Here is a 72,089-nt window from a genome sequence, read left to right on the forward strand (position 1 = left end):
GCTTCCTCCTACTTGAAGAGAAACAGAGCTGGATAATAAGACCTAAGATCAAGTCCCTGACTAATTGCTGTAATTGAAAGGCCTTGTGATCCTGTCCTGCCCCACTTCTCCTTGGGGGAAGCTACCATTCTGTTCTTTATTCCTATACTATGATTTATTCAGAGGCACAGGAAAACAGCTCACAAGCAGGAGAAATTACAGGCGGCACCCGCAACAAAATCTTGCAGTGCAGAGTACACCTAAAAGCCAGCCATGCCCTCTTTCAGGAAACTCCATTCCATTTCTCCTTCCTCTAGTTTTCTGTCTTCCTGCCCCCAACTGTCAGTATAATATGCCCATGGCATGTGCTTAGTCCTCAATAGATTGTTTTTCATTTACACCCCTTAGATTCCACCCCCTAAATATTTTTCTTTTTTGCATTTCTTCAAATCTCAGGGATCCTTATTGTTGTTGTTCAGTCATTCAGTCATGTCCGACTCCTCGTGACCTCATGGACCAGAGCACGCCAGGCACACCTATCTTTCACTGCCTCCCGCAGTTTGGCCAAACTCATGCTAGTCGCTTTGAGAACACTGTCCAACCATCTCATCCTTTGTCGTCCCCTTCTCCTTGTGCCCTCCATCTTTCCCAACATCAGGGTCCTTTTCAGGGAGTCTTCTCTTCTCATGAGGTGGCCAAAGTACTGGAGCCTCAACTTCAGGATCTGTCCTTCCAGTGAGCACTCAGAGCTGATTTCTTTAAGGATGGATAAGTTTTATCTTTTTGCAGTCCATGGGACTCTCAAGTCTCCTCCAGCACCATAATTCAAAAGCATCAATTCTTCAGCGACCAGTCTTCTTTATGGTCCAGCTCTCACTTCCATACATTACTAGTGGGAAAACCATAGCTTTAAGTATATGTACCTTTGTCAGCAAGGTGAGGTCTCTGCTTTTTAAGATGCTGTCTAGGTTTGTCATTGCTTTCCTCCCAAGAAGCAGGCGTCTTTTAATTTCGTGACTGCTGTCACCATCTGCAGTGATCACGGAGCCCAAGAAAGTAAAATTTCTCACTGCCTCCATTTCTTCCCCGTCTATTTGCCAGGAGGTGATGGGACCAGTGGCCATGATCCTACTAGCCTGCTAATAACTCCTCCTTCTATGTGCATGGTGCTTGGGTTGTTTATTTTTGTGCGCTACATATAGAATCCACAGGTTCACTACAAGTTACAGTGGTACCTCAGGTTACATATGCTTCAGGTTACATACTTCACTAACCCAGAAATAACACTTCAAGTTAAGAACTTTGTTTCAGGATAAGAACAGAAATTGTGCTTTGGCGGCGCAGCGGCAGCGGGAGGCCCCATTAGCTAAAGTGGTGCTTCAGGTTAAGAACCGTTTCAGGTTAAGAACGGACCTCCAGAACGAATTAAGTTCTTAACCCAAGGTACCACTGTAGTTATTTCTTAATTAAAACTCTAAAATACTGGCCATAGCAAGCTTGTTGAATATCCCCTGTCCCCAATGTATCTCATCTTCACTGGACACGCAGCAAACAAAAACAAGCTTGAGAGCCAGTGTGGTGTAGTGGTTAAGAGCGGCAGACTCGTAATCTGGGGAACCGGGTTCGCGTCTCCGCTCCTCCACATGCAGCTGCTGGGTGACCTTGGGCTAGTCACACTTCTCTGAAGTCTCTCAGCCCCACTCACCTCACAGAGTGTTTGTTGTGGGGGAGGAAGGGAAAGGAGAATGTTAGCCGCTTTGAGACTCCTTCGGGTAGTGAAAAGCGGGATATCAAATCCAAACTCTTCTTCTTCTTCTTCTTCTTGCAATTATAAAAGAAAAAGGGGAGGAATGCCAAGTATTGGAATAAGGTTGTGCAAACTACCTGCTACAATTTACCAAAGGATTATTAGGATTGATTCAAAGAGAAGCTCAGAACCAGGAACTAATACCAGTAGATCTGTACTTTGCCAGTTGGTTGGTGTTGATAAGAAGCCAGAAACCAGCAGAATAACCCACAACCGGTTGGCATGCCAATCCCCTGGTCATCACAGGCTTGGGTGTTATGGTCAGGCTACAACAAAGTCGACATGACACACACACCCAGTAGCAGAGCCAACAGCGCAACTGCTGCAGAAACAGAAGCTGTCAGCTTCCCCCCCCCCCGGGTGCTCAGGTGGCTACAGTTGCTTGGAGAGGCTTTTATCAGCTTCAGCTGATATGCCAGATGTGACCATTATTACCTGGAGAAGGCAAATTTGGCTTCAGTCATCCATGCTTCAATTACTTCCAGGACTGGATTACTGTAATTCAAGGGTGGGGAACCTTAGGCCTAGGAATTAAATGAGGCTCTTCAGTCCCTTTTGTCTGGCCTCTGGGGTTGTCCCCTGTCATACGTGCCTCACTAGCCTTGCATTGTACCCTTACTCCAATGTCTGGAACGTGTCCTTTATTGTAATATACAGTTACTTGTGTACAAGTTCCCAGTATTAGTTTCTGGCTGCAGCAGAAGCACAGCTGAGACAGCAGGGCCCACTTCATTAGCTCAGCGAAGAATCTAGCTGTCTTTTGGCTCCTCCTCTCCCTGCACTGTCTTCATTCAAGATGTCCATACTAACCACTATGTGGTGCCCGAGTTTGCTTGTTTTCCTTTCCCCTCCTCCACTCCTTTTCCTTTTGTGATATCTCTTTTAGGTTACAGATGGGCAGGCCCCAGGCTTGCAGGATTTAATTTACAGGTAGGTAGCCGTGTTGGTCTGCCATAGTCGAAACAAAATAAAAAAAAATTCCTTCCAGTGGCACCTTAGAGACCAACTAAGTTTGTTATTGGTATGAGCTTTCACATACCAATAACAAATTTAGTTGGTCTCTAAGGTGCTACTGTGAAAGTATTATTTCGCTACTGTTTTGTTTTGTATGTTTGTATGTATGTATGTTTGTTTGTTTGATGCCAATAAAAGGTTGATGATGATGATGGTATGAGCTTTTGTGTGCATGCACAGTTCTTCAGATAATTTGTTACTTACCAGAACGCCTAGGTCAGGGGTCTGCAACCTTTAAGACCAAAAGAGCCACTTGGACCAGTTTCCGAAGGGAAAAAAAAAACTGGGAGCCGCAAAACCATTGCGACATTTAAAACAAATATAACACTGCATTTTATTTTTAAAAATCCGATTTAAATTTTAAAAAATCCGATTTAAATAAAAAAATCATTCATTTTTATCCACCCTGGGGACCACTACCAGGTCACAGCCTGATCCAAGGTGGGTTGCAACAGCATACAAATATTTGATTTGTTGTTGTTGTTTTTTAAAAAATGAGTCCTCAACTGCACACTTGTGTTAAATGTTTGTCCCATGTCTTATTGAAGACTGCTGGCTTTTACAATAATCTTAGTGTCTTTTACCTTTAATATTCCAGACCAGAGGCTATGCTCACCTCTTCCAACCTCCTCTCTTGCTAAATAAAGCACAGAATTGCACCAGAGAAGCCTGTGATGTTTGTGCTGACTTGCATACAGGTGGCTGTAGTAGTTCGTAGTGTTCAAACCTTTTTAGGGGAGTTCCCTGCCCCCTTAATGACAATGGCGATAGATTTTGCACATGAACACAGATCCAAGTTAGGACTCCTCTCTTCCACGCCAACAGGTGCTTTGTCAAGGCTCCCCTAACACACACTCAGGACAGAGGAAAAACTGCAAAACGTCCCGGCCTTACTCCGGGGCGGAGAGAGACGCGCGCCCGCGAGAGCACGGTCTGAGGCTGCGAGCGGAACCAGGAGTGAAGGAGGCAGCGGCAGGGAAACAGGCGCCACTTCCTCAACCATTTTTAAAAAGAGGGCTTCCCCCCTCGCCCGCCACCCGCCGCCCCTGGCCCAGCCCGCAGCTGCCTACCTCGTCGTCGCCTCGACTCAGCAGCCTTCCGAGAGGAACCGCGGCCAGCCCTCCCCCGCGGTCCCACGACCCAGCCGAGGAGTCCTGGCCTCCAGTGCCCATGCGGGGACGCGTCTGAAGGCCCCCTTCCTGCCCCCATCCCGTCCCGCCTCCCAGCTGCCTCTGGATGCCGCGGGGTCCCACATACCCGCCGACCCCGGAGCTCCCCTGTCCGCCCCAAGGCCGCCTCCCACGCTAGGAAGACTCCCGGAGCTGGGCAGGGTTGGTCCCGCCAGGCAGGCTCGGGGGGCGGCCTCTCCCATGGGCGCCTGCTTCGGAGGCGGAGGCGGGGTCTTCAAAGTTCCCCCTCCCGCTCGCCCAGCTCCATCTCTTCCCGAAGGAGCGTGCGCGCCTCAGGCGCGCTCCCCGCCAGAGCCCTCGGCTGAGCTGCGCCACCTCTACTGCGTCCCCACCGCCTCCGAGCCCCGCTGCCCCGCTGTTCAAGGCCAGGTGATCCTGGGTACGCCCCTGAGCAGCGCCCTCAGCCTCCGGAGGGCGGGCCGCCGGCCAGCTGGAGGGCGGTCACTGCCAGCTGGAGAAGTGGGCGGGCGTATCCGCCCCGGAGCCCCAGAGCCGTGGCAGCCATGTAAAAGAGCCACATGCGGCTCCGGAGCCGCAGGTTGCTGACCCCCGGCCTAGGTCCACCAGCCTGAGCCAGGTCCAAATAGTGGCTTAGCAAGGGCAGGCTTAGGGACCCAGGTGGCGCTGTGGGTTAAACCGCAGAGTCTAGGGCTTGCTGATCAGAAGGTCGGCAGTTTGAATCCCTTCCATGGGGTGAGCTCCCGTTGCTCGGTCCCAGCTCCTGCCCACCTAGCAGTTCGAAAGCACGTCAAAGTGCAAGTAGATAAATAGGAACCGCTCCAGCGGGAAGGTAAACGGCGTTTCCGTGCGCTGCTCTGGTTCGCCAGAAGCGGCTTTGTCATGCTGGCCACATGACCCGGAAACTGTCTGCTGACAAACGCCGGCTCCCTCGGCCTATAGAGCGAGATGAGCGCCGCAACCCCAGAGTCGGACACGACTGGACCTGATGGTCAGGGGTCCCTTTACCTTTACCTTTAAGGGCAGGCTTATGCTAAGAGGGTACAACAGAGTGCTTCTGAGCATATATTCAGCTCACAGATTTGTGATCAGTACTAGGAGTAAGGTCACGTATTGTTACAGATGAAATGCACTCTAACCTAATTTGGGGCAGGGGAAAATGCTTTTTAGTTGTTGCAGTTGTTGGGTAATTGGGATTCAATTGGCCTTAGCTAATTTACTGCCAGTCACCCAGAGATCTACCAGTATATTCTGATCTTGCCACCCGTATTCTAGAGATTGCACATTTGCAATAATATCTTGTTCTTCTTTTTTTAAATTTGCATATTGCTTAGTAAATTTAGATGCCTTATAAATAATGGCGATGATTGCAGGAAGCAACTTGCCGTCATGAAGACACAAGATTTATAAAGTGGGATTGCTGTGTTTACCTTTCTTTCGTCCTAACCCGCCCGCACAAAAGGTCATTTTTACATTAAGAGTTTCTGCCTCTCAAATCTATTACGGGCAATCACTGGAGCTTTGAAATGCAAATAGGTGAAGTTCAGAAAGCTGTCTAAGTTTGCTTTTGACCTCTAGTCAACAAACCACACTCTACCTCTTGGAAGAGCCACTGACCTATTTTATACTGTCGCACCTTTGTGAAAGGTTTTGGCAGCTGTTCCAGGAAAACACTGAGTAATGGAATAAAACCTTCGTTTCAGAGAAAACTTTCCATGAAAATAAGTTTTCTGTAGCAGAGAACACCTCTGATGACAGGGGGGGGACAGTCAGCGCTTGGCCTTAATGTAAAAAGTGGTGAATGATTATTTGAAAAGCAGGGCAGGAATCTACACATCGCATGTCTGGTGTGCATGTAATTCTGGTAGTGTTGCACCTCAAGCATAATGCATTATGTCCCCCGCTACTCTGATATAGGACACTGAAAAGAGAACAGATATACGGTATTTAAATTTTTTAATGGACAGGCTAGATCCAATCAGGCATAAATAAAGAACTTCTGGGTTGCATGGCTAAAAGCAAATGTAAGACCTGAGTACATACTGTTATAAACAAAACCTGCTCCCTTTCCCTTATGGGGTACACAAGTGCCCTTATAGAGCCCTTTGTAGGTTCTCCATCTGTAGGAGAAAATATATTGAGAAGCAAAGCGGCTAGTAAGCCTGATCTTTATTAAAGCTGTTGCAACAGGGTGCTCCCCCCACACGCAGGAGAGAGGAGCAGGACCCAGGACAGAGGTGTGCAAGCCCTTATACGTGTATAGACTTTTGAACTGCCCACCCTGTAGCTCAAGACCACCACTCCATACATCATACATACATCACAGAAGGGGTGTAGCCCAAGAACACCCCCCCCCCAACAGAAATCTGAGTGAGTTGTTTTCATCCTGTCTGCCAGGTTACCTGATTGGATTACCTGGGCACCCTGGCCACTCTTTTGTTATGATAACTACTCAATTATTGAATCCAGGTCACAGGCTCACCCTGTTCATATCTTAACTGTGCCCTTGAGATAGGATTTGTGAGCAAAGAGACAATGGGGAAGCTCCCCATTTCCTTCGACCTTGCAGAGAAATATTTGAGGTCAATTTGGAAGAGACAAATGGTTTCAGGACTTTTCCTGTGGGGTTTTAGACATGTGGTTTATACATTTATGATTATATATATAACCTTAAAATTCTTGTAACAATACAGTTTGAAAGCCCTAAAAAAACAAAAACAATGAGATGCTTTAGCTGAGATTCCTGCATTCTACAATTCTGTGTAAGGCTGAACAATGGGCCTGATCCAGGTGAAACTCTTTCTCCATTAGCACTACCAATTGACTTATTCCTAGCGCTGCCGGATGTGCTTACACAGCCCCCATTCACTTCAATTGCGCCCACCCACAATATTAGCCATGCTCTAGTTGGTGCGATGTCAGATAGCAGTCAAAGGAAAGGAAAAGGGGATCCTTTTACAGAGGAAGGAAACATTTAAGTGTCACGAAGAATCGGACACGACTGAACAACAGGCATAACAAACCACCCGCTTTTGCAACTGACAGTTTTAAGCCTTTCCACTCAGCGTATTTGCTTGCAGTTCAGCATTGCCCAAGTCTAACCGGAATAGTAAGTAATTTTGCAATGTTCATTGCTCAAATACTTATCGAAATGCTCTAGAATTTATTTATTTTTTTGTGGGGAGTGGGTGGGGCCGGAGAACAGACTCTGGCAGTGCCAGTAAGCTTTGGAGAAGGATGACAACAAGACTTCCTAGGCATAGCACCTCCCTGCTCTTCAATCCATTAGCAAGAACTGCTGCTAATGGACATATATTAACCTAGCCTAACCTACCTCACAGGGCTATTGTGATTATTATTTGATTTCTTGCCCACCCTTCACCTTAAGGTTTCAGGGCGTGTTACAGCCAAATAAAACACAATATTAAAGCAGTGGTTTTTTGTTTTTTTAAAAAACACATAAGTTACAGGAATAGGCTGGATCCTATTGCAAAGATGAAAGCGGAAGAAGGGGGTTGGTAATTTACACAACCTTGAGCTCATTTGTTGAAAAGCAAAAGCAAATATATAATGTCCTTCACACTGGCCACCTTGCTTTACTGGCAACATTTCGTAGTCCTTCAAGGAAAAAGAAAAGAAAAGGGCCGACTCTGATAAGGAAAAATAAGTGTGTGCGTGCGCAAACACACACACACACACACACACACACTCAAGTGTGTGCAGTTTCACTGTTTGGGTGTCTGAACTGCCAACTCCCAACCTAGCTTACCTCGCAAGGCTGTTGTGAAGGGGGAAGAGGAAGACAATGTACGCAGCCTGGAGCTCCTGGGAGTAAAATCAAGATACAAATCTACAACCACGAGCACAAGTCACAGCTCTCAGCAAAAGACATACACAAAACTTTTATGAAAAATAAAAAAGGATCATTGAGTTAATACATAGCCTATAGGAATTTTAGCTTGCTTCAGCCCTAACGTGTTTGCTGATTCTTTTTGCATTTTCTATTTTGTTTATGGTTGCTGCAGATTCATAAATAACAGCCCAGTGATGACAAACCAATCAACACCAGGGGTGTTGCAATAGCATCTTTTTTTTCCTAAGTAGGAAGGAAGCTTTATTTCAAGTGAGTTACTTCTGAGTAACACATACCCAAGTCAACCAGTTGCGTTTTATTCTGTAAAGGCAGTGCACTTGGGGAGTGAATTAAATAATTTCAGCATAGAGGGAAGTGTTTAACCATTTCCCAGGATCCACCTCTGTCTAGCTTCAGGCTAGTAGCAGCCACCACTCTTGCTGGGATGGGGAAGGGCATCCCAAGACCCTGGTGGGCGTGGTCAGCCTTTTTTGCTTTGATTGTTTAGCAACAGTGATTAAGTGTCCTTAGCAATGGTGCTGAAGCCTTAGAGCTGCCTCCACATTTGGTGTGCTAACTTTCCCCCCCCCATAAATTTCTGACTAAAAACAAACAAACAAACAAAAATTTAGGAGTCTGAGGTCTCTGCTGGCTTAGTACACGTGAAACCCCTGTACTCCTATCAGTGGTCCAGTTCAGGGATGAAGTAGAATAATAGAATCGTAAAGTTGGACGGGACCCCAAGGGTCATCTAGTCCAACCCCCTGTAATGCAGGAATCTCAGCTAAAGCAGATGGAAGTGTTCCAATATTCACTTCTCAGTGCTTGTGCCATGGTTATTAAAAGCCTAAGAAACAAATGATGCCAAGTTCACTGTAGACAAGAACACTACAGGCACTCTTGTGAAACCACCACAGCCTGGATAAATTGCAGAAAAACAAACATTAAGACTTACATTTGCGCAAGGTTATTAGGGGGAAAGCTAGAGTTTGGAAACATGCATGCTCTTGGTGGGACAGAGTTGTTTTTTCTGTCCCTGACACAAGCAAGCCATTTCATTATATTCTTCCTGAGGAAATGTTTTTTGTTTCATTTTGAAAGCAACACATTTAAACATAAAGGAAATGTGCAGGTTGTATTCGTGTGTGTTCCTTTTTTTGTTGTTTTTTTTTACCTAGGCAATTGCAGTCCTTCTTGCTGATGTTCCAGTAGTCTTTCACATTTACAGATGTTAAGTTCCATTGAAAGCACATTGCTCCCCATCCCACTGAATATGGGGAAGTGTAGTTTGCTAAGACTGCTGAGAATTGTAGCTTTGGGAGGGGTAAACTAGGATTCCCAGGATTCTTTACTGGGGATGCCCTGTACCTTCTTTAATGTATGCTTAATGCCCTTGGGGGTTTCCCACAGACATCTGGTTGGGAACAGGTTGCTGGACTAGATGGGCCATTGGCCTGATCCGGCAAGCTGGTCTGCTTAGCCAAGAGGGTGAGGAAAGAATGAGAACATTGATTGTTTGTATATAGACTATTAACCATGAGGACTCTTAAAATTCATTCAGGCCTCATTCTAAAGGAAGTACAAAGCCTTGTCACATTGACATTTGGCCAAGATGCTAGCTCGGCACATATTAAGTTAAAAGGTGCCACATTCTGGATAATCATCTTCCCAGCAGGACCGATGGGAGACCTTAAATGCTGCAGGAAGCAGTCTTAGGCCAGCCAGTACATACTGTGTCTATTTGCAGCATGTTCTGTTCTGTGCAGAGATCCTCGGAGGTCATGTCCAAAGCTTTTTTGTTTTGATCTGCCTCTCGATTTAATTCAACTGGACATAGATCTATGATACAAAACCTGCCTTTTGTTCTTACCTTGGTTTATTACATTAAACCCTTCCACAGAACCCATAGTCTCTGAAGTCCCCATTTTCAACGTTAACGGATCCGATTGAAAAATGTTTGTAATGTTTCCATTACAAAATAAAAAGCTGCCTGGTTTTTATTGTTTTATTACAAGAGCATTTTAGTTAAGAGTAAAGCAGCTTCATAGGCAAGACACATGAAAATATCCAGTTACTGCCCTATAACTCACATTTTTAATCATGTTTGATTAGTGGTGTTAGTTTACAGTGAGAGAAACTGCACAAACCATCTAGTTAAAGAAACTGACGAGTTCACCATAGATTGTCAGGAAGGAAATTTTAATTGTGGACAACTTTGGACATGCTTTTTTTTTTTTACTGTAACTCATTTAGTAGAAGAAACAGCCCTCATCTACTAGATAATACAGTTCCTGCTATCCTTGTCTTATGTCATATGCATACCATACCTTGAAAGCACACGGCTTCCCCAAAGGAATCCTGGGAACTATAGTTTACCCTACACGGAACTACAATTCCTAGCACCCTTAATAAATCAGAGCGCCCAGGATTCTTTGCAGGAAGCCATGTGCTTTCAATGAATACAGTGTGGATGTGACCTTGTTGAATGCGATTCTTACCTGCACCCCTGATCTACTGGGAGGTCATAAGGACATTCTGTGCTGTTTCAGAGGAGTATATATTTAAAATTTTGGCAACAGAATTACACTATTGATGTTATCTCATTGACTCAGTCAGTGCACTGCCATTTTGGTTCCTGTCCACATCTTTGTAACACTATTATTAATTTGGCACTGTCAATATATGTTACCCTTAACATAACAATTTATAATACTCTGTTTCCAGAGCAGTCACCGTGTTAATTTTCTGAAGCAAAAACAGCACTTTAAATGATAACAAAACCATATGCATTTGAAGTCTAAAGTTCACTTTGTCCAGCTGCGGGAAATCAATTTTGTTTGCAGAAATAATATGTTAAGGAGAATGTGGATTGAGAGGTTAGTGTGTAGAACAACTGGACATTTCCCAGGCCTCATGGAGAATGTGCACATAATCCGCCCACAAAGAAGGAATTGTGCACATTTCCCAGACAATATATGTTTTCTCCAACCAGCCTTGGAAAATACACATATATTGACTGAATTTTGTCCATTTTCTGGTCATTATGCATTATGTCCAACAGGCTTTGAGAAATCCTGTTAACGTACGCACAAGGAGGGTGTGAAGGGGGAAAATGTAAGGTGGGGGTTGAATGGCACTGATATGTAAAAAGTACATTCAATTAACACTTAAATGTATATTAAATATAATGCACTGGGCCAGATGGTGTATCTCTTCTAAGGCCATCTATCTAGTGGGTTCATGGGTGCATTAAAATTTGAACTCAGAACTTTTCTTCATAAATCACTTAGCTATACCGCTACAGCAATTCTCAAATGACAGTTCACTTAAAGTAGTTGTCAGCTTTCAAGGCATGTAATGATGGAACCTTAGAGAAATAATCACTCTTCAGCTACTTGTAAACAAACTTGTAAAATCATGAAGTGCATGCAACTTCACAGGTGGATTTATTGTGCATTGTGATGTATTACAAATGCAGCATTAGTGCTTTACAATCTCTCTGCCGATTAGCTGTATCACCACTTTGAGCTAAGTAACCATCATTCTGGTTTTACAGGGAGGAAATGAGATGGAGGAAGTGATTTGCCCAAGGCCATGGCTGGGTTAGGTTACAAACCAAAGCTTCTCTGCCACTCAGGCTGATGTCAATGCACTTGTAGCAGAATGAGATTTTCCACTCCAGCAAGTCTCGTGAGTAACAAAACTACAAATGACAACTGGTCAAAAAGGAAAAAAAGGTAACACCAATATGTAGCAGAGAAAAATGCCAAGTTGGATAATACTATTGGGTTCTCTACGCAAAAAACATTAACTCATTAACATAAAAAATGTTGCCCAATGCAATTCTGAAATTTCTGCATCAGTCCACTAAGCCTTGAAAGCCAATATACCAAAAAGTACCGGTACTCCTGAGGAAGAGGTTTGACTGTAGGAAGTCATAATATGTTAAAATGACTACACTAAAAAGCTGTGAAAATTTATGCTTTGTGGCTAAAACAACGGGCTGTAGAGAGGGTTTCTCATATGCTACATGGCTTACTGTGAAAAATGTTACTGGTGTTTTTTTTGTGTCTTTAAAATCTGATCCCAGCATTTCAGAGTTATATGTGTATAACGCTTAAGGCATTTGTATGAAATGTACCATGTTCTGTTGTTCTGCTGTACAGCAACACACAACAACTGAGTTGATGCTGGAGACAAGTTTATTAAAGATACTACCAAAATTTTGGCAAACATTCCAAAAAATAAAATAAAATCAGACTTGTAAACATAATGCTTCCCTTTTCAATTGGCAGCACTTTTGAAAGAAATATATTAAGACAAAAGAAAAGACAAGTATAAGTCAATTTTGTGACCAAATAACTTATGTTCCCACATGATAAAGTGACGGTTTAACTTAAATTAAACCAATTAACTGCATGAAATGAAAGTTTGTGCTGTTTGATGATCACAGTATTTTATAGTTAAATACATCTTTGTTATATTCCTGACACACAGGAAGAAAAATCTTTAAATATACATTTCATGTAGGCAATAGCTTCATTGCATATTCTCTTCAAAAATACTTTTATAGCAGTATATAAATAGGTCACCTACATGTTAATTTTATAATTTTGCCCCAAAACTATAGATTTTTTTTGTAAAGTATCAATTTTTCCTGGATAAGAAAGCTGACAAATCGTTGAAATGGAAATATTTGTCTTCCAGAACAGATGCAGCAGTTTTATTGGAAAAAAACCCTGCATTAACACTTGTCAGTTGTCAACCTGAACATTTGGCCTATATAGCAGATTTACCCCCCAACTGTGTATGCACACAACCCCCCTCCTCTCTCTCTCTCTCTCTCTCTCTCTCTCTCATGCACACACGCAGACACACACACACTTATTTCAGACACAGTAGTGCTTCCCATTTTAATGTACTGGGAAGCAGTGTTTATGGAGAAATGGATTAAGTACAATTCAGATACATAAGCAAACAATGTAAGGCAATCATTGTAGTGGGGGTTGAAATCACAGAAATAAGTTACTCTTGTTGTAGGTGTGTGCATGTGCACATACTCATTCACACATACACACCTCTGAACCCTCCAGAAACAATGTTTATTTTATTGTGCAAATTTTTAAACTTTCTACCATTTAAGGCAAATCGTTTTTGCATTAACAAGAAAAAAGTCAGAAAAAACAGGCTTGTAATTCATCCAAAAGCATCTGCTTCTGCTACAATTTATATATATATATGTATATTTTAAAAATGTGCACAACCTCAGAACTACAGAGACTGGATCCCCAGTAGCCAATGGTAAAATGATTTCCATGGATAAACGAGTAAATGTTAAGGATAAAAGGGGACTGGGGGAAAAGCAGCTTCAACTATGCAGGGAAGCAACATCCTCACCATCAAGAAAAACAGCAACTCGGCCTGCTAATGCTGAAACTTCCGCATTAGAGATTTCACTTTGTTTTTAAACCTTAGAGCAAGTCATATGGAATTTTAAATAAATAATCTTTAGTTTATTCACATCTTCTGGTCCAGAGCCCTAGTGCCATGACTCTGCGTGCCGTTGGTCATATTCGCCTATAAGTCTCTTAATGTGAGCCAGCTTGTTGTGGAGATATTCACATCTGTACTTTTCTTCATGGTAGTTAGGACTAGACTGCAACAGAAACAAAAGTAAAATTCTAACTATATACAGAGTATATATTTAGCATATTTACCGTATATCTCATCGTCCTATCTGACACTGACGGTATATAATCCACAAAACAATGTTAAAAAGTAATGAAATGCAAGCATATAAAACCACAGAAAAAAACAAAACCTAATCTGCCCCCCCATCACAAAGTTGGGCTCTTAAAGCCATCTCACATACACAGTTCACGAGGATACCATGGTCGTTGGCACTGATGCCAAGAGGTCCTGCACAATAATCAGGGACATGCGTCCCCTGTTTAGGATCAGTCAGGTATGTTTCAGTCACAAAATTGGGACAGAAAACAGATTGAGAAAATTCAGACAATCAAATTCCATAGAGGAAACTTTTGATTTCAAGTTGTTGTTTTTTAAGTTAGCCTTTTTTGCCCTTTGTATGTTATACAACCCATGCCCAGGCATTTTCCATAATTAATCAGATAGTTAACAAAACTCATGCAATTATACAGTGTAATTCACTGTATTCTGTTCTCTGCCTATCAAGGAACTCGTGTGTTTTGCTTAAGGCTGGTGACAGATCCGGCAACTACCACGTTTTTAAAAATGAAGGTACTTCCTTCTCAGAGAGTCCATGGTGTAACCTGAGACTTACTGCACCTAGCAAAGACTAATCAAATGAAGTCTTCAATCTCCATCTTGAGACCTTACAGCCCAACACAGAGTTCCCTTATGACTGGATAGCTCAGTTGGTTGAAGCGTGGTGCTGATAACACCAAGGTTGCAAGTGCAATCCCCATATAGGACAGCTGCATATTCCTGCATTACAGGGGGGTTCGATTAGATGACCCTCAGGGTCCCTTCCAACAGTACAATTCTGTTCTACAACATCAAGCCATTTTGTTTTGTTACTTTAGTTCTCTCTTGTCCTCATTCCCTGCTTTCTCTAACACCCACCCTGATGTTCAGGGTGAATGTGAAAGCTCACACCCTATTTTGTTACAGGTAGGTAGCCGTGTTGGTCTGCCATAGTCAAAACAAAATAAAAAATTCCTTCCAGTAGCACCTTAGAGACCAACTAAGCTTGTTCTTGGTATGAGCTTTCATGTGCATGCACACTTCTTCAGATACACTGCATGCACACGAAAGCTCATACCAAGAACAAACTTAGTTGGTCTCTAAGGTGCTACTGGAAGGAATTTTTTATTTTGTTTTCCCTATTTTGTGACATTTTGGTTGATCCTAACAAAAGGATTGCTAAACTGCAGCTTTCAGAATTTTTCATATAGACCAACCAAGCTTCTTTTGTTTTTACGCATAATTTGAGGCCACTGCTATCTTGAGAAAGTCAGAACTCTTGACATACACAGTATTCAAAAGGCACATCTAACTAATGCTACATAGGAACAAGCAATGTTCCAATACTAACGTGGCCTTGCGGTTACAGTGGAGGTTGGCTGCATATTGTACTGCAGTAGAAAGGACAGGTGCCATTTTGTTTCAAAATGGGACCAGCTGAGACGTTTGTGAAGTGCTTTATGTGGACCCAGGATGTGCTTCTGGAGACACAGTGCATATAAAGTGTCTGACGTGTCCACAAATACAGCCATGGGTTCCCAGAACTAATTTGATCACTGTGGTAACTGAAAAAAAATGGTTACCGCACAAAAGAGAATTGGGCACAGCTATTGCTTTTGGACCCTTGGCTGAACCAGATCATGTGCTACTTCCTCCACACTGCTGGGTCCTTGCAGTAACTCTTAGAGTTTTAACATGGGTTTAACACACATGAATTGACCCAGAATTTTTAGGAACTCTGTAAAATTCTGGAAGCAGGAGGTACAATGCAGGGAATGCTAGGTACTTCTAAATCCTACTGTGCAGGGGGAGCCCAATGAACACAGTTGCATGTGATAAGATGAAGCCTCTTGCACTTTAGTGGGATTCAGGCATGAATGTATCTGGATTGCTCATGTGAAAAACACTTGTTGGGGGGTTTATACCACCCTCATCTGCCTCTCTCCACCTCTGCCAATGGGACCAGCTGATGTCCTTCTCAGTTCATGCCTCTCTGGCAGAAGGCTCCTCCTCAATCCTCAACAGATGGTTCTTCCAAGGCCCGAGTGACTGTCACTTCCCTTTCCAGCTCTGCTTCCTAAGTTATGAGCCCAGGCTCAGAAAGTGATGCAGCCACATAAGGCATACAGATGCTCAGCAGCACATTAGCAATTACTTCTTCAGTTTTAAGCAGCAAATGAGGGAGAGCACATAAGAAGAGGCATATGGTCAATTAGAGCCTCATTTCTAAGTCACATTTCTAAAATTCTCATTGTTTTAAAAGCACTATTTATAATTCTGAATATTTGGGAACAATACCAAGCCTTGGCTGTCACTATGGCTAGTTGGAAAGTGGAATGCTATAGAAGGCAGGACAAAAATGTATTTCACTCATATGAAGATTCTCAATTCACATTGATCATAGAAGCCAAAACGAAACATTTGCCACAAACATATTAAAAACAGACAAATAGAAGCATTTGTCCAGACTGAAAAGCAAGCCCAATGCAATGAGAATCCAAGAGGCAATGATCCAACATGGTTTCAGTATTTAAATACACATGTCACCTAAATATGTGTTTCAATCCATTCCACTGTAAAATTGAAAGTGCTAGAATTCTATACAGTGAAGCCAATATGAGTACAGGAATTAGGTCTTTTTGATGTTAACTCTGAGCTCTAATTAATCCTATTCAATTGGCATGGCATACAGCTTTATACATGAACCATACACAATAATTAAGTATAGTTATACAAACCTGTTTGATCTTCCGATATTCTTGTAAAACTTCGTCATGAAGGATCTACAAGTTTAAGGATAAATTTATAGTTACTAAGTACAGCTAGCAATTAACAATTACCTTAAGATTAACTGAAGACACTGTACCACACCTGTACAGTAAGAACATCCATCTTACACACCCCTGGATCACACATTCATTTTACCAAAAACTCCCACTCTCCCTCAAGAATTGGGATGGTGTGAATTTGGTATTACAGTTTGAAAACCCATTTGGTAGAGCCCCTCATTTCTGCCTTCTCTGCACAGAAAAATAATCACTCACTACTGTAATGCAGAACAGTCAGTAACAAAGAGTCACTGAGCCAGTTCAGACAATCATATCTCAGCTTACTAGGCTGAAATATAAATAAGACTTTAAACCAACTTCAAACTGTTGCTTAATGTCTTGGCTTGTTCTGGAGCTTGTATCCCTGGAATACTGAAGCTACAGTATCCCATGATTTGTGGTTACAGGTAGGTAGCCGTGTTGGTCTGCCATAGTCAAAACAAAATAAAAATAAAAAATTCCTTCCAGTAGCACCTTAGAGACCAACTAAGTTTGCTCTTGGTATGAGCTTTCGTGTACATGCACACTTCTTCAGATACACTGAAACAGAAGTCACCAGACCCTTATATATAGTGAGAGAGTGGGGAGGGGTATTACTCAGAAGGGTGGTGGGAATGGGTGATTGGCTGATAGGTGTGGAAAACTTGTTGATGACTGTTAACGACTGCACCTGGTCTAACAGGAAAAGGCAAGGGGTGAGATGGCTAAAGATAGCTTTGTCATGTATAATGAGATAAGAATCCAATGTCTTTGTTCAGACCAGGTCTTTCCATGGTTTTAAGTTTGGTAATTAGTTGCAATTCAGCAACTTCTCTTTCCAGTCTATTTTTGAAATTGATTTGTGGGAGAGCCTTGTTGTTTTGATGGATGTCATTGGAGGCTGGAGCTTAAACCCCCTCCCAAAAGGGAATATGAACTTAATTTTGCAACGTATGTGTGAAACGGTGCAGGGTCTCAGGAGATGCTTCTGATGGGAGCGGGATGGTGATTTCCACTTGTCAGCTATACTTGGAGAAAAATACCTTGCCTTCAGACTGAGAAAGAAAATGGCAATTTCCTGGAACTTGTTGAAGTAGCTGACCAACTGAAAGGAGAAGACTATAGTTCCTTTGGAACTTCCTACTATGGGATGGAAGGGACAGGAACTGAGCAGAGGAAGATTGGAGTTATCCTCGAGATTTCAGCTGTCCACCCCAATCACAACGGAACAACAACAATACCTCGGTTTATAACTTAATCCGTTCTGGAAGTCCGTTCTTAAACCAAAACCATTCTTAAACCGAGGCGTGCTTTCCCTAATGAGGCTTCCCGCCACCGGTGTCCTTCCACTGTTTGGATTCTGTTCTTAGACCGAGGTAAAGTTTGCAAACCAGGACACTACTTCTGGTTTTGCAGAGTTCGTAAACCAAATCGTTAGTAAACAGGACTGTTCTTAAACCAAGGTACCACTGTATTGTGACCAGCCAGCAAAGAATGCAGTTTAAAACATCAATGGCAGACACACAAGACCAATGAATGTCAACAACTGGATTTATCAGATCACATCTGGACTGAAAAGAAAAGAAATATTGCTCCTCACTTGATGTTATATGAAAAGCTAAATAATAAAATACAATGAATAGAAATCATTAAGAGTGCAGCTGTTGACTAAGTGATAATTTTGTAAAATGGAATGTAACCAGAGGTAAATAGGAGTATGAAACACAGTAATAGTAGATGATAAAGATGCATCAAGAATGGTGTGCGGGAAGCCACTTAAACAAAATTGTATTAATCTGGAAATAATTTGTATAATTTGCATAATCAGGCTAAAATTTGGAAAACCTATAAAGTTAATTGACAAAAAAAGAAACAGGAAGCTATGGCTAATTAGAGGCTTTTTGATTGGTTGGTTTACACTGCGTAGATACAGGCGCTTTGCGCTTCCATTTGCAGTGTGATCAAATGTTCATCTCAGTTTATTAAACTAATAAAACTAAGATATGCTAATCTTAATGTGACACTGCCTTTCAGCATCAGAGAGCTTTTGACTAGACACTTTAGAAAGTCTCCTCTCCTCCTGTTCTGTTTGCGCTAAGCAACACTCCAGGGGTTAGAGGCTAGGACAAAAGAACCAAGTTTACACAAATATCTTGTTGATCCTACCACAACATGAGCGTCATCTTGCTCTTGCACAACCCTTTGCCATCACTAATCATTGGTTTTAAGACTCAGCAGCAAGTACTGCTTCTCATTTATCTTAAAGTAATCTGGAGGCACAAGACTGATGAACCTATATCCCTAATCACTATATTGGCTTGAACCAGAGAATGGGAGTAAACACTGCAGATCAGTTCATGATTGATATATAAATAATTCTCCTAAAATAATCCAATACTAGTTTAAGGCTTGCCAAGGAAAGGAAAGATCCATCACTTCCCAAGATAAAAAGATGTGACGGGGTTTACAAAATAGAGCCAGCCTCTGCCAAGTCTGCAGGACAGGAATGATCACAACTGTGGAACATTTCTCAAGAGTTCTTCTCTATAAGGCCTCCATGGAGGGATTTGGCACATGCAAGGTACAGTCAAAATATGGCCATACCATGGGGAATAATGTAACGTGCATCCAACAATACTTATTCAAATCATGAGGCATACTTGGATGAAGGTTAAAGCTACATTAACATCAGAGGAAGGTGGAAAGCAAGTTTTACCTGATATTCTTTTGATCCTGGAGAAAGCAGTTTACGCTGTGCATCTAGTTTCATAAACCTTCTAGTAACACTCTCCATCCTTGCATGCAAGGTTCTATATTCATCATATTCTGCGTTGAAGTCATCCTTGTAACTTTGTCGTTGCTCATAAGAGATAATAGCTATGTATTTTCTTTTTAAAAAAATAAATAAACAAGATTTAAAATTCATGGTATTGTTTTTTTTTTAAAGTTTACCATAATTCACTTCCCCTTAAAAACTTATTAAGAGGTATAAATTTCTTAATTCCTCCTTCACTGTCATGGTGATCTAACCACCTTTTAACTAGTCAGAATTTAGTTCCTGCAATCTCCAGGTTACCGGTTATTTTGCTCAAAAAATGTTCACAACAACATGCATTTTTACATAGGAACCAATAATATTAAAATCAAACACTGCTGATTTTTTAAAATTCTTTTGTGAATTTCATTATAGTTTATATTAATACAACTGAAGGACCTTTTAAATATCAGGCAAAATCTCATGGCTTTGGTGGACTAAAGAAGGTAACAAAAAGCCCAGGTGGCTAAGACTTAAGAAATAGTTACAGTATTATATCAACTACAATTGTTTTGGAAGAAAGATAAACAGTTTCCACCTCACTGAAGATGTTTTAGTGGAAATACATTTTATGCAATCACCTAATTGCTGCCTATTGCTACATATCTCCAAACATCCCTCTCTGCTGGGTTAGGGCAATTAGAAGGAACAATATTATAGACTCTCTCCTTTCTGTTCTTGCATTGTCCTATGTTATATCCTTCACTTTATCATTATTCACCTTTTCATTGCTCTGACCATGCAACAGCCCTCTTTAATTCCCTAAACTGGCTTCCTGTTTGCTCCTAGATCAGGGGTCAGCAAACTTTTTCAGCAGGGGGCCGATCCACTGTCCCTCAGACCTTGTGGGGGGCTGGACTATATTTTGAAAAAAAAATATGAACAAATTCCTATGCCCCACAAATAACCCAGAGATGCATTTTAAATAAAAGCACACATTCTACTCATGTAAAAACACCAGGCAGGCCCCACAAATAACCCAGAGGTGCATTTAAATAAAGGACACATTCTACTCATGTAAAAACATGCTGATTCCCGGACCGTCCGTGGGCCCGATTTAAAGGTGATTGGGCCGCATTCGGCCCCCGGGCCTTAGTTTGGAGACCCCTGTCCTAGATCATGCACAAGATTCTTATCCGTACCTTCACAACCCTCCATGGCCTTTGCCTTTTCATATTCAGTTCTTGTATCTTGACACAACCCTAACTGTAGCTACTACTCATCCAGCTCCATCCTCCTCAACTATCTGAAGGTCTTCTCCTACCTGAAATAACTTCACTCTTTGCTGCCCCTTCCACCCAAAACTGTCTCCCTGAACACCTCCATACTCTCTTCAAGTACTTCCTCAAAACCCGCTTTTGCCATGTTATGAAGCCTCTGGGACAACCCCCAGTCCCAATAGCCGATTGTACATTTATGAGAAATAATGGTACATTCCACTTCCATTTACTGCTGCCTCCATCACTCTCCACTTCCTCTATTTTGCTTGTGCCTATTTTTAGACTGCAGGTGCTTAAAGACCCGTTTTCTCTTTTTTTGTAAAACACCATGTACATAGGCAGCACTGTAGATTAAAAAAAACATTATTCCACTGGCCTTGGAACCCTCTATCTGTTTTCTGCATGACTGCTAACAATCAGTGCCTTTGGGAGAGAAATTGCTAGCCACACCATCAAATGAGTTACTACAGGAATGCAAGACACCATCATCTCAGATTTTCTGCACAAAAGGAGTGTGTGCTGCCCAAGTAGAACAAAACAGGGCTCTGTGCCAGTTACAGCTGATATGCGATAGACATGTGCAGGCAGCGTGATTCCGGGGACAAGGGTCATGTGAACATGACTGGAGTCATTGCACTCTCACCGCCCTGTTGTACAGTAGCACTACTGGGCAAGGTTGTGTCAGCATTTCGATTCACAACATTCAAAAGCACACACTGCTCTTTCTTTCTTTCTTTTTTACACCAAGGGTTATTAGGTTTTACTGCATGTATTTAAATCCCCAGTACGGATGGCTTTTTAAAAAAAAATATCTTGTTAGAGAACGAGAAGTAAATCTCTTCCCAGCACAGACGGGTGTTGGAAAAGCATTTCAAGTAACTCATAAAACGTTCATTTCATTTTCTTTGTCTCAAGAAACAATTACAGACAGGACATACTGAAAATCAGCAACCAAATGTTTGAAAATAGTTGCTTTTTCTACAATAGCACTAACTAGTTAATTATTAGTTAATAGCTAAATTTGTGACTGCTGCAAACTGGACATCTACCAAGAGGAGGTGTTATGTCTGAACAGTGCAAAGTTCTAGTTGTAGAAATGTTTACACCCCAAGCAGGCTGCAGTCCCACACCACTGGCACTGTTTCAGCTTCCACCAGATGTTTCAGCTTCCTCAACCAACACCTGACAGCAGCTATTCCATCAGGTTGCAGGAAAGAGCAAGACTGAAGCAGAAGAGGAGCAACTTTTGGCTCCTCCTCTCCTTGAACAATTTCTGTCTCAGTTGGTCATTAGAAAAACTTCTTAACTGAGAATTAATGCCCCGACTCCCCCCCCCCTTTCCTTCATCCTATTTCCATACATCCTTTTCTTTTGTGTCTCTTTTTAAGCCTGAGGGCAGAGACTGTCTTATCACTGGTCTTGTGAGTCACTCTGGGAGCCTTTTCAGATGAACAGCTGGGTGGGAATGCTTAAAAAAATAAGTGAGCTTAGTTGATTGGACAATTTTTTTTTTTTACATCCTACACCAGTATCTCATATAAGAAGCACACACACTCCACATTATCTATTTCAACTTTTAGAAAAACAACAATGATTTTGAAGCACAGACATATTCTGGGGAAGAGGAGCAGAGAAAAGTCAAAACAGTAGTATTTTTACATGAAGAGTTTTGCTAGTTTTATTATGAACAGACATAACTCAGTCTGCATTGCAATAGCTTTTTCAAAACAGGTGTGGCCTGCTAGGCCACAGGAATATTCATGCAGCCATACATTCATGTTGTTTTGGTGTTGTTTTGATGCCCATTTGTTTCCTTGACTGCAATGGCTTTTGTGTGCCATTATTCTTTTTCACTCCCTTTTGCTTTCGATGCCATTTATCAAGGGTGACCCACGCGATTTTGTTTGCATCTGCGCCACAAAATTGAAAGACATACCAGTGTGCCGTTGTCAACAAAATCGCATGGGCTGCCACGGCCAAATTAAACGCAAAAGGGGAAAGGAGAAAAGAAATGGTGTTTATAATCAGCTGCTACCAAGGGAACAAAACGGATGCAGAACACACCAAAAAACAAAAAACGAAAAACCCAAAACAAATAAGTTCTAAAACAGTGTCAGACATCACTGAAAATATGAAGTGCTTTTCAACAGAAAGCTATGAAGTGATACTATGATGCAAACTACAAAGTTGCATGGAGCCACAGCAACAGCCTCTGGGAAGCAGCATCACTGTTGCTTATGAGGGGTGAAGTGGCGGTGAGGTTGGGGTTCTGTGCGCACCCCTTCGGGAATGTGAATTAGCTCCACCAGTGGGTCCGCACAGCCCCAACCCTGCCACTGCCGTCCCCGCTCCCAGTAAGTGGCAGTGGCACTGCTGTTGGGAGGCTCCGGCTGCAGCTGGGCTCCATAAGATAAGCCGCTCCTGCTTTTAAACATGCAAGGACACTTATTTTGCAAGCTTCTCTGAGTGTAGGAAAAGCAGCATACAAATGCCGTGAATGAATTAAGTTCGAACCTTTGCTCGATCAATGTGACAGTTGATGCTAAAGCCAAGATACACACATAAAAGGGAGCGAACTGCATAGGAGCTGGCTTATACTGCTTCACAAGATCCGAATCATATGTGGTTCAGGACCCCTTTAACGTCAATTCATTTGCCCGAGCTTTTCCCTGTGCAGGTTTGCTGAGAGTCATTTGACTCCAAACTTCTGGGAACAATTTGAATTCAGCCAGCTATCTCATCTAAGAGATTTACTCTTTTAACAGATTACACTTTCTGGAAGGATGAACAGCAGATCTCCTTACCAGAAGTCAAAATGGCAGACAAGCTATCCAAAGAACACAGGTACTTTTGACTATTTTATTCTTATGAAAAAAGGCCAGAGGTGAAGTAAACATGAATTTTATTCACAAGCACTCCTCGAGATGGCATATCAACTAAGAGACTTTTCTCTTCAGCGTGGCAATTGGAGGGAAAGTAAAGGCAGAGCTGCAATAACCTAAGTCTACTTGAAATCTTACACAGAGCAACATTCCAGGCAGCTTTCCCCTCTTTACTTAGTAACTTCCTTAGTTACTAAGTGCTTTTTTCACTTTGAGGGAGGACTGCATAAATTGTTTCCTGCCGCTCTATCCCCTTTCTCCAGTATTATTATCCTACTTACACAAAGTAGTCCGGTAGTTCACTTGTTGACAAAGGATCTGTGTTGGAAGTGCAAGTCTCTTCAACACCTATAAAGAAATACAAGTTTACACACTTTGATAAGAGATTGTTCCCAAACCAAACTGGATTTGACTTTCAAGTGCCTACACAGAGTGTTCCTTTCTAGGGATTAGCTTTAAGAGACAACTAAGAGCAAAACCACCCTATTGAATATTTATAATTAGTATTGCATGACAAAGTTCTGAATCAGCCAATGGCAGGAACTTAAAATGCAAAAGGAACTTTGGTCTGCGTACAATAAAAGCAGTCCAGTCTTGACCCAAGGTCAGCCTTCTATTATTTCAAGACAAGTTGTGGCATCTGCAAAGCAATTCAAGAATTTCTGTGGCAGATGTCGGTGGGACAAAAGGAGATGGGAGTTTTACATCAACATCCAGTTTCACTACGGCGCAATAAACAACAATGGAGTGGAATGCCAAAGTGCTTTTCTTTCTGCTACTTCTACCCCTTCACACAAGGTTATGAATATGCAAAGATAATCAAATAATTTACTATAAAAAGGATGACGAGCAATTACTGGGTTGAATCTATCTGTCATCAGAATGGCAGGGTTAAAAATAATTGCTTGGATGTAAAGAATTTCTTGTCTGAACAGAAGGCACTTGCACTTCATGTGAGGCAATATATATATGTGTATGTATATACACCACACACACACACACACACACACACACATATATTTCTTATAATGCTGCCAAACACACACAATCAAATATAGTGGTAGGTGAATGTATTTCATATCAATATATAATCCAAGTTAACACATTAAAAAGGGAAAGCTTATTTGTATTCCTAAAAATATAATTTTAAAATGTGTGTTTCGCCCCCTCTTAAACTGGACTTAGTCTGATAAGAAGACCAAGAATCTGTGATAGTACCCTGTGCAACCAAGCAACTAAACAAAGACAATTCAAATTGTCCCAGGCCCTGACTAGGACAACCATGTCATGAGCCTCAGTGAATTGGAAATCTGTTGTATCTAGTAAGCAATAATTTTAAACAGGAATTTGTTCAAAGATGTAGTCAACTTGTTATTTAACTTCACAAAATAGTATTAAATAGTTCGCAACTGAATTTGGCTCTACAAAGTGTGTCATAGGTCCTTTAGAAAAAAGTTACAAATCAGAGTGCCCTTGCTGATATTCAATAACTTTTTTTTTTTAAATAGCAGCTACATTTCCTTCCTGTCTGGGTTTTTCTAACCACAGCATCTTCGTATCCTTTCTAAAATAGGAAGGCAACAGATAGGTGGTCAACTTCAGGATAACAACTCATGTTCCTGAGCGGCTGTCACTACAACGATTAGGGGAAGCCTGGAACTCTGTATCTAAACACTATGTCTTGAGACAGTGTCAAATCTAACAGTTGAGAAATTAAAAGAATGGTATGAATAATTATTTCTAGCTATTTACTAATGGAATGTCTATATACTTTAATAATGTGCACCAATGACTTAATCATGCTACAGCCATCTATCATGTTTATATTTTGGCTATCTGAAAAGTTATGAGTTGTGGTTCTTGAATTGGGCCAAAAAGTGTGGTCACAGTAGTGTCACATCCCACACCAGTCAATATAACAAACGTGGCCTTTCAGCTGTTTATGCATAGCTCCAGCCTATATCATATGGGGACTGGGGGCTTGTCACCTTGACTCTCTGCTCTTGAGACACCTACCGGTAGAAGTACAAAGCAAACCCTAGCCCTACTCTTCAGTTTGCAAGCATGCTGGGGCTTACCTCTAAGTATTGTGATTTCAATAACACCCCACTAGACCTTCTCAAAGCTCAACTCCGAGGTGAGACAGTGTCCTAGTGACTGTAAGTTTGCGGCGGTAATCAAGGCCAGCCAAAATCTGTAGACTGCTGCATACTGGGGTGATTACTGTCAATGATTTAAATATTATTCCTGTCCCACCCACTAGATTAAATCTCAAATAAATCAATACAAGGGAAATCTGTGGGGCAGGTTTGAATAATGGTGGTCAGAGTACATTCCCACAGCTTTTTTGCAGCTGTTACTTCTCTCCAACACTGAAACTGTGTATGCAAGTTAATAAAGAGAAAAACAACCTTACAAGAACAGGCTTACGAATATATACTTCAGCAAATTAGAGAAATTGTTCGGAGGCAAGATATATACACCGTATAAGGCTTTCATTCATGTGGCTCTGGATATTTATTGGACGTTGGCAACAGATTTCAAATTCAGGCAAAAAGGAAAGAGACAGGGAATTTCCATGTAGTGCATTTGCATGGGTTTAACTGCTTGTGGGCTGGCCCCATCCTGCACTAATAACAGGAATGCCTGCATCCTGGAGACAAGGGAGGGTTGGCATGGGAGGTAACTACTTCATTCAACTATCCCTTGTGTCTACCTGTATGCAGGTGTTACTGTATGCAGGTATTACCATGGGCAAATAACTCCCATGCTTCAGTGCTAATGTAATTATAGGCCATAGGTGCCTTGGTTGTCCAAAGTGAAAAGCAATGACAATACCTTCAATCAATTTCAGGCTGGAGTTCTTCAGTTTGACAATTTCCTTCTTTTCACCAGTCTCTCTCCTTCTCTGCAGCATTCCCAACGTTGTGGTCTTTGATTTGGTCCTTCTCCTTATGCTTCTTTGACTTCTTCTTGGATTTTTTGTGCAACGCTGAATGTTTCTCATCCGTAGGCTTTGGGCACACTGACAGATCTTCAGCTGGTGCTGGGATTTCCAGCGGAGTCCTAGAAGTATATTTCTGATGCTGGTCCCCATAAATGCTGCCATTCTGACTCAAAGTGTCAACAGGCAGGTCCTTGAGTCCCCCGCCTTCAGGAGTGCTCGGCGAATTGGAGTTAGAATTCACAGTCCGAGGAGGATTTGAAACAGGAAGGCAAGTTGGAGGAAGTGGCAGAGCAGCTGGTGTTGCAGCAACTGCAGGGGAGGGGGAGGCTGAGAAGCTTCAGCATTCTTTTCACCAGAAGCAGTCAAGTGACCATTTAGTGTTGGTTGAACTCTATTGGTAAGGTGTGATATCCTTGGTTTTTTGCTCATTAAAGGATCAATAAAATCAGAATCCAAAAGCCGTTTCTGCAATAAATTGAGGCGCACAAACAGCACTGTTATTTTTGCAGTTATTAAGAAATGACAATTAGAAATAGTGTTCCTTTATCTTCTATATTTGCTATATAACTATTTCAAGCTTTAGAAGAAGAGTTGTGTGAGCAGAAGGGAGCTCCTACAATGGATTTTATTTATGGTGCCATGGGAATTCTCTATTGGACATGGATTCCTTCCTTAAGAAAACCAAATAATTCACACTGTGATAATTTAGATATTAAATGTTTGTACTTAACATGTCAATTGGTGCTAAATTAATTTTCTGAAACCACTAAACACACTTTCCTTGTCCTAATTTCTCGTGTCCACATGCAGCCATGGCCCAAATATTTTGCTGCCTGAAGCAAAGCATCAAATCGTGACTCCCCACCATGATAGAACCAACACTTTAAAAAAGTTTTGCTACACTCTTCAGACATTAATTTCTGCATTCATCAATCCCTTTCACCTATACTATCTGAAGTGGTCAGCTTCACCTTGCTGCAGGATAGGACCAGACTTTTTTACATGGGAGGAAAGAATAATTCCAATATTGTCTGAAATCACTCTCACACAATAGTGAGTTTTAAAAAAACACACAAAAAACCCCACAGGACTGATTACATGCCCAAGAGCACACACCCAAGCTAGATGCTACTTTGCCAAATCAGCACTTTCCGGGGGAAACAACAAGCCACATTTTGAAACTGAAAGCTTAAAATGCACTTGGTGGCATGGGGCTGCCAAACTGGAAAGACAACTAATGCCAGGTGTACGTGTGCTCAAGTAGTCAAGTGGGTTGTGTCCAATGACTCATATCTATAAGGACATGGACTGTTTCAGTACAGTGCAGGAAATCTTACCAGAAGGGCTCAGCACCAATCTACACAACAGATTTAAATTAGATGTGAGTCAGAGAGAGTGCACAGAAGAGACAGAAACCAGCAGACCCAAAAGCAAGCACAAAAAGTCATTCTTCCTTCTTAAGGCAGATTAGAACTGCTCCTGATTCTTTCTCTTGGTACACTTATTAGGAATTTTAAGCCACTCTATAAGTGCAATATTTTCAACATTGGAATACTGTTGTAATTCCCTCTCCAAAACAGGTGTTACCATACTGCAGATATTTATATAATACTTCAGAGAAAGAGAAGCTGCCTTATATCAGACTGGAACACTCAACCTCTAGTTCATGGTTGTCTATAGTGGCTAGTAGCAGCCAGAGGCATAGTGTGGTGGGTGCTGTGGCTGCCATGGCCCGGGTGCAATTTTGAAAGGGCAAAACAGGTGCCCCACCCACAGCAGGCTCCTTCATCAGACCCTGGCTCCGTGCCAGAAGAAACTATGCCTTGGCTGCAACACTTGTGCCTGTTGCAGTTCCGCCCCTGGGTCAGGCCTGACCCGGGGGAAGGAGAGCAGGTAAGTGGGTGGAAGAGCTGCTGCCCACCTCCTCGGCACACCTTGTGCCCGGCAGCAGCAGCTCTGCCACTGGGTCATTTCTGGAGAGCAGCTGCCACCCCCCCTTGGCTGTGAGGTGCCTTGTGCCCGGCTGCAGTAGCTCCACTGGCGAATCACGTCTGACCTGGAGGCGGAGAGCGGTAGGAGAGTGGGCAGGAGCTTCCCGCCCCTCTCCAATCCTGAACTCTGTGCCCTGCCCGCCCCAGGCAGTGCGGGCATACGCTCCAACACTGGTAGCAGCTCTTCGAACTTTAGACAAGAAGATGCCAGGACACTGAACCTAGGACCTTTTTGCATGCAAAGTGAGTGTGCTCTACCACTGACATGGCTCTTTCCCACTAATCAACTGAAGCTTCCAAACATACACCAGCATTTTATTAGATGAATCAGGGTATAAAGAGTGACAAATAAAATACCTGGGAAGGAGAAGCAGATGCAGCATCTTTTGAGAACCAGAGGAGATTCCAAGTGACTGGTGTGGTGACATTCTGAGATGAATTTAGTTTCTGTAAAGAACACCCACATTCCAGGTTACAAGGAATATCAAGTTAACGATGCTCTAGCAGTTATTATTGTAGGAAGCAATTACCTTTTGTTTTCAAGTCAACATATTACAAAGAAGGGATTGAACTTACCGGGAGAGTATTAATTCCAGCGACTGTTTATCTATTTCATTGTACCCAGGCCAGTCTTTCTGAACTTCTTATAAACATTTCTTCAGTGTATAAGAGTTGTCCTTTGGATTCAAATTGGCTACTACAGATAAAGAGAGAAAAATACAAAGGGTATCAGCAAGTTGTCAGAACCTGGTGTTCAACACAGCAAACCATGAAGGTAGTGGTGCCTACTCTATAGAATGCCTTCCCCCAACTCCAATGTTTGGGAGGCACAGACTGTTGGGTTTGTCCATTGCTTCCTAAAATCCCACTTAATCAGACTTTCCCTGACTGGTAGCACTACACCCTTCCTAGTTTTATTCCTGTGGTTGGGCTTCTCAGTATTTTACTCTTGTAAATCACTTTGCAAGTGTAAATCGCCATGCAGGTGGTATAGAAATATTATTAAAGAAATAAGCTATAGATAAAATTTGGGCAAGACCATGCAAGACTGATGTAAAAGCCACAACAGCTACATATAGATTTATCCCAAGAGTTTAAAGAGAATATAAACACCATGTTAAAAATAGTTTTGCTTATTCAGTGTATGTGTTTGCACACAGACTCATAGAAATGTTTTATAATACAAACATAACATATACATACACATGATTAAATACGGTTAAACAGACATATGATCTGTTATGACAGACTATATCCAGACCCATCATAAGCACAAATTTGGTTCAAATTATCACATGCCTAGGTCACACAGTATTGAAATATTTGTGAATGTATATATTCTGAAAAAGAGGTGGCCGACATTGCATTTTCCCTTCATATGTATTAACCTGTACAATTCAACTGAATTTATCTACATTGAACATTACCTAATTATCCTCCTAAATTGTTTGGTTACTGAAACTATTGCAAAATAGCTGGTGTTCTTATGTTTATCCCACTTGTTTTTTTAAGACATACCGGTATATTTATTTCCCTCCTTATTCTTCCTAGGTAACGAAAAGCAGAATTAGCTAACCCTACTGATCTCTCTCTTTCTTCCCTAAATCACTGCACTATCCATCAGAACATTACAGATTCGTAAAACCTATGTAAACCATGGAATCTTTTCACTTTCTAGAGTCAGTGGCGGAGCATATGCCCGCGCTGCCCAGGGTGGGTGCGTTCCTGAGGGGTGTGGAGGGTGCCCTCCCAGGCGCTGGATAGCCGCGCACACCGATCCCGTTCCTTCCTCTCCGGGAGGGGGAGGGGAAGGGGAAGGGGGCAGCTGCTGCACCACACTCCTGGCTGGAGGAGGCACAGCAGGAAGGGGATAGGATGGGAAGGAAGCAGGCGAGCGGGAAGGGGAGAGGAAGGAACCGGTAAAGCAGCGCAGCAGCTCCCCGCTACGGCTCATGATAGGCGTGGGAGTCCGAGTTGTGGGTGGGCAGAGCACTGAATGCCACCGCCTCTCAGGGATGACAACCAGAGCGGTGTGCCGCGCCCCCGCACTCACCTTCCTCCGCCAGAGTCTAGAGTGATATGAGTAAGTGCTTAAAAGACAACCAAATATGAAATTATTCAACTATTTTATGCGATCACTTTTAAACACCAATCAAGTATAGCTGCCTATCCCAGATACCTAAACTATGGCTACATTCCAAAGAAAAGATCTGCATGTGCAGGAGTGAATTGCACACGAAGCTGGAACTTTGCTTATTGTTTTTGGCGCAGCAGTTTCTGAAGAAGCAAACTGCTGTTTAGCTTAAAAACCAGGTTGCTTCTCTGGCAGTGAGAGTAGGAATACAGCAATGCTGCATCAGTAGGAGTTAACTTCAGCTATTCTACTCAGTTAAGACTTCTGAAATATACTTCTCAGCTACCTTGAAGTTTCTGCAGAAAGAAGAGTCCACATTTTTACACACGAGGAATTACTTCATCATCCCACTTTGAAGGCTTGCATTTAGCAAGCGAGTTCTCTTCTGCCCACTCTTTTTCTAAATTCTTTTGGAAGTTGTTGTTGTTCAGTCGTTCAGTCGTGTCGACTCTTCGTGACCCCATGGACCAGAGCACGCCAGGCACGCCTATCCTTCACTGCCTCTCGCAGTTTGGCCAAACTCATGTTAGTAGCTTCAAGAACACTGTCCAACCATCTCATCCTCTGTCGTCCCCTTCTCCTTGTGCCCTCCATTTTTCCCAACATCAGGGTCTTTTCTAGGGAGTCTTCTCTTCTCATGAGGTGGCCAAAGTACTGGAGCCTCAACTTCAGGGTCCTTTTGGAAGTAGCTTAGCCTTATTTTCTATTTCCTTATTCTTGTCAATTTAAAGACCCCATTATAATCACTTCCTAGTAAGATTTCTCTTTCAGCTAATTAAATTAATTTAGCGGGGGGGGTTATAAAAGTTCTTATTGATTCAAGTTTAAAGCATAAAAATTCTCCCTCTTTAATATATCAGGAGAAAAATTTCTTGAGGAGTTTGTTTTCTCAATTCTTAAATGAGAATTTTAGAAAAAATTGCTTTTTTAACTGGGTTGTTTAAATCCATTGGCTTGGAAGCAAATATGCCTTCCTTCACTTTTTCAACCAAGTGCTGTTTCTGACCAAGCATAAATGTGCTTGCTCATGAAAAATGTGACCTCAGACTCAAAGTAGTCCTCCCATCTGAGCAAGCTAATGCACAAGCTTTATCTCAAGAGTTTTTACATAAACTACACTGTGGAACATGTTACAAGAGTCTTTAGGTTTAGACCCAAACTTGCAGTTTTTTTTATATAGATCAATGTTGACAAAACTGGAGGCATTTTCAACCAACAAACAAAAAAACCAACAAACAAAAAACCAACAAACAAAAAACCAACAACAACAAAAAAGAAACCCCCCCAAACCCAAATACTAATTTGGCATAAGAACACTAGTTTCAGCATGGCAATATATGTACCATAACCACTAAAACAAAATATGAGAAAGGATAGGAGAGTAAAAGAAATAATCTCACCTGTTGAAGAATAATTGCAAGGGAATTCCTGTCTTTTTGACTAACACCATCTTTGAGTAAGCGAGCAAGAAGCTCCGGTTTTTTATAGGTTTTCAGTGCCAATAAGTGAATCACTCTATCCCTATATGGTCGCTGAGAAATACTGTTGCTTGTATGCGTCTTGCGTATTGTACTTGCTGGGTTGATGGGAGTGGACCTTTTCCTCTCAGGCACTGCATCTGGAATACTTTGTGGCGCTTTCCGAATTTGTACTCTTTTACCTATATGCAAGATAAACAGCTGTTTTCATTTCTCTCCACCTTAGACACAAACGAGTTACCCAAAATTTACTTCCAAACTGACTGCTGGAGAAAACAGATTCATTGACTCAAGTTTTTATGACATATTAGGGATTTAAAAGGAAGAAAAAAAAGATTTTCAACCATTTTAGATTTTTTCCCCTTCTTTGTGCCTATGGCCTATATTAATATCAGTAACAATGGATATAATTTCATTACCTTATAATTTAAGACTCAAGTAAACCCCTGCAGTATATTTCCAATGGGCAGTATATTTCCATATTTGGTCAATGTTAACGCTATGTAATTTGTGTGAAGGGGTGATCATCAACCCATCTCTTTTTATTGTGTAAAATTTAACTGTGGCATCCTGCTAGTGCAACAGACTAGGTGAGTCCAACTATGTGCTAGTTGATGAAATGGAACCATTCTTTTATTTTTTTTGTCGGTATAATTTTCTGCTGGTGTGTGTCCCTATCCTCTTTCTCAACTGTTCTTTTTAATGAAACTACCGGTAAGTCCAAGGATCACTGACTGGTACCCTTGCTATTGCGCTTTATAAATTCTAATAGTGCAAAATGGGTTCAAAATTTAGTAGAAGAGACAATCTAATTTTACTAGCAGTTCTTGGCAGCTATAATAAAATAATTGATCCTTTGATAGCTGATAGATCCTACTTAAAGACTTCTACTGCTTCATTTAACTAGGAGATGCTAATAAGCTATTTCTAGGAAATAAGAGTTTTCCAAGTCAGTGAAACACCCAAATTCAAAGCTATGCATGGCTGAACTCACCAGGTGCTTTGAACAAGTTTATTGTGGGATATGGTTTATTATATACTGTTTTCGTCCAAAGGTCCCAAAGTGGTGAACTATATTTATATTACTACAAAGATGCTATGATATTGCTCATTCTAACCTATGCCACACAGAGTTACGACAGAGCACTAAAGATAAGCAAATATGTTTCTCGTTAATATTGCAGATTCCAATATGCCTAGTGATTTCCACAGCCAGTCAAAAGAGTTGCTATGAAGTTTCTCTGAAGAACCCACAACTAGCATGTTTTGGTTCTGGAGCTTTGCTGTATCTTTCCAGGAAAAGAGCTTTGCATCACCACAAGCATTCAAATTATTGGCAAGAGCTCTGTCTTTTTTAAAAAAAGTTCTGCAGTGCTTCATCCTTGTGTAAATCTTGGTAACTGTGTGGAAGGAGGAGTTCTAATGAAAACCACCCGAACTCCTTCCACATGCACACAGACCCAGATTTGAACAAGGATGATGTGGGTTTCAGCAACAGCTACTAATGCTTGGGAACATGGCTATTTAAGATTTCTTTGGTGTTGTGAGTTAGGAGATGACTGGCTGAGAAAGTGGATGACAATGTTTTGTAGAGCGGATTATACAGTGGTACCTCTGGTTACGTACTTAATTCGTTCCAGAGGTCCGTTCTTAACCTGAAACTGTTCTTAATCTGAAGCACCGCTTTAGCTAATGGAGCCTCCAGCTGCTGCTGTGCCGCCAGAGCATGATTTCTGTTCTTATCCTGAAGCAAAGTTCTTAACCTGAAGCGTATGTTACCCAAGGTACCACTGTACTAGGAAACTCACTGCTTTGGAGGCCAACTAAGGTAAAAGACAGAAAACTAGATGGTTTTATTACTGCTATACATAAAACCTTTGTTAGTTTTATTTAAAAAATCTAACACACTTTAACCAAACACAGATAAAACCTATGGTATTTAAAGAAAACTATTATCTTTTTTCAGCCATCCTGTGATAACACTTCAGTAAGTGTTCTCTCATAAATCAGGTTGTTATTTTTGTTTTAGGAATAGCTTCCTCCCAGTTAACATAATAGCTTCCTATTTATTATGAAATATATTGGCAACTTGACTAGCATTTTACTATTGCAAAAAAGACCCAATGCTTTTCTAATTCTAATCTACTGCAAACAACAATTCACCAGAACCAAAGCATTCTTTGGAAGTTAAATGTTTACTGCTAATAGTGAATACAGATTAAATGATCTGTTTACATCATGACACAGCTTGCTTGAGAACTGTTAGAAAACTACTATTCCTCTAGGTTTCACTTGGCAAAAATTAGTTTGCATGAACACGTCTGGAGTTTTGGCATCCTTTGCTCATCTGTGAAGTGTGAATCATAGCCGTCTACTTTACAGATTGCCAAAGAGAAAAATAACAGAAGACTAATGTGAATAGAAATTAAAGAGAGTTACCAAAAAATTATTTGGCTAATTTTATAAAATTTAGCTTTTCTTCCAAAAGACGTTTAATGATTTGCCAAGTAGACAGTGCATTACAAAGAATGCCATTCCGAACATTTACAACCCAAGTTTCTAAAGTCAATAAAGTAAAAGATAACTTGAAACTCATATACAACATGCAGCAACTTGAATTGCTGCTACAGAGCATTAAAATAGCCATATAAATGGGGGGAAATTAAAGTACTAATCCAATTAATTAACTGCAGTTGATTCCTATTATCCTACGCAACACAAAAATCCTCACCACTGTGTTTCTTCAACTCCTGAAGAGCCATAGAGATAAGGTAGGATAGAGAAGGACTCTTCCTTCTCTATCCTACCTTATCTTTATGGCTCTTCAGGAAGTTGAGCCTTCCTTGGCACATTACCCAACAGCCAAAGAATATCAAATAGTATAGATTACATATGGAGTCCTCTCCATTTTCCTTCACTCAAATCCTATACTCCTTGCTTGAGAACAAGCCCCACTGAATTCAATAAGTCTTACTCCTGACATATATAGGATTGTGAAGGAAGCCATACCACAACAACTGAATGCTACCTATTATTACAATACTGTCATTAGCAATCCTGTAGAAGAAGAGTTTGGATTTGATATCCCGCTTTTCACTACCCGAAGGAGTCTCAAAGCGGCTAACATTCTCCTTTCCCTTCCTCCCCCACAACAAACACTCTGTGAGGTGAGTGGGGCTGAGAGACTTCAGAGAAGTATGACTAGCCCAAGGTCACCCAGCAGCTGCATGTGGAGGAGTGGAGACGCGAACCCGGTTCCCCAGATAACGAGTCTACTGCTCTTAACCACTACACCACACTGGCTCTCCTATAGCTCCTGTAGCTACCACTGGTATAAGAACTAGCAGACAGCAGCATAAATATTCTAGCTTTAATACCTACACACTTGGTATGTCAGCTGCAGCTGTCAAAAACTTCAGCTGGCACAACTTCTACAGACACTAGAGATACTTTTTTGTTTTTAAATGCACACAAAAATGTCTAGATCAAAGTATCGCTGCATATTATGGTTTAACTTATTTAACATATCTGACAGAATATAAATTGGAAAAACTGGTGACTCAATTAATCTCTCTTCTTCATATCTCTCTTCCATCACTGTACACTGTATCTGCTATTGCCATCTAAAATCCTGTTAAAATACTGTCTCCAACATAAATTTGGACACTGAACTAAATAACCTCTGAGATCCCTTCTAACTCCAGTTTTATGATTTTAAGATACTAATGTTCTACTCCTTAAAATCAGAAAGATATTAAAACAGCAACTTATATCTACTGCAGATTCCCAAAATGCATTAAAAATATTTTCAAATGGTAACTATGGTATTCAGCAGCAGAATCCAGATGAACCTGACATGATGCCATCAGGATCAAGAGATACATCACTAACAGTCATTCCCATAGCACAAATGTCAGCCATCGTTTCCTCTCAAACAATGTACTCTGGTGCCATATGGATGCTTTCAAAAAAAGGCAACGTATGAACGTTGCAGTCCTATATATGTTTACATAGCAGTAAGGTTCACTGAAACCAACAGGTTATCTTCAACCGTTACAACAGTTAGCATCAGGCTGTTACAGAGGGAGAGAAAAAAGAAGACAGTCATACCTACATATGGTCCACCAGGTTTTATGACCTTTGTACTTCGATTGCGAGACTCCTCTTCCGCTTGGGTCATACGTTCTCTAGTCATTGGTAAGAATCATTTGTTGCACATACTGTAATTTTGTCCTGTATAAACCCCAAGCAACTGAGCTGGGAAGATCCGGTACTAAGCAATAATGAGGGGAAAAAATCCTTATTAAAACATTTGATGTAGATGCAAAGATATAGCAAAACTAAGTATGAAAAGATACTATTTTATTTCCTTCTGGTCATCTAAAGTCAAGTTATGTACTGTAACATATTCCTGTTTGCCAGTTTTGTATATAAATCTGTAATAGATGTTTTTGTAACAGAGAACTCAGGCAACAACATAAAACAGCATAGTGGTTTATACACATACGGTATACTGCAGCAGGGAAGCAAATTGAATTGATTTCTTAAAGCAAAAGCAATGAATGTGGTGAAAAAATTAAGAGCAGCCTTGATGGATCAGATCAAAAATTGAATCAGGGCTAGAAAACAAAACTGCTCTCCTGTTGTTGATCCTAGACAATTCTTAGTGGTCTAGTTTGTACATAATGCTAAACCATGCTTAAGTGCTCCGGGTATAAAGAGGATAGATTCACCATGAGTCTTGGTCTCACACGATGCTCATTCCCCCCCTGGTGACTGAAAGTCAGGGTTGAGGAACTTTTCTTCCTCTTGGCTTTGTAGAATGAAGAGAGAAGAGTGGGAGACAGAGCCCAAGACTCATAGCAGCTCCTCCCTGATTCTGCACATAGCTAACCTATGGTTTAGCAGGACTGGGCCAATGTTTTTTAGTTAGCTGGCCATTATGAAGAAGCATTTGAGCCAGTCTTAAGAACTAGATTTGACCCTTAAAATTTACAAAAATGATCCTAAACATTTTTACTCAGAAATCAGTATACATAGAAGTGCACACTTCTCCATATCCCACCAACTCACAGTAATATTTACAGGTGCTTCAAGATCAAGAATTTACAAAAAGGCAAAATTTGCGTAAATAGACACTTATATGCTCAACCCCCTCTGATCATTAGATTAAATATTCTGGTTCCTACAGAAGAAGCCACAATAAGTAGTTTATAAGAGGCTGCAGCCTTAAAGAAATTTGTACAGAATTTCTATAATACACACAAAGCATTTGTGCCAAGAAAACATATTAACATTCCTTTCATTCCATTCTATAGCAAAGACATGATTCATCGGTAGTATCCTGGGTGCATCTGTCATATTTAGCAGGCTGAGTAACAAAAGTACACAGCTCTTCCTGTCTGCTCTTTATTAAATGTGTGAGCACTGTGGATCATCTCTAAGCATCACACGTGTATGCCTGGTAGAAACTCTACCTGTATAATGTAAATTGGACAGGATACTTTGGCACATTTATAGGATAAAGAGTGGAAGGCCCTTCATATCAAATAGCAGAAGGGGAAGAAGTGGCATTTTTTGTCAAACACTAAGTCTCAAGATTATTTCCCAATTTAATTTCCCTTTCATAAACATTACCTTGAAACAGTTTGCTGGACGCAGTCAAAGCTTCCCTGAGGATTATCTTTGCCAACATTTGACAAATAGAAATTAAAGGTATGCACTTCATTTGGGAGATCAGTTTTGGGAATCTTGACAAGCTGAAAAAGCAATAAAAAAGACTCAGACATGCTTACTTCATGGAAAAGTACCATATTTGATCATTAATCATTAATAATACAGCAAACCTTCAATGTCAGCCATTTATTATCATGTAACAGATGCAACTGAAAGATGACAACTTGCCAAAGGGACACCCACTGGGTGATATCCAACCAAGTCACAGAGTACTTCTTCCGAAATCAATGGACTGAGTATGAATAACACTATATCCCACACATTGAGTCTAAGAAAGAACCACAATCTAATCACAAAAGCACAAGTAAAAATATTTCTGCACATAGAAATATTCTAGAGTTCACAATTTATTTTCCTTTCACTGGTTTATTAATCCATAATAAGGCATACAACAAACCAGACATTTCTTGCAAGGTATAGTAGCCCTAAATACATATTTACATAATTCATTTATGTTTAAAGTCCAAAATAATTCCATGTGGGCACACAAGGGTGTGTGTGTAATTGTTTTGTTCCTGTTTTTATTATGTATTTTGATCGTGTAGGTTTATGCTGTGAACTGCCTGAGCTCTTCAGATGAAGGGTGGTATAGAAATTTAATAAATATAAATAAATGAATAAATGCAGGCACAACAGACTTCTTCCAAATATATTGGCTATAGGACACAGCAGTAGGGATGCCACGCAGCTTGGCCACTCAGCATTGTCTACAAACCCAGAGTATTTCATTTGGGTCCAGAGGGCCATTTTGGACTTGACATATTATATGTCCACTCAGGTGCCAAGCTAAAGTTGCTAGGATTTTCTTCTTTATAAAAACTGAAGATATAGTTAAGGTAAAATAGGGATAATGATGGTCCAACTCTTGACTAGCATAAATGTCAACAGTGTTACTTCATTTTTAAAATATTTTTCATAAATGCAGTACATTTCATAGAATAATAGGCCAGTATTTCATTGAATTATAAGCCTAATTAGATAGGTATTTCCAACAGAAGTTCAATGGGGTGAGGAATTTAATTGCATCTTTTTTCTTGCTCTGTAGCTGTTGCTATTGTCAAAAGGTAAATGGCAAGAGATCCAAGAAATGAAAATGAGGCAGATACAAATATTGATACCTGCCCACTACAGCAAACATTCCAGTGGGTTCACAAGTAACCCTGCTACTAAAGTTGGCTTCAAAATCACTCTGAGGACCCAGCAACTTCTATCAACAGCTTTTGTACAAAAGCATAATGGGGCCAGCATAATGCAGCTATGCTGTTCCACTGACTGCAACTGATACTGTATTCTAGTAGAGATTATAAAGTACTGCACTGTGCAAGCACAGATAATGTATACAAAAAAAGGGGGGGAGGGAGACACTCTGTCATGTGGTCCACTATACAAAGGCATATCTTATGGAGCAAGTATTTTTGAATAGGTAAGCAAAACTAGAAAGTATCTAAATAAATTAAGCAAAGGGGATCTATTTCAAAGATGATGTCTATGTCCAACCAGAGTGATCCATCTAGGGTTTCTTCCATACCTGGGGTATCACACCCAACAGTTTTCTTGTATACTTAAGCAAAGCTTAGCAAGAAGAGTGTGCACAACCATGTGCCCTAAAACAGAAGCAGGCGAAGGGAGACACATAGTAGGTTCACCCTGGCTGCTCCTCTTCTTTAGGGAAACAGAAATTGGGTGTGGAATAAAAATCCTTCTTTGGGATGTCAGGCAAAAGACTTCACTCAGCTGGAGCATTTATTGGAGGAGAAAGCAGGGTTTGGGAGCCTTCTGAATGTCAGCTTCAATCTACTCTATGAGAATATAACTACAACAGTGGTTGCATAGTTCTCTGTGCTTGTGGCTCCTCGTTTTGGAACCTTTATACAGTATTCCCAACTGAAAGATATTTCTTGTATGTGTGTTCTCTTTCCAAAAAGTCTATGTGTGTTTTAGATTTAATTCCATTCAATATTACTATTGTAGACTGCTCTTTCTAAGATAATAGCTTGCTGATCAGAAGGTCAGCAGTTCGAATCCCTGGGATGGGTTGAGCTCCCGTTGCTCAGTCCCAGCTCCTGCCCACCTAGCAGTTTGAAAGCACGCCAAAATGCAAGTAGATAAATAGGTACTGCTCCGGTGGGAAGGTAAACGGCATTTCCGTGCGCTGCTCTGGTTCGCCAGAAGCGGCTTTGTCATGCTGGCCACATGACCTGGAAGCTGTACGCCGGCTCCCTCGGCCAATAAAGTGAAATGAGCGCCGCAACCCAAGAGTCGGACATGACTGGATCTAATGGTCAGGGGTCCCTTTACCTTTTAATGGGACCAAAAGGTGGTATAAAAATGTATTTATAAGCAGATTTATAAATAAATAGTTGCACCTACTGGTTTACATTCAAACAGGTTCTTCAATACATTGATCTTTGGGGTTAAATCTGATTTTGCTCCTGTAATATTTATAATTATAAAGTATCATGGATGATAGCCAATGTAGTGCACTGCTTAGAGTGTTGGCTGCAACCCAGTCATGATGCTCACTGGGTGACCTTGCGCCAGTCACTGTCACAGGGTTCTTTGGAGGATAACATTGTGAGATGAGAGAAACCATGTATGCCACCTTGACCTCGTTTTTCCTCCAAGGAAAATGGGGTGTAAATGTAATAATTAAGGTGGGGAGGGCACAACAGTCCATGAGTACATGAAGGCATTTCAGCCCCCTTTCCCAATTAAGCTCCTTCTGCCTCCCCAAAAGGTGTTTCTGGATATCAGAGATGCCATAAAGTGGCATTTGATATGACTACAACCAAATGGGAAAATTGTGTGTGTAAAATAACACATTGTAAGTGATATAATTTAGCATTAAGGTAATTTAAATGATTGTGTAGAATTTGCATATTTGGAAAATTCTTTCCAAGGACATCTTTTCTTTTTGCTTCCTAAGGTATTTTCCTAAAGGTTCAAGTTCTCTGCATATTCAGTGAAGCCTTCCAGAAACAAGGAAGAATAAGCAGCAACTAAATGTGCTTGCTTACAAACTCCCATACAATTTGGGCATAACATATACAGTATAAGGAAATGTTTCTAGTTCCTGTAATTCTCTGCACTCCAAGGCATTACCATCCATGCAAACAAGGACAACTCTATGTGCCTGTCTGTCCCAGTCCTCTAGGCAACTTGCTAAAGACCAGACCTAGACACCACCTGGAAGCATTTTTTATTTGGAACTAGCAGTTTCGTACCCAGTGTTGAACTGGAATTCTACACTCCTACTAACAGTGCAGTGCAGTTTAATCAATGGGAGGCAGTAGACTTTTCAAATGTGCAGTCCATCATTTTGATTCAAAATGGCACCCAACTGTATCCAAGCAGAGACAAAAACCTGCTCCTTGATCTTGGGAATCATCATGCACAATTTGGTTATGACACCTTAAGGGGTGTTCAAATGCACAGTAAAAGAACAACTTTGCAAAATATGGTAGATATTAATGGACTTAGATGATTGAATTGATCTATTGCCCCTTTTAATATCAATGGCTTGGATCCAAAAGGGAGGAAAGCTTCCATTCCTTCAGCCCCACTACATCCCTCTGAATAACATCTACATAGGGATATGTGTTTCAGTATGTTCTCTTGAAAAATGCAAAATGGCATAGGAGGAAGAGAGTATGGGAACATTCCATGTATAACTGTAATCCTATATACATTTATTGGAGTAAGACCCTCTGTACTCAAGGAAACTTACTTCTAAGTAGATAAATATAGGGCTGGATCCAGGCTTGTGTTGAGATGGGGAGAGGCCACAGTTTAGTGGCAGAGTGTGTTATGTTCAATCTCCATTTCCAGGGAGAACTGTAAGAAGATCCCACCTTGTTGGAGACCCTGGAAAGTCATTGCTTGTCAATGAAGACAATGCTGCACTAGACAGACTGACATTCATTTAAAAAAGGAGGGGTAGCAACATGCCGTGAATATGCTACTGACTGTTTAAGGTCAGTAAAGAAATTTTCAGAAGTATATCCTTCGGCAAAAGAAAGGCAACATTCCTTATATTTCTGCCAGGCACAATAAACTGGATGGCTAGGGGCTTACATACCAGCAAAAATGAAGTAGTTTATTAGTCACCACATTACAGGGAGATTCACACATCACTTCTTTAATTACAACAGAAGGTGTAATTTTCAAAAAGTTTTAAATTTGGGGAGTTTATTTATTTATACATTACCAACAATTTTAGAAGTGGCATTGCCAAAGGTAATATTTGGTATGACTCACAAATAGTAAGTGAAATTCTACAGATGTATCTTATCTACCACTGAGAGGAATCCATGCCAGTCGAAACAGAAACAACATTGGAACTGTATCTAGTTACTATTCTTACATGCTTAACTTCTTCAGTTGTTCTTAGACTTGCAATATTTGGGTATATACAGGGCAATCCAGTCCTCAAAATCTGGCTTCAAACCTAATGAAACTCTGAAGGCTGTAAAATAGCAGATGGCATCATCTTTGTAAATAGATCATCAGTAAGTCTGTCGATTCTGAGGAAGGCATTTAGGTACTGTAGCCTGCTTAGTTCAGCTAACCAACCAATGTGGTTAAACAGTAACTATGATGTGCAAGCAGAGAGACGGACAGAAAAGTACATGCCTTCAACTTCAGACGCAATCCAAAATTTAAGATAAGACAAACCAAAGAAAGAAAATACTTGCCAACAATCTAGTGGCTTATGGAGAAGCAGAGCAGTGGTGACTCTGCACGCTAAAATTTAAGATGCACATTGACAAAATATACAGAGTTTCATACAGAGTTTCTAGCTATTGCCAGCAAAGAATTCAATTTTGCACTGCCTTATTTTTCCAAGTGTTCATACCTATTATAAGAGATAATCACATGAAGCAGCCACAGTGGTACCTCGGGTCACAAACACCTCGGGTTACAGACACTTCAGGTTACAAACTCCTCTAACCCGGAAGTAGTACCTCGGGTTACAAACTTTGCCCCAGGATGAGAACAGAATTTGTGTGGCAGCAGTGTGAGGCTCCATTAGCGAAAGCGCGCCTCAGGTTAAGAACGGTTTCGGGTTAAGAACGGACCTCCGGAACAAATTAAGTTTGTAACCCGAGGTACCACTATATAAAAATGCCCTCTAGTCTGTTTAAAATTATGGCCTGTATTGTTGTAGTAGTTGTTAACAACCAGTCCCAGAGATCAGAGAAAGCCACCTAACTTATCCATGGGTAGCCATCATAGTGCCCTCCAGATGTTGTTAGACTAAAACTCCCATCATTCCTTACCGCTGGCAGTGTTGATGGGAGCTACTGTCCAACAATGTCTGAAGGGCCCCATGCTCCCTACCCTGGAGCACTGAATAACCAACAACTGAGCTGTTACTTCTCAGCCTAGGATTTATATTGAAACCGGAGTGTCATGAATTCTAGCATACACACCTATTAAATCTTCCCCATGTCTTGTCTTCATATTTAATTTAGTTTCCCCCCTTCCATCACTTGACTAGGAGAGTCCAAAGCACACTGGCATTTAGAGCAATGTTGGTGGTTTGGAATAGTAAGTACACTGAACATAAGACCAGTGTAATTCAGGAAACATCTTTATTCATTGCATGTATATGTACCCCACCTTTCATCCAGAAAGACCAAGCAGACATACTTAAGGTTCCCAAGTTCCAATCCAGGCACTGACCTGACCCAGATTTGCCTTTAGTAATGTATACTAAATATGCATTTTTAGAAGTCTAACGCTCAATATCATTAAGAGCAAGATCACTTATAAAAGCTTTCCTCCCTGCCCCATTTGTTTGCCTTAGACTTCAAAACTTTTCTGTCATACTAAGGAAAAGCCTCTATACATCTTCTCTCCCAAGTCTATCCTTCCACATTTCCAAAAAAGTTGAATGAAAACCATTATAGCAAAAATATTAGGTAACTATGAAAAATGCACTTTCACATATTTCAGTTTTCCATATATTAATGTCTCCCCCTCCCTGTTGCTTCCAAACACTCTGTTCTGAGAGTGCTAGTCTCATATATCCCGGAAAGTCATTTTATGGAGGCACTACAAGCCAGAAGAGAGAAGCTTTTGTTAACATGATAATACTTTTTTTTAAAAAAGTAAATACTCACCCCTTGGAGTCCTTGAAATTGGATGGAAGGTCGAGAAGGAACCAGATTCTAAAGAAGAACAAGGAACAATGAGCTCTCTCAAAAAAAATCAAAGCTACTTCAACAATCATCTGAAGTATTTTTTCATGCTTGTAATTATCATACAAAGAATCAATGGTTAATACACATTAAGTCTGATCTTTGAAATGGCATTGGCTAGGGTCAGATGCAATGTCAAACATGGCTTAGTGTTACAGGAATGAGTTGCAGCAAGGCTTGGGTTTCTGCATTCTGCCCATCCCTGCCTCTCATGCTGTCAAGAGGACTTTTGCAGTATTGACTTTTCGTTTTCTTGAACCCTGACTTCCACTAAAACCCAAGATTATGGTTTATCCCCACCTATGGTCAGTTTGAAATAAAGGCAACTTCAAAACATGGGTCCGCCTTCTAGCTTCATGGAAAGAAGAAGAGGGAGCAAGCCTGGCTCATTCATGTAGTACTAAACCATGGCTTAGCATTGCATCCATAGTATGCCTGCTGAAACATAATGTTGCTGTTCCACTTGCAGTAACAAGTGGAATTAATGTAAGTGAAGGGAAAACAGTTCTCAATCATTCCTTTTGGCCTCTGAAGGCCCCTGCATGACCATCTCCACTGCTCTGAATAGGCTTTCAGGGGTCTGCAGCAGAAAGAAGAAGTGAAAAGCATTATCTTTATCTCAGCTGGTCTAACACAAATGTAATTTGATTCAGCTAACTAAGCTGGGAAAGCATTAGATCCCACAAAAATGTAAACAGAATGAATCAGGTAAAGTTCTTCACAAAAAACTAAAACAAGACACAACTGTGGGACACATATCCATTTCCACTAATTCAGAAAAAAACAGACTATGAATAGCATGTAATAGTGAATGGTTTGTTACCTTTCAGCAGGCTTATTTAATATATACAAACAAAAAGCCGTCTGCTATTCCCAATTTGTTTTGGTACAAGAAAAACCTACGACTGCGAATGGAACCTTTGGAAATAATCCAAATACAATAAAATTGCATGAATGGCTTTATTGTAAGGATACTGAACATGCTTTGCAGAAAGCGACAAAAACAGTGATACTTTACTAATTGTTAAAGATCTAATTTGATGGTGCCTCACATAAGATGAATTACAGTTTTACTGTTGCAATACTCAGCTTTAGGCCATAAAAAGGCAGACAAACTGAAGAAAAGACTTTCTACAGGCCAATCCCAAGTTGCTCAAAATGGTTCATTTTGATGTTTTGAAACAACAACCAAAACCTAACTAGAGTTGGTTTTGACAATGTTGCAACAAATTAATTTAGCAGCTTAGGCTATTGTTTTTGCAACACCAGCGGGGAAGCTCAGGCTCAGGATTGAATGTGGCCCTCTAGACCTTTTTATCTGGTCTTTGCAACTCTCTCCAAGCTACACCCTCTTTTCCTGGGCCACACCCTTTGCCAGCTCTGCCTCAAGCCCTGCCTCACTTCAGCCCTTTTGTCTGGTTGGTGATAATACCTCCTGGTTGCATGGATGGAGGGATGTGCCTGAGGGGTTTGTGTAGAAATATTTGAGGTTGACTACGAGGAAGTGTCTTAGTCATGCTGGCGACATGACAAACGCTGGCTCCCTCGGCCTATAGAGCAAGATGAGTGCCGCAACCCGAGTCGTCCGTGACTGGACCTAATGGTCAAGGGTACCTTTACCTTTACCTATAGGAGGAAATGTGGCCTTCAAACTTAAAAGAGCTCCTCAGCTTTAATCTAAAAGCACCTCAGTGGACAAGTTCAGGACACCTCAACAAACACTGCCAACAACTGAAATTAGGTTATATTTGACAAAACAATTTAGGTTCTAGTGCTGCAATTCTGTTAGTTATGCCATGGAATAGTCATTTTAAAAAGGGCAACTCTTCTGTACATATTTGCATTCCTCAACAAGCACCTCACTATTCATTGCTCTAGTGTGGATGCATAAACTATGGTTTATGTGAGACTCAAAATCCTCAGGCGTTTGCACTGCCCTATTATATGCTGTGGCCATAAGGAGACTGGAAGCTTTCAGGGAAGTTTTCAATTAACTGCATTTTATAATTATGTTTGAGCCTTAAGCTGTGGTTCATCTTTTAACTATATTTTATTGAAACAAGTCAACTTAATAAACCATGGCTTGAAGTTGGCATATTTCCATAAACCATAGCTTGGCTAACCAGAGTTTGTCCAGATTCAACCAAACACTAAAATGTATTTATCTAAAAATCAAGATGAAAACTTTGGCTCCCCTCTCCCTGCTATACAAGAGACTTGATGAAAGAAGATTCTTTTGCATAACACTAATGTGGAGTTTAATGTTACAGTCAAATGAGACCAATATCTGCATCAGTTTCATAGTGACTTGAAGCATTGCAGATTTGTTTCTAGAAATGTATGTGCTTGCTAAGACAGCTGATGCTAAATGCCTTGTGTGTCAAGCAGGTACCTGCTTCCACCTTCATTTTCTTAATCATCTTCTACGCATGTTTAATTTCAACACAAGCAATACTATAGCTTACTCAGAAATAAAGCTCACTGTGTTCAGTGGAGCATGTTTTGAGGAAAGCACAACAGTACAAAATATACTTTTGTTATAATTCTTAAATTCATGAAGGATATTCAAATATTTGTTAAATTTGAAATGACAACTCAAATATGCTTGTTTAGAGATTTCAGACTCTATTCCATTCAGATTCACAATATAAACTGTAATTATATTTGATGCTTCAAGGGGTGTGTTACATCACTTGAGTTGATTAGGAACTCAAATAACTTTTTGATTAAGAAAAATGAAGACATCAGCCTAGGAGTTGAAAAGGGAAAACATTTTGCAAACCTTGAACTGTGTGAAGTGTCAAACTACCTACATATTAGCAACATATTAAATATTGAAAAACTATACAATAAGAATCAGCCACAGATTGATTGCTTAATTCTGTTGCCTTTAAACTACTATATTCTTACTGTGTTACATACTGGTAGATAGGCATTAAATGAAATACAGCTCTTCATAGTAAAGAGATAGTAAAACCAAGCACCTTTTAAACCAAGTGTTCCCTTAATCTCCATACTATTGTTCTCAATTCCCTCCATTTTCCTGTACTCTGTTGCCTATTTATTTTTAGATTGTAAGCTGCTTTGGGCAGAGGTCTGTCTGTATTACCTTTTGTAAAGCTCTCAGTGTATTTTTAGGCGCTCCATAATCAACCTAGAAGAACGATATACTGGTATATTACAAAGTGCAACACCACCTCCAAACTTGTATTAAAAGGGTCACCTTAAGACTTTTGCATGTAGAGTTTATATACTAATAAGCCAGTTGCCTGAACCCAAAGGATCTACATGACACAATGGTACAATCATTTTGGCGCCAGGTTAAAACTCATTTATTTGCCTGAGCAATTTAAAGTCCAAAGTTTTAAAGTTGATCAGCATCCAGCCTGTCTCCATTGTTTTTATGCTGTTGTTTTATCTTTCATAGTATTATATTATTTTTTTAATTAACCTTTGTATGCCATCCAGGTATCTCTGTAGATGAATGGCACCCTAGGAGCATTCATAATAAATAAATAATCAGCAACAAGCACAAAAGTCTTGACACCAACATTATTAAAGTATTACAATTCTAAAAATGTTGTGTGAAGAGAAAAAGGGACTAGCACAGTGATCAGACTTTTAGTAGATTAGAAGAACTATTAACACCTGCCCTGACCCCAAAGTTCCTACTGGTTATTTATGGGCACATAAAAAGCTGGCCTTGACACAAATCAGATTCCTGCAGTATTAGTTGTGAGGCCATCCTTCAAGAGAGTGATCACATTTAGAATAGTGCCAGTGCCAGCTTGTAAGCAGTTATACAAAGTCTGATCACCGATCAGCAGCAGGAGCCAATCTGGTCCTCTGAAGAACTCGCTTCATGAACTATTCTGAATTTCCTAATCAGACTAAAGAAATAAAATAAAATAAAAGACAGGCTGCTGGAATGATCTGATTAAAAAGGTACAAGATGTGTTTGTACCATAACGAGATTTTATTGCATATATGACCTTTCAGCTTAGCTAAACGTTTTGACAGTACCTATAAATGATACATACATTACACAGCAAATGCTTTGCACCCACATCAAGTTTATGATTATAAGCATTTGAAGATAATATTTCTTAAATACCTTACACAGTGCCTATGGCTTCTTGCAATATTTCTTGCAATATTTTAATTAATTTATTTTTCAGGAGGCTATTCATGCATGTTACATATTTTTAGGTGCCAGGCAAAAATATTCCTCTTCTCCCAGGCCTTTAGCTAATTAAACAACCTATGGCCTTTTAAACTGTATGTGTGCGCTTGTTATTGTTTTTGTTATTATGGCAAGTATTGTTTTGTTTTCATATTGTAAAACTGCCCTGTGCTTTTTGGATGAATTTAATGACAACAATATCTAACTACTGTGATAGCAAGAATAAAAAGAAACTAACTACAAATCTCCCTGTGTTTTGGACGGCTGGAAGAACTGTTCAAGTTAGAGATGTTTTGCTTTTTAATTAATTAGGAAAATGGGCATAGGGAAAGCTGGTGAAGATTACCAATGCAGGCAGCTAAAAGCCAAAACTGACTTTTGTTCATCAAACTGTCACTTTAATAGCTACTTTATGACTCTGCAGGCAGCTGATCAAATGCTGGGCAAGTTCTGTTCCCTTCTGTTACAAATTCCCAGTATGTTGCATATTGCAGAACTCACTTTGAACATATTTGCACAGTAATACTTTACCAGACAAGGAAACAGCAACTAGCTTTGTTACTTCAAATTTTATTTATCTCAATTATAGGTAAATAACGTCTGTATACACACAATAATTCTGTACGTAAACTCCATGAAATTAAATGATATTTATTCTCATGTGACTGAAAGCAGGATTGCAGCTGCTTTCTCTGTGACATTTCACATTCTAAATCACTAAAAAAAAGTTGCAGCTAAGCTCCTGTTTTTAAGTTAATCACATTTGATTTTACAACGCTAGGGCAATTATCTTTCTCGATGATGCATTTACCTACAAAATGCAGACTAGCTGAACTCAGCACAAATTTTAAATAGTCATGTGTTGTAACATGCAAGAGTGTCACTATGTTCCGGTTAAATTAGGTATTATGTACATGAGACCCTATTCATAAGAGACTCCAAAAGAATGCTTAAAATTAAACTCAAATCTACAATTTTACAGTATATATATTTTAGATTTTATAGGAAAATAAGTTGATTTGAAAATTATGTATTTTACAATTACAACTTCAGAAACAGTTTATTCTGTGCCACAAAGTAATATGTCTTACATTATGGAAGCTTAAAGCATTATGAATTTTTAAAAGCTTGCAGTTTCAGCCTCAACAAAGCCTTTGGTTTCTTTAAACTCTACAAAATAGGCAAAATTATTCAATATGACTACTTTTGATGTTCTAAATATTGACCGAAGTTAGTTTCAAGACAGGAGAAGAATGTTATTTAAAAGTGAACATAAAACTGGTATACTATGCAACTCAATTTTTTATATGAAAGAACTGCTATAAGTCAATCTCACTTTAACTAGGTAAAGTCTGAACAACAAAAATATCCTCTTAAGATATTTACTCTAAAACTTCCTTTATAAGCAGTTTGGTTCAAAAGTTAATGAGTTTATTTATTTTTTTAAAAAACACAGGGTATGAAAAATAATTATACCTCCAACCACACGCTGCTTACTCCAAAGTTCTAACTTTTCTTAATTATTAAAAGATGGGGGAGGGGAACACAATCAACTCTCTACATTTAAAGCAGAAATCAATGGTGTTTAAAACTATCCCATTCCAGAATACGAGCTTTAGAGCAGGCTTGACATAGCAATAACAGTTTGCAGTTCCTTAAGAAACATATGCAGTGGAAAGCTGCAATTTGAAGTTGAGTTCGAAGGATCATTTGGCAGAAGTAATGATTTCCACTCAGGTTTAACAAGGGGAACAGCTGATGTACTGCATAATTATGCAGTACAAAACCCAGAGTGGCTATAATACTCTGTTCAATGGCTATGGGGCAGAGAGAATGATGGCCCAGACACGCTAGAATAGAAGGGGCAAACTCGGTGAAGGAAGCTTACTTGCTTACTCTATTTTAGATTCACCTACTTATTATGAAAAACAACCATTAGTCATAAGAAAAGGCACAATTTGGAGGTCAGTTCTGGGAAAACCATGTCTGAGTCATCTTTTTACATGAAGAACTACACAAGGAAAGCAGCAGTGAGACTCTGAGAAGAGAGACTCTTGTCTGTCAAGAACCTGTTATTTAAATTCTGTCTGGTTTTGGTATGTTCCTCGCTTATCTTTTAAGAATTGCTCCTAGAACTGTTTCAAAGGAAATCTTTTGGAAGAAAGCCTGCTGGCACTACAAAAGACAGAGGTTGTTTTTTTTTTAAAAAAAAAAGAAAAACGACGACTCGATCAGCACCTTTTCTTGGGATTCATTGTACGTACTCAAAGTAACAATCTTCCAAGATTTCTCAGAACAGTAAGGGATAGGGGAGAGAGTAACAAATGGGCCTTAGGGGAAAAAAATGAGACAAGCAACATTTAATTTGAAATTCCATGTTAAAACACCAGATAATTAGAGCTTAATCCTCCTTGCTGGGACATATAGCCACTTTTAATGTGCCCTGAACAAACAAAAGCGGAGGCTCAAGTTTCCAATGGAAAACTACAGTAAGGAAAAACTAAAGAAGACTATCAATTCTCTTGTCCCCTACTTTTGCAAGAGAAGCCTGACAGAGAGAGATCTAAAATGCCCTCCCCCTATGCTGCTTTTGGGGAGGGGATAGTAGGGTGTTAATCCCCCAAACAAAGACAACCTTGCATGAATCCAACATATCTCCAGAATATAAATGAAAAGGGGAATACAATCCAGATATAAACCTATTTAAAATATTTCCACATTATCTCCGATGTGCTGAACAATTTATACAGCTGCTGTTACCGCTGGAATGTGCTGTGGAACTTGTCCCCATCAGGATTTCTCACAAGGCAGCTGTTACGGATGGGGGTGGGAGAGGGACAAGGTATTGGTGGTGGGGGACACAGGAAGACAGTGAAAAACAGTTTTCCTGACAGCATGATAAAGATGTACAATAAATCTGTCATAGTTGCCATTGTCACTTAAAAAAAACAACCAGGGCCACTTCACATTTTCGGGGTAGGCAGGCTGAGAAGCTGGGCCTAGGGAAAAGCTCAGCCCATCCCTCTCTCCCTGCCCCGGGGAGGGCGAGCGAGGGAGCGAGCGAGCCAGATCAGCAGGCAGAAGAACTAAGCCCATAAATAAATGACAGCTCAGCAGAATCGGCCTCATCTGGGAACGGCTGGCTCCGGTCACGGCCAGCTCCAGAGGCACTAGCTGGCACCGACACCGAGAAAAATGACTTTCTTGTGTAAATGCCTATTTCAAAGGATCGCCCTCTGCCACGGCCAACCTCCTCCTCCTCCTCCCTTCTGCGTGAGGTACATACAGGGCAGCTGGGGGCATTTGTTGCCCCGCAAAACTTTTACCCCCCCCCCTTTATGCGAAAGGAAAAGAAAAGAGAGAGGGGGATCATAAGTTGGTGGGAAGGAAGAATGTGGAATTAGTATTCTTATTCCACCCCCCCCCCCACATGCCTATAAATAGGCACGAACCATATAGAGAGACGGCCCCATGGAAAGGGGGGGGGGGGAGAGAACAGAACAGACTTCTCTAAGGGATCCTCAGCCGGACCCAGAGCACAGTGTGGGGCGAGATTTCACGCCCTGGGATGAGTGAGGTGCGTGGAATTCCTCGATGAAGCAGCCCCTCCACGCCCCTTCTGCCGGGTGTGTGTCCCTCTTTCCTTCCCGGGCGCCCCTCACCTTGCTCCCCTGGTAGCTCTCCAGCGCTCGGAAGGCGGTCTCGGTCAGCTTGACATGTAGCACCGTGATGTTGTCCTGGGTGACTCTGCCGCAGGACACGCCATACCTGCCCCCTTCCTGCAGCGCCGCCATCTTACCAAGCCTCCGCCAACGCCGCCGCCGCCACCTCCCGCCCCACAGCCACCACTGCCACCGCTGGGGCCGCCAAGCCGCCACCGGAGCCTGCTACTGTTGCTGCTGCTGGGTCAACAGCTACAGCCATCCTGCCGCTGACGTACCAGCCAAGCCCGCCAGCGCGCAGACGCCGCCGCCGTGCCGCCGCCGCCGCCGCGGCACCCGCCCACTCAGCGCAACGGCCGCCCTTCCCTCTCCTCCTCCTCCTCCTCCCTCTACGCACACCTTAGCCACGCCCCCTTTCTTCCCCCCACGCGACAGGCCCGCTGCCAGGCCGCGACACGCACGCCACGCCCCCCCTCCCCACGCGAAGACGCCTCGCGCCGCCGGCTTCGCTGATTGGCCGAAGCTTCCCCAGCCGGGATCCGCGCGAAAGAGGCTTACCCGAGGTCAGCCGGAGAGGAGGGGGGCGGGGCTGCACGCTGACGTCAGCGCAGGCGGCGTTCAAGCGCGTTTATATCATTATTGACGCTTAGGGTTGAGTCACCTGTAGGACCATTATGTACCCTGGGCTGTCAGCGGCCGTGCTCTGTGCCGCCTCTGCCGCCTGTTTACACACATCAGTGTTTGCTCTCCTCCAGGATGCTATTTCTCACCACAGCTGGATCCACGAGGCTGCATATGTGTGTGTGTGGCTTGTGCTCTTATATTGCAGGGTTAGGGAGCCTGGGGTTCCCCAGATGTTGAGGCTTTCAACCTCCATGTCCCAGACCATTGGCCATGCGTGCTGGCTGGGGCTGATGGGAATTGGAGTCCAACGACCTGCCTCACGGGGGGGGGGGGTTGTGAGGATAAAATGGGGACTGGGGGGGGGAATACCACCTGTTCGCCACATTGAACTCCTTTCAGGAAAGATGGGATAAAAATCAAATAAATAAGCCTCTGGAGGTGAAGCCTTCTCCAAGCTGGTGACCTCCAGCTGTTTTCTTTTCTTTTCTTTTTTTTTTATAAGATTTTATTATTTTCTATTCAGACAAAAGAAAAACATAGCATAAACAATAACAATACAAAAATGCAATACATAAACACAACACAAAAACACAATCAAACAATTACAATAAAAAGAAACATATACAAACCTTTAAACTAACACTTATCCTCTTACTTTTCTTATTACTATCTTCTCTGTTTTGGGGGACTTCCCCCATTCCCTCCACTGTCTTCAAAATCATATATATCTTCTGGGTAGCTTTTATGCCTTATTCTATTCACATTTGCTCAGTTTTTAATGCGCTTTACTTTACTTAACCATATCTTAACTTAAACACCAAATCTTAACACATTTTCTAACAATTAAATCTTTCACACAAAAATATCTTACTAACACTTTTATCTAGCGTATACCTGCTAAAGCCGCTATTCTATTTAATTCTGCTCAAATATTCAATTTTACTGATTTAACTAGATAATCTTTGAATTTCTTCCAATCCCGTGACACCTTCTCCTCCCTCTGGTCCCGGATTCTGGCGGTCAGTTCTGCGAGTTCCATGTATTCCATCATCTTCATCTGCCATTCTTCCACCGTTGGTATCTCTTCGCCTTTCCATGTTCTTGCCAATAAGATTCTAGCTGCTGTTGTGGCATACATAAAAAACACTCTATCCTGACTGGGAATCTCTTCATTAGTTATGCTCAGAAGGAATGCCTCTGGTTTCTTACAAAAGGTAACTTTCATTACCTTCTTGAGTTCATTATAAATCTTATCCCAGAAAGCATTTACCGCTGGGCACAACCACCACATATGAAAAAAGGTACCTTTCGCATGTTTACATTTCCAACATACATCTGACATTTTGGTATTCATCCTGGCCATCTTAACTGGTGTCAAATACCATCTGTAAACCATTTTCATTATATTTTCTCTTAAACTATGACAAGCAGTGAATTTAATACCTTTTTGCCACAATCCCTCCCAGTCATCCATCATAATATTATGTCCTATATCTTTCGCCCAATTTATCATTGACGATTTAACCAGTTCATCTTTCGTATGCCACTCTAGCAAAAGATTATACATTTTGGAAAGGTTCTTAAAGTTCGATTCTATCAGTTCTGTTTCCAGTTTTGATTTTTCTACTTGAAAACCAACTTTTTTGTCCATTTTAAATGTTTCATATACCTGATGATAGTGCAGCCAGTCGGGGACCTGGCTTTTCACTTGATCGTAACTTTTAAGTTTAAAAGAGTCCCCTTCCTGCTGCAATATGTCCATATATCTTAACCAGTTTGCAGACATGTTCGGTCTCTTATAGGCTTTGGCCTCCACTGGAGAGATCCATCTAGGGGTCTTTCTCTCTAACAAGTCTTTATATCTAGTCCAGACCTGGTACAGGGATTTTCTAACTATATGAGACTTAAAAGTTCTGTGGATCTTAACCTTGTCGTACCAAAGGTATGCATGCCAACCGAACATGTTATCATATCCTTCCAAGTCCAATACATCCACATTCTCTAGTTTAAACCAATCCTTTAGCCAGCAAAAGGCCGCTGCTTCAAAATAAAGTCTTAAGTCCGGCAGGGCAAAGCCTCCTCTCTCTTTAGAGTCTGTTAGAATCTTAAACTTAATTCTTGGCTTTTTGCCCTGCCATATAAACCTTGATAAGTCCTTTTGCCATTTCTTAAAACAGTCCAGTTTGTCCAAAATTGGTATGGCTTGGAATAAAAACAGCATCCTTGGTAGGACATTCATTTTTATCACGGCAATTCTTCCCATTAACGACAGTTTCAATCTTGTCCATATCTCCATGTCTTTCTTTATTTCCGTCCACAGTTTTTCGTAATTGTCCTTGTACAGGTTCAGATTCTTGGTTGTGAGATTGATACCTAGATATTTTACTGTTTTAACAAAATTGAGGCCCGTGCCTTCCTGTATTCTTTGAATTTGTTCTGCACTCAAATTTTTTCCTAAAACTTTGGTTTTCTGCTTATTTAATTTGAAACCAGCTACAAGTCCAAATTGTTCAATTAATTCCAAGGCTCTGGGGACACTGCTTTCCGGTTCCTGCAGGGATAACATCAGATCGTCTGCAAAGGCGCGTAGTTTGTATTCCTTCTCTCCCACACGAATTCCTTTTATCTGTTTGACCTCCAGCTGTTTTCAACTACTAAATCTAAGCTATGCTGGTTGGGAATGATGGGCGCTGGAGTTTAAAACAACTGGAGAGCACTGGGTGAGGGGAGGCTGGTTTGGAGGATCACAGGATTCCCATCCTCACTGCTTAGCCAAGTGACTCGCTAGGTGGCACAGAATTTAGTTATAGGTGGGTGAAATCAGGAGTTTCCTGTGCCTGATTTGTTCTTTGTTGAAAGTGTAAATATCAGTTAAGTACTGGTAGATGTGTGGTGGATGAATGAATGTACTACCTTTGCCCCATTACCAGTCAGTCTCGACAAGATGCTGGGCAAATGTCTGAAGCAAAGAGTCTCTTATACTTGGTTGTATATATTTAAAGTACATTTAAAGACTTCATGGCCTTCATGACAACCATGGGGCTATCTCAGATGGTCATTGGTCCAACACATCGGGTAGGGCATACCCTTGATGCTTGATGCCATCCCTCCAAATGTAGCTCTCAAAGTAATCTGGAATAATAAATATATTATTGAGTGATTTATATAGTTAATTTTTTAATTGTACAAAACACTTCATAATTCTTATTTTACGTATCATTTACTGTTTCCATACTGTTCCATATACAGTACAGATAAAAATATCCACTGTATCCGTAAGCAGGTATTGAAAGAGGATTAGAGTTACAGCCATACCTCATGTTGTGTACGCTCCGTGTTGTGTACGTTCGGGATGCGCACTCCCACACCCCGGAAATGTTTTCGGGAGCGCGTACGACTGCCGGATGTGCAGAATGCTTCTGCGCACTTTGTGCGACTTCCAGTTTTTGGTTTTTTTACGTGCATTCGAGTTACGCACGCCTGCGTTACGCACGGCGACCCGGAACGGATCGCATGCGTAACCCAGGGTTCCACTGTAATCATTTACCTAGTGACATTTTAACTACTCAGTTTAGCTCCCTTCATGCGCTCATCTCAGGGAGTTTGGAAGACATCCCTCCCTTCCATGAGTTCAAGGGATATGTGAGAGGTGCCCATGCTTGGCTAGCTCCTTGCTTTCCTAGCATTGCACTTGGTGCATTGGGGAAGTGGCAATCACACCTAAAGCCCTTTCTCGTGTATCAAATGTGTGACTGAGGGCTTAATCCCCCTTGTGTGAAAGGGGCAGTGTGTCTAGCTGTGAAAGTGTGCAGTTCCCTGGCTGTCCTCCTTGACATCCATGCATTGAGTGCAAACCTCTATAAGTCCGGGAGCAGAGTTTCACCATTCATGGTGTATGCATGTAGCTCATGGTTCTCCCCTCCCTATTTTTTTATCCTCTCAGCAATTCTGTGAGGTAGGTTATAGACTGAGAGATGATTGGCCCAAGGTCACCCAGCAAACTTTATGGCTGAGTAGGGACATCTACATCTGCTTCATTGACTATGCAAAAGCATTTGATTGTGTCGACCACAGCAAACTATGGCAAGTTCTTAAAGAAATGGGAGTGCCGGATCATCTCATTTGTCTCCTGAGAAATTTCTATGTAGGACAAAAAGCTGCAGTTAGAACTGGATATGGAACAACTGATTGGTTCAAAATTGGGAAAGGAGTACGACAAGGTTGTATATTGTCTCCCTGCTTATTTAACTTATATGCAGAATTCATCATGTGAAAGGCTGGACTGGATGAATCCCAAGCCGGAATTAAGATTGCCGGAAGAAATATCAACAACCTCAGATATGCTGATGACACAACCTTGATGGCAGAAAATGAGGAGGAATTAAAGAACCTTTTAATGAGGGTGAAAGAGGAGAGCGCAAAATATGGTCTGAAGCTCAACATCAAAAAAATCTAAGATCATGGCCACTGGTCCCATCACCTCCTGAAAAACAGAAGGGGAAGAAATGGAGGCAGTGAGAGATTTTACTTTCTTGGGCTCCATGATCACTGCAGATGGTAACAGCAGTCACAAAATTAAAAGACGCCTGCTTCTTGGGAGGAAAGCAATGACAAACCTAGACAGCATCTTAAAAAGCTGACAAAGGTACGTATAGTTAAAGCCAGTGGCGGAGGAAGGCTCCACGCTACCCGGGGCGGCAAAAGGAAACGCCCCGGGGGCGGGACGTCGTGATGGCACATTGTGACGTCACGACGGAGTGCTGCCGCTGCTTCCGCAGCCCCCTTTAAAGCCGCAGAACGAAAAGGCGGTTTGTGGGGCTGCTGAGCGCAATCGGCGGCTCCCCGCCGATTGCGCACGGCAGCCCCACGAGCCGCCTTTTCACTCTGCGGCTCAAAAGGAGGCCGTGGAAGCGGCAGTCCAACGACAGAGTGCGCCTGCACGAAATGTCGCGCAGGCGCACTCCGTCATCAGACTGTGCGCTGCCGCTCCCAGGGTGACGGAGGAAGCGGCAGCGCATGGGAATGGTGGGAGGGGCTGCCGCTTGTCACCCCCACACACCGCCATTCGCTCTGTTGCTCCCGCCACTCCCCACGCACTGCCGGTCACCCCGGGAGCAGCAGCAGTGCATGGACGGGGTGCTCCCTCGGCTGTGCGCTGTTGCTCCTGGGGTGACGGAGGGAGCGGCGGCACGTGGGAGTGGCGGGAGGGGCCGCTGCTTGTCACCCCACCCTCCCCTGTCACCCGGGGCGTACCGCCCCCACCGCCCCCCCCCCCAGCGATGTCCCTGGTTAAAGCTATGGTTTTCCCAGTAGTAATGTATGGAAGTGAGAGCTGGACCATAAAGAGGACTGATCGCTGAAGAATTGATGCTTTTGAATTATGGTGCTGGAGGAGGCTCTTGAGAGTCCCATGGACTGCAAAAAGATCAAACTTATCCATCCTTAAAGAAATCAGCTCTGAGTGCTCACTGGAAGGACAGATCCTGAAGTTGAGGCTCTAGTACTTTGGCCACCTCATGAGAAGAGAAGACTCCCTAGAAAAGACCCTGATGTTGGGAAAGATGGATGGAGGGCACAAGGAGAAGGGGACGACAGAGGATGAGATGGTTGGACAGTGTTCTCGAAGCAACTAGCATGAGTTTGGCCAAACTGTGGGAGGCAGTGAAAGATAGGCGTGCCTGGCGTGCTCTGGTCCATGAGGTCACGAAGAGTTGGACACGACTGATAGACTGAACAACAACAAGGGATTTAAACCCTGGTCTCTCAGGTCCTCCTCTGAAGCTGAAGCCATACACTACTGTGACTCTATTCAGAGCCAGGATAAAGGCAGAAAGGGTGTTATGAATGTAATCCCAATGGGGGTTACAAATTTAATCCTAAATGTTTATTATGTTATGTAATCTTATATTTGCTATATAAGGGCATAGATGATAGCTAAGGAAAAACGAACAAACGGGTGCAACGTATTTTTGGAGACATCAGTGTGCTTATCCCAAAACTGGAAATATCTCGAGAAATCAGGACTGTGTGTAATGTTAGAATCCTAGAATTGTAGAATTGGAAGGGACTCTGAGAATCATTTAGTCCAACACTCTGCAATGCAGGAATATGCAGCTGTCCCATGTGGGTTGGCATTATCAGCACCATGTTTTGTTGTTTTGAAATACTGCACGTTTTTGTTTGTTTGTTTTAAGTTTGACGTGCTAGCTAATATGTACCGTACGTTCTGGTGTTAAAGGAAGACGGCAGATTACTACTAGCAATAGTTGGGCTTGGGGAATCAGCTACTGTCTTAATACAAATTCAGTACATTCCAGCATTTGATACACATACTGAGAAAGGGAGGATGTGTGATTAGGTGGGGGGGTTGCAACAGATGGTTGCATAATCCTGTTTGTCTCCATTCTTCCAGGGTCAGGTACTATTTCTCCTTGCCAGGGTTTTTGTTTTCTTTTTAATGTGAAGTCTTAAACAGTTGGATGAACTATTTTGCACTAATTTCTGACCAGGATAAAAGGCTGGCACTCTCTCTGTGACGATAATGGCATATGGCACAGACAATGATTAAAACAAAGGAAGAATCACAGAGAATTGTTCATGCTGAACTTGGTAGCCTTCAGAGCTGCATGTACTCAGTTTCCAAAAGCCTGCGCCAGGTTATTCACATTCCACTACAGGAAAAATAAACACATTTGAATGGTTTCTGTGAAGCTAGTGTTTTAACGTAAGACTATTCTGCTTGTGAGGGAATAGTCCAGGAGTACTGTAGGACACTGGAGCCTTGTCCTCTGGCTTCCAAAGGCTTCCACATTGCTGTTTGCTATTAGCATCCAATCAGGATTGGGGCATCTGTGAAACACAGGGAAGGCTGCTGCTGCTGCTGTTTTTAAACCCTCTCCTTCTGTCTGAGGCACCTCTGAAACGGCTATTTAACAAAGAATGCTGCAACGCGATTGCTGACAGGAGTGAGGTCTTGTCACCATATAACACCTGTGCTCAGAGATCAAGAAGAATCCTGAAAACTAATTTGTTAAGGGCAGTGCTTTTTTCTGGGGGTACGCAGGGGTACACATACCCCTAAACATTTTGTGAATCTAACAGGAGAAGAAACTTTTTTTAAAATAGTTTCTTCTCTACCACAGTGAATTGTCAGGTCTGTTGCCACCCCCAATGGCTGCCTCTTTTCCTGTCACGGTGTTTCCTGAGTTTTGGACAGAAGTGAGCGTTTAATGTGTGAAGTAGGAGTTGGAATGTAGCACGGTGATTGGTCAGTTTCATTGTTACCGCCTCTGATGGTGGCTTCCTTTCCTTTCCCGGTGTAATGCATGTTCTTTGTACTTTTGTCCATTTACTGTATTTATTTCCCCCGATTTGACCTATAAAATGGTGATTTTCTTGAGTCAAAATGAGAGAATTTAAAAATAAATAAATAGAAAAAAGGCACTGGTTAAGGGTGCTTGGAATGGTGACTCTGTGAGGGCTAAACTACAGTTCTTTGAGCGGTGCTGGGAATGTGTTTTAAATGTATGGTCTCTGTCCGAAGCCTCTGAGATAACTGAAAGAAAAATGGATCCAGTTTACAGCCTGACCAGCATGCCAATTTTCCAGGAAGGAAGTTCCGCTGTGTTCAAGTAAATGTGCATAGGGCTGTACACAGTGATACTAGCACAACAACAAACACAACCACACTTCCTAGAATTGAAATAGGATGAAAGCAGCCTTGCACCCAATTATGTATACTTAAGTCCCATTCAGACTGATAGAACAACTTCAATCAGTGGGACTGAATCATGCATAGTTGCATGCAGGATTACAGCCATTGTGATTTATTCCTCCTGACAACTTCTCCTTAATTCTCCTAAGTACTGAAGTGAGCACTGTTTTTTTAAAACTTGCACTAACTTTGAAAGAGTAAAAGCTTAATGAACAGGCAGAAGTGTCCATTGCGCTGCATCCCTGTTTATATCATGTGTGTTTCTTGCTAGACCGCTTGATTTTATTTATTTATTTTTTACGGAAAGCAGGCTGCAGTTGCTGTGGTCCATTTGTCCCATGGCTGCAAATCAGGACGACTTTGTTCAGAACAGGACAAAAGGCTTAGAATCCTGCTTTGGAAACATGTTTTGTCTGCAGAAAGGGATTTCCTAAAGTACTTTAGCATCTGATTTGGAGAGTTCCCATCTGGAGGGGAGCATTGTTAAAGTCACACTGGTGCCAGAAAGTGCAATGATAAGGGCTACAAAAGAGATCAATTAAAACTTCAAAAGTCAGAAAATGAATACAAAGAACTTTTACAATGGAGGCCATTTGATAGGAGTCTTCTCTCAGCAAGGTCACTGGCAAAATGTCCATACACAAAGGTTTTAGGCTTAGATTTGAGAGGTTAATTGTATTTTAAACTTGTGAAACACCTGCTACACAAAATGCAATGCAGTGTTGCTGTTGTTTTGTTTATTTTCGTTGTTCAACATTCTTGTGGAGGCAAAATAAAAAATTCCTTCCAGTAGCACCTTAGAGACCAACTAAGTTTGTTCTTGGTACGAGTTTTCGTGTGCATGCACACTTCTTGTGGAGGGTTCACACCAAAGGTGAAAAGGGTTTCCATAGAGCAGCCATCACAAACTATTCCAGGGAATAAAATGATAAGTTCATGTTAGACTACTACTGGAACTCATTTGCATCTCACTCGGTTGACTGATTGTAAGGTAGACGGCCACCACCCTGGGGAAGCTCATGCCCTAAGGTTGGGGGGAAAGCTTGGTCTATTTCCTGTACTACATACTGGTCTTCGTGGAAATATGAACATGGAGTAAGGTGGGCCAACTTGGACAGTTGGGTGTAACAATTCACCTATCAATCACCTGCCATCATTAGGATGTCTGATGGTTGGGCAGCCAATCCAGCTGTGTCTCTCCCTGTTCACATATGATATAAGGTGTAGGGCAGTTGAGTGTGGTTTGGGGAAATTGCCTTCTGGGCCAAATTTGGATCAATGGTTCCCGTCCTTAGGTACACCAAAAACCAACAGAAGTTTCAGCTGGATCTTCACTTTGTCTTACTTTGCTAGATCCTTATAACCGACCTTATCAGACAAAATGTCACTTTTTGAGGTTCAACCTAGAACAAACTTTGGCTTGTAGTTAGTGAGGAAAAAGGGTCCCGGGCCCAAAAGAAGCCAGATTATCCTCCACAAGGGCCAGGGCTTTTTCAGTGTTGGCTCCAACCTGGTGGAATACTCTGTCCCATGAGACTAGGGCCCTGCGGGACCTGACTTCCTTCTGCAGGGCCTGTAAGACAGAGTTATTCTGCCTGGCCTTTAATCTAGCCTGATCCCCTATTCCTTTTCCCCTTCCCTTTTTTCTGAAAAAACCCTTCTGGGTCCCCACATTAACATTCCTCCCTGGTCTCCTTACTGGCCTAGCATGACTAACCTGGCCAGTTAGCCCTGGTGATCCCACTGATGTTTATTTTTATGCTGTTTTTTAGCTGTTTTTTTTAGTTGTTTTAATCATTGTCACATATTTGTTGTTAGCCGCCCTGAGCCCGGTTTTTGGATTGGGAAGGGCGGGGTAGAAATAAAAAATTATTATTGTTATTATTATTACCGGTGCCTCCCACCACTCTTCTGTATCCAGCCAGTCCATGACATTTAGCTCATCATGGTGTGGCAGCAAAAAAGGGCTTCAGAGCAGCAAAACAGCTGCAAGCTCCTTTCTAAGGGCCCACAGGTATGTTGTCCAGCCAAGCCTTGGTTTAGCATGCCACGAGAACCAGGCTAGGATTGTAGCCTTTTAAAAAAACTTGTACATTCCTCAGCCCTCTGGATCAAAAATGTGAATTTGTGTTTTTTTCGGTACAATGTGTCCCCACCAGAAAATCATTAAACCAATTAGAGGGGAAGGAATTTGTTTAAAACTATAATTGCTTAAGTCTGGTGGACTGCATGTAGGTAATTTAGCATGTAGCACCAGGTTCAGTTTACTATTCCGTTTTAAAATATATAATTGTGCCCAGTGTTTAGATATTGTTCCTTAAATAGGAGCCCTGCTGTTCTGGTTTTGTATTTGAAAGTCTCTGTTGTTGTTGAAGCAACAGCATTTTTGTTTCTTTTGCTGGAAGAAGTTGTAGTCGCCACTTAAGCCTCCGTTAGTTCTGTCAAAACACTGCCGTGTTTTCTAGGAAGACTAGGTTTTGCCATTATTTATAGAACCGAAGCTTGTAAAAGGGGCATTTCTTATCTTTCATAAACACTATGAACACAGTAGCCAGCAAAATGGAGTACTTGAAAATAAAATGTAGACCTTATTTTATGTGAATATTTTATTACACGGGAGTGAAGTTTAGGCTGCAATCTTGTACACACTTACTTGGGAGTGAGCCATACTAAAAACATCTATAGGATTGTGCTGTTAGGCCACAGGCTTTAAATGCACTTTCTAAGACCACTGAATGCAGTGGGACTAAACTCTACATCCCTCCCACCTTTCCATGCCTCACAAATTGGCCTTTTAACCATCAATCCCTCTTCATAGGGAACTCTGAGAATTATAGCTCTGTGAAGGGAATAGGAGTTGCCTAACAATTCTCAGCACGCTTAACAAACTACAGTTCCCAGGATTCTTTGGGGGAAGCCATGACAGTGGTACAATACCTATTTAAAATGTAAGTTGCAAGTGTGGCATTAATTTTTTTTTAAATGTTGCTTATAGTTTAGCTGTGTGCACTGCAAACTGTTGTGTTGATAAAACACAAACCATCTAATACCCACAATCTAGCATTTCACTATCCCAGAGACAATCTATACATATACATTGTGTGCATCTAAATGTGCATATGTAGACTTTATGCACCTTTATGCCATGCCTCTGCACCCAAGTTCCGCCCTCATCTGGGCTATAAAGTGATTCCAAGGTGATTTTGTAATTAATTATTGGTAGGGCTGCTATATTTCAAAAAGGAAAAACCAGGAAACCCCAAAAGTTGTTGAGCTTTATTTTACAAAAAACTCCCCAAAACCCACAATTTTTTAATTGACTTGCCTAAGATCCTGGACGAAGCGCTGCCTTTCGGAAATTCTCCCCAGACATAAATTCTGCCTTTGAAATCTCGGAAGTGTCTGGGAAGATTTGGATGTATGGCAGCCCTACTATTTGCACAATGTTTGTATACTCAAAATGCCTGAAGTACCAGTATGTTATCCAAAAGTCCCCTCCCCCCCCTTTGGCTTGAGGAATACCACTTTTCATGATTTAATGCTGGATCTAATCATTGTTGTATATGCCAAGTTTACAAATATGGAGATTTGTGATATTTTAATGTCATTTCTTTCTTGACTTGTGTGGAAATATGTATTTCAAAATAAGGCTTTCTAAAAATTTCAGGCATTGGAACCCTTAGCTAAGGCTTACTCACTAGCCATCTATGTCTCATTTAATGTACAACAAATATATCAAAGTTCATCTAGCAAATGTTAAGAGTTTTGTGCAGCCCAAGTGTACAGAAGTTTGAGAAACAATTTTGAAATTAGGTTAAGAGGCCCCAAACATATTAAAACTCTGGATGCATCCAGGACAGCGCTTTCACTTTTTGTTCTTATGAATATAAACATGCTTTCACCACTTGGCAATGTTGGCTCAGGTTTTTTTTTTTTAAACAACAACACTTAGTTTACATCTGCATCCTCAGGAGATGTGTGCCAGATGAGTCTGATGCATTGCACATTGGTGAAAAAAGGGAGGATGGGGAGACTTCAGATGGGCCAAGTGAAATTTCTGCATGGGACAATAGTGCAAACTCATAATAGGAATGGGTCTGATGATTAAAGAAGAGGGATGAGACGATGGCAAGGACGACAGACAGCAAAACACAGAAAGGTTTGTACTTCTTCAGGCTGCAAGTGGAGCACTTAGTAATATCATATAAATCATTGCAGACTGCACCACTGGCACACAAATATCAGTAGAATATTGTTCAAAAAGCCTGCTATCTATGTGCAACAGCTGACTTGTCAGCTGAGGAATCCAGTCAGACTATTGTCTTTCAGGAGGCTAGAGAAGGTTACGTGAATTAAATATTGCATATTAGAGCTGATTCACTGACAGATATGCTGAATGTTAAGTCTCTTAATGATGCACTATATGGGGAGAGCCTCCATGCACCTGTAACTGCCACTAATTCCAATACTACAGAAGCCTCCCTCCAGCTATCTCATGCTCTGTGCTCTCAGGAATGACAGAGTTTAGCATTTGCTCGCTTTGGCATTAGCTTTGCATTTTCTTGTTATTGAGAACCCAAACAGTGCCAAAGCTGGTTCTCTTTGTTAAACTCTCCTTAAAGCTACAGACAGCTGTACTCACTCTTGGAACTGGTAGCCACTACAAGTGTATGGAGTGTTCTATATACCGTATTTTTCGCTCCATAATACACACTTTTTTCCTTCTAAAAAGTAAGGGGAAATATCTGTGCGTCTTATGGAGTGAATGGTGGTCCCTGGAGCTGAATTTCCCAGGGGCCAAAAGAGGATCGTGCTTTTTATTTTACAAAGAGAAAAGGGGGTGTTGAAAGGACCCCGCTCAGCAGCTGATCAGCAAGAGATCGGGAGAGAGATAAGAGTCCCTGGCTCCCTTTTGCCACCACCCCTTGCCCAGGCCTCCATTGTTGAATGTGCTGCAGAGGGAGGTTGTTTGGTTCCCCAGCAACATGTGACTGGCTGATTAGATTATCTGTCTGGAAACTGTAGAAAAGGCTCCTTTTCCTTTAGAAGCTGCAGAAATGTGAGTTGAACCCCATAAAAACGGGGCTTTTCCTTTTTGCTTTTCCCCCTTTGCAAAAGGAGCTTTGCTTTTCCCCCTTTGCAAAAAAAGCTGCAAAAATTTTAGCTGATCCTCAAAACCAGCTTTTAGAGGAGGAAAACCAGAAAAAAAATATTTTTTATCTTGTTTCCTCCTCTAAAATTGAGGTGCGCCCTATGGTCCGGTGCGCCCTATGGAGCGGTATTAAAGGTGAAGGTAAAGTTACCCCTGACCGTTAGGTCCAGTCGCAGACGACTCTGGGGTTGCGGCGCTCATCTCGCTTTACTGGCCGAGGGAGCTGGTGTTTGTCCACAGACAGTTTTTCCGGGTCATGTGGCTAGTATGACTAAGCCGCTTCTGGCAAAACCAGAGCAGTGCACAGAAACGCCGTTTACCTTCCCGCCAGAGTGGTATCTATTAATGTACTTGCACTTTGACGTGCTTTCGAACTGCTAGGTGGGCAGGAGCTGGCACCGAACAACGGGAGCTCACCCTGTTGCGGGGATTCAAACTGCTGACCTTCTGATCGGCAAGCCCTAGGCTCTGTGGTTTAGACCACAGCGCCACCCGCTGTCCCTGTTCTATATATTAGGCTACCCTAATGTCTATTATGTGTGTATGGGAGACCTGTATATGAACAAATACTAGCCTTCCCCAACCTGATGCCTTCCAGACATTTTGGACTTCAACTCCATTCAGCCCCAGCCAGCATGGCTAATGGTCAGGATGATTGGATTTGTAGTACAAAACTTCTAGAGGGCAACGGGTTGGGATAGGCTGCCCTTGCAGCGTTATCCTACCGTATGTGCTTCTTCATGAAAGTAAGCAGCGGCGTAGGAAGCCTTTTTGCCGCCCATGGCGGCGGTGTGGAGACATCCCCCTGGGGGCGGGGCGTCATGATACGTGCGTCGTGACGCCATGACGTGTCGGATGCACTGCGATCCATTCCGGGTCGCGCCACGTAACCCGGGCGTATGTAACGCGAACGAACAAAAAAAGAAAAAGAAAAAACCTGGAAGTTCGTGAGTTTTTGCGCTTCTGCGCATGCGTGAAGTGCGCAGAATGCTTCTGCGCACCTGTGCGCACCCATGTGTTGCACGCGCTCCATGGAGGACTTCCGGGTCGTGGAGGTCCGTAACTGGAACGTACGCAACATGGAGCTTACGCAGCACGAGGTATGACTGTATTGCACATTTTAATCATGTAGGACAGTGGTTCCCAGTTAGCTAAGTACTGCAGACCCCCTGCTTTTCACAAGCCAAGCCATGGACCCCCTAATTTTGAAAATTTTGATATCTCTATGGTAGGTTTTTTTTTTTTTTATGTAATGGTGTCACGGATCCCCTGGGTGGGTTATGCAGATGCCCTGGGATCCACGGACCACCAATTTGAAACCAATGATGTAGGGTATTTATGCAATGAATTGCAGGCCTTGGACAATGTAAAATCCCTAAGGTATCTCACCTGATTCTTGCAAAGTAATTGACTGCAAGAAAATTCAATAGCTAAGTAACCCTTGTTCAGAATTTTAGCAACTGAGGTGTGACTCTAATTAACTTTGTGGTGTTAACTTGGAGGGATTATCAGAAGTGCTCTGACCAGAAAGTTTACTTAAGATAAGAACCTTGCCCATGCAAGGACACCAGATATTAAAGCAAAACCAGCATGCTGCAGATGCGTGTCTCTGCTTCCACAGCTAAATCCGATCTTTTATCTTTCCTTTCAGTGTATGTCTGCTTTTTCTTATAGATCTTATAGGTTTAGGGAATTAGATGTTTTGCTGGTTATTAGCAACCAGTATTTAATTCATAATGGATATCTCAGAATCTTGGAATATGTTTAGCATCCAATTGCTGAAGATAAGATTTGTGTGAAGTTTTCAATACATTTTTAGGTCTGCCTCCTTACAGTAAGCAAAAACTGCTTACACTGCAAATGTTCACCTTATACATGTCTACTCTGGTAAAATAAACCCAGTTAAGACCAATAGGACTTAATCTCTAGCAAGGATGCAGACTGAATCAGGCTAGCCTAGCCTCTTTGAGGCCATATTCACACTATACACTTTAAAAAAAAAATACTGGGAGCTGCAGTTTCAGAAGGATGCAGAGAGTTGGTATGAGGCCCCTACAGTGTTTCCCACGCAGAAGTACAATTCCAAGAATTCCCTGTTAAGAGGGATTGATTATTAAAACCACTTAGCTTTAGCTCACATGCCTAAACCTTCTAGGTTGAAATCAGAGAGTTTAACCACTGGTCCCACAAATTTTTTATCCATGCCATTCTTTACAAATGATATAATAAATCCACCAGGTATAGGGCGGTATATAAATTATAATAATAATAATAGTAATAATAATAGTAATAATAATTAATAGCGACTTTGACAGTCCACAAATTTCCAATGCTTCTCCTGTTTTATATTTGTGTGTGTGTGTGTGTGTGTGTGTGTGTAAAATCCTAGTATATTTGCTAGGATTTGTAATTATTTAATAACTGTACATATTAAATGATTTAAATGTGCATACATTCAGTTTCCCTTTTTGCTAGTTTCTAGGGTAAATTGTAAAAAAATAAACCTGAGTTGCAAAAAGATCTGCTCTGTTAAAGTCAAAATAAATAAATAAATAAATAAATAAATAAATAAATAAATAAATAAAATCCTTCCAGTAGCACCTTAGCGACCAACTAAGTTTGTTCTTGGTATGAGCTTTCGTGTGCATGCACACTTCTTCAGATAGAACAAATTTAGTTGGTCTCTAAGGTGCTACTGGAAGGATTTTTTTATTTTTGACTATGGCAGACCAACACGGCTACCTACCTGTAACTGCTCTGTTAAAGGGGCTTTAACAGTGCAATCTGTATCAGGTAAAGCATATAGGAGTGCAGCCTAAGTGTACTTAGTCTCAATGCCCCTTCAAAGGAATGTAACAGGGGGGATTTACTTAACAGGTGTGTCTTGCTTGCTTAATAAATTGGCTTGTTATTATACAAATATGGGCTGTGAGATAGTTAACAGCGTTATCATATAAAAGGCAATAACAGGACTTCAAAGTTAACTTTCATGAATGGGTGGAACATGCACATTCTACAGCTGCTGTTTTTATCTGAACTAGAACCAGATCAGAAGACAACATTGTTTCAGTTTACATTGTAATCAGGACCAGGTTAGGGGATTACAAGGACACATGGCTATAAAATTTGGGGAGGGGTGTTCTTTCTTGCTTAAACTGTGTTTTCTAAAGGGGTAATCACGTGAGGATGATCTGAGAAGATTCACTGCTTTTTGTCCGGCTTTGTCCATCACCCATCCATTCATCACAGAATGCCTTATGGTAGACTCTAACAGCAGTCACGAAATTAAAAGACGCCTGCTTCTTGGGAGAAAAGCAATGACAAACCTAGACAGCATCTTAAAAAGCAGAGACATCACCTTGCCGACAAAGGTCTGTATAGTAAAGCCATGGTTTTCCCAGTAGTGATGTATGGAAGTGAGAGCTGGACCATAAAGAAGGCTGACGAATTGATGCTTTTGAATTATGGTGCTGGAGGAGACTCTTGAGAGTCCCATGGACTGCAAGAAGATCAAACCTATCCATTCTGAAGGAAATCAGCCCTGAGTGCTCACTGGAAGGACCGATCCTGAAGCTGAGGCTCCAATACTTTGGCCACCTCATGAGAAGAGAAGATTCCCTGGAAAAGACCCTGATGCTGGGAAAGATGGAGGGCACAAGGAGAAGGGGACGACAGAGGATGAGATGGTTGAACGGTGTTCTTGAGGCTACCAACATGAGTCTGACCAAACTGTGGGAGGCAGTGAAAGACAGGCGTGCCTGGCATGCTCTGGTCCATGGGGTCACGAAGAGTCGGACACGACTGAATGACTGAACAACAACAAAATATATACAGTAGTTACATATTTATTTCATTTATGAATTGCTTCCCATAAAATATCCAGAAGCAATTACACAATTAAAAACATCTGCAATAAAAACAATCACAGTTTTGTATATAAAAAACAATTACAACGTTTAGAAACACTTTCATATGTAAAAATAGTTTCAAATCATGTTAAGTAATATTGTTATATAGAGAGAGTCTTGATATGTAGGGTTTTTTTGTATTTTCTTCTAGGGGACAGAAATATGAAGCATCTACAACAATGCAAAAATCTATGCAACTAGCAGCCAAGAACATCACAAGTGGGAAACTTTTTATGACATAGGGAATTCTGAAGAAACATCTGTTCTGCTCTTCCTGAAAGAGTTAATATGAATATTTGTTGCCTAATAGACCTATTCACTTAGTGGCATGACCTCTTTGGCAGTACTCAGAACTGCACATCCAGTATTGAGAAATACAGAAGACTAATCAAGACTCAAGTCTTAAGTGCACGTCTCAAAAAGGATTCTCTGCAGTTTAACTTAAGAAATTTGCGAGTCCTTGCACAGTTCTGGCAATTTTCCATTTACCCATTGCTATAACCAAGTTCCATCCACATGGGTGCTTGAAGCATACAAATTGATTCCTAATATATATTTTGGTTATGAAACACGGAAAGAACAGACAGTGAGTTCTGGGCTAGATGCCATCTCTTCATGTTGTTCTGCAAAACTTATCAGCAACAAGCACTTCATAAAGACACCACACTTATTCATCCCTACACTGGTCATAAACTTGAGAAACATCTGTGCAAGGATTGGGTGGGAAGGGATTCCCCCCCCCCCAGGTACTTTTAGGCAGGATGTGAGAGCCTTCATGACTTTGAGCAGGGACTTCCCAGTAGCACCATTAAGAATACTTTCTCCCCAAGAAGGCCCGCCAGGCCACTTCCTTAGGGATGCAGGAGATGACATGCAGGGTGTCTCTTGGGTTTTTGTTTGTTTTTAAGTTAGTAGCAGTTATAGGACCATGATGCTAGAGAAGGGTTATTTTGAAGACTTTCTGTTTTGCACCATTTTCCCGATCAAAAATGTCCCTCCCTCTTGCATTGTTAATTTTCCTCCTATTGAAACCAATGGGTGGGTGTTTGGGTTTTTTTGTTTTTTGTTTTTTAATAAAGGATTAAATAAGTAAAAAAAAAAAAAGGAACAGGGAGGAAAGCTGCTTCCTCCACCTTCTAATCTGGTGGCACAAGTTCACCAGAGCCATAGGAGCCAACTCCTAGAGGCTGAGGGGTCTTTGGGCCCCCAATAAAATATTTGAGGGGGTCCAGCTCCCCCCAGTCGATGGACATTACCATTCAAATTGTGGACATGCACTGCATCATGTGATTGATTATGCAGGGTGGGCCTTACCTGCCCCCCCCTATTTTATTCAAGATGGCACCCCTGGCCAGGGATAAGGAAACAATGGTTTCTCTGTTATAGCATTGCTCTACTAGTGTTATGGATCTCTTGAGGAGAGTGAAATATTTTATCCATTTCTTTTAAAAAATACTTGTTTATGTGTTTCTAGTATATTGATTTTATAATGTTTCTTATTTTTATTGTTAATGTTTTTAGCCTTGGGAACGTCTTTAGATATTCAGTTTATGTATTTTGAAATAAAAATGAGTGTGAGTATATTATTGGCCCCATTCTTTAGTCCTGATTGTCTCCCTGGCTATCTAGTTTACTCTGGAATACTTTGTATCTAGCTTGAATTTTAATGCTATTATTGTTGAATTATACACTAAGCACAGATTGAAATGATTAAACAGACATTCATTATTCACACTACTAATTGTTTATTGCTATTATATCATTGGATTTAATTAAAAAAAACTGTATTTACATAAGTGCTTGGCAGCCACACTGCTACATGAGGAAGCACCTCCTGACGTCGGTGGAGACATTTGGATTAATGAGTTAAAGGCTGCTTATGTATTTATTTTGATCCCTCAACCCCTGCTCTGTTGCAGTCGACTGGACAAATCTTCTTGAACAAGAGATGCAAGTTGGCACATGCATGTTCAGAATTAAACAGATGGTGCTGATTTTCACCCACATTAAATACAGTAGCTGATACATCCTGACAGGAAAAGTAAAGGTAAAGGGACCCTTGACCATTAGGTCCAGTCGCGGACGACTCTGGGGTTGTGGCGCTCATCTTGCTTTATTGGCTGAAGGAGCCAGCATACAGCTTCCAGGTCATGTGGCCAGCATGACTAAGCAGCTTCTGGCGAACCAGAGCAGCACACGGAAACGCCGTTTACCTTCCCACCAGAGCGGTACCTATTTATCTACTTGCACTTTGACGTGCTTTCGAACTGCTAGGTGGGCAGGAGCTGGGACCAAACAACGGGAGCTCACCCCGTCTCGGGGATTCGAACTACCAACCTTCTGATCGGCAAGCCCTAGGCTCAGTGGTTTAGACCACAGCACCACCCACTGTCCCCGTTCTATATATTATGCCCCCCTAATGTCTATTATGTGTGTGGGGGGGACATGTATATGAATAAATACTAGCCTTCCCCAAATGCTGGACAGGACTTGTCACAATAATATCAGAAGTCCCACTACCCTAACAGTGTTGCCATTTCCACTTGGCACAGAGCATCCAAGAAGATCACATACATACAACTTAAGAGAATTCTCAGGGTTCATGTCCTATCTCTACCAGGTTCAGGGGTTTCATGCCAGAGAACCCCTCATAATCCTGAAGCTACTTAGACCAGGGTCCCCACACAGAAGGAAGATAGCTCTTCTCAGCAACTGCAGCTCAAGAAGAATAAAAGAAGAATGCATTATTCCCTCATTCTTCCTGTGTTGGTGGACAGTGGTTACAGACTGCTGCTTAAACTAGGCCATCTGATGTCCACACATTATCTATATGATATAAGGGTACATGCATCAGAAAGGCAATGCGACAACTTTGTACCACTGACTTTTATATATATAAAAAATGAGAGGAAAACCTCCATAACAACTGCTTTTCATTTTAAATAGGTGGCAAAGTCTACAGCTCTGTGCTCAGGAATGCCGAAGGGGCATTAAACAGCAATGAGCCCAGTGACCTCTTTTCAAGATCTATGGTTTAATAATTTGCTTTTAGCTTTCTTCATTGTCAACAACAGGAACTGTTCCAGGTAATAAGCTACCTGTTAA

General features: G+C 41.4%; 1 protein-coding gene across 1 annotated transcript; it reads right to left on the reverse strand.

The window, feature by feature from the left end:
• Window positions 1-11,985: 11,985 nt before the first annotated feature.
• Window positions 11,986-51,913, reverse strand: ELL2 (elongation factor for RNA polymerase II 2). The gene is given in 16 exon segments (XM_033163605.1): window positions 11,986-13,457; window positions 16,267-16,311; window positions 19,052-19,223; window positions 23,534-23,600; window positions 26,091-26,142; window positions 26,144-26,517; window positions 26,520-26,664; window positions 28,548-28,638; window positions 28,767-28,887; window position 29,767; window positions 31,725-31,984; window positions 35,913-35,999; window positions 36,002-36,075; window positions 37,440-37,561; window positions 43,664-43,711; window positions 51,587-51,913. Coding segments are annotated over 16 exon segments (1,908 nt in total). The 5' UTR covers window positions 51,719-51,913; the 3' UTR covers window positions 11,986-13,340.
• Between the last annotated feature and the right edge of the window lie 20,176 nt (window positions 51,914-72,089).

Source organism: Lacerta agilis, chromosome 11, assembly GCF_009819535.1.
Source record: "Lacerta agilis isolate rLacAgi1 chromosome 11, rLacAgi1.pri, whole genome shotgun sequence".
Classification (NCBI taxonomy): Eukaryota; Metazoa; Chordata; class Lepidosauria; order Squamata; family Lacertidae; genus Lacerta; species Lacerta agilis.